The 72,089-nt window shown below is 34.3% G+C and overlaps 1 protein-coding gene and 1 long non-coding RNA gene across 3 annotated transcripts; one reads left to right on the forward strand and one right to left on the reverse strand.

Moving 5' to 3' along the window:
- Positions 1 to 32,614: 32,614 nt before the first annotated feature.
- On the forward strand, positions 32,615 to 35,499 carry LOC105210668 (cyclin-dependent kinase inhibitor 1C). The gene is made up of 2 exons (XM_011181759.3): positions 32,615 to 32,776; positions 34,429 to 35,499. The coding sequence occupies exons 1-2, from the start codon at positions 32,774 to 32,776 to the stop codon at positions 34,789 to 34,791; spliced, it is 366 nt and encodes a 121-aa protein (XP_011180061.1). The 5' UTR covers positions 32,615 to 32,773; the 3' UTR covers positions 34,792 to 35,499.
- Positions 35,500 to 40,986: 5,487 nt separating this feature from the next.
- Positions 40,987 to 45,696, reverse strand: LOC114803761 (uncharacterized). 2 transcript variants are annotated; one of them, XR_008471883.1, is made up of 3 exons: positions 45,289 to 45,696; positions 43,536 to 45,050; positions 40,987 to 43,013 (listed from the first exon to the last, which is right to left on the reverse strand). It is a non-coding gene; the product is annotated as an uncharacterized LOC114803761 (long non-coding RNA). The 2 variants fall into 2 exon arrangements; XR_003752184.2 differs by lacking the exon at positions 40,987 to 43,013 and having other exon boundaries at positions 43,092 to 44,524; positions 44,600 to 45,050; positions 45,289 to 45,668.
- Positions 45,697 to 72,089: the final 26,393 nt, after the last annotated feature.

Genomic DNA, 72,089 nt, shown 5'->3' on the forward strand with positions numbered 1-72,089 from the left:
ACATCACACGTGCGCACACATACACGCATCACACACGCTGACTCACTCACGCACTTGACTGAGAATTTTGCATATTCCATTTTGAAATGCGCCGTCTGCACTGACACAATATTTGCCCTGAGGTTCAGCCTGTTGGAATTTAAAGTAAAAAAAAAGAATTAAAAAAAAGGTAAAAAACAACAACAACAAATTTGCAAACATGCGAACGCATTGGGATTATGGCACACACTCGCAGGCATTCTCTCTCGCATGTGAAATGCAAATAAGCAAACAAAGCGTTTCGCGTCGGAGCGTTCTATGTGTGTATGACGGGCAAGCCAAAGCAAACATATGCATATTTGGTTTGTTTTATGACACTGACGCCTGCTGTGGCCGCTTGTGTAAGCTTGCGTGTGGCAGTGTGAATGCTTGTGTGATTTGGATTTTTGCTTTCACTGGTCACACGTCCCCTTTGGTCCATTATGTTCTTTATTTTATTTTTTTTATATTTTTTTCTAACTTTTCTCTTTCTGCTTTGCTGCGTTTCGTTAGCGTCCAACGCTGTTAAAATTGCACTTTGTATGTGTTTGTGTGCGCGCATAAATTGCACTGATTAAATATATGAAATTGTATATGTATTTGTATATACAGGTAGTATATTGTTAAAAGTATAGTTCAGAAAAAAATTTTGCATGAAAAATCAAGTGAATATTTAGTGGCAGCAACAATATAATAGTAGAGTTTGAAAATATACTTAAATTTTTAAAGAAGAAAAAAATATCTAAGAGAGTCTAAAAAGGGTTCTAATACATACAAATATACTCGGCATTACTAGTTAAAGTATGCTATATCTATCGAAATCTTATAAGATATAATTTTGTAAAATATTTTAACTTAACAGCTCTCTCATAAATGGGTATTTATGACAAACTTTTTTACAAAATTTTAATAATGCATGTAGGTTGTTACAGGTAATACATAGGTATGAAAGATATAATCTTTCGATACTTGGTTTGTTTTAATATATCTAATATATAAAATTCTCGTGTCATGGTGTACGTTATTGAACTCCTCTGAAACCGAACGACCGATTTTCGTGAATCTTAGCGTGTATATCGGCTAGGGTGGAGAATCGGTCAACATCTATTTTTCATCCTCCTATATGTTAAGGGTGGTCCACCGCCAAATTTTTTTAACTTTACCCAAAGAAAATTAAAAATTTTCTGGCTAATTTTAGTCTTGAAATATTCGTGGAAGGCCAGAAAAAGATTAGAAAGTGAGTAAATATGGAAAAATTGCGAGGAAGATATCAATAAGAGAATTTTATTCGAGTTGACAAGAAAAATATAAAAAGAGAAAACAAAAAAATAATATTTTGAAGATTGTCATTGTTGCTTTGTTAAAATATTTTTGTTATTGTTCAATTGTATAAGATTATGTCGATAGCCCAAAACAATTTGTAAAAAATAAGGAAAGGCTAAGTTCACGTCCAACCGAACATTTTACACTCTCGCAATTTATTGATGTAATTTTATTAAGATAACACACAATTTGACCTATATATTCGGCATAAAGTCCAATAGAAAATCATCATATATAGAATATGAGGGCTGATGTAATTCCAGAACCAATTTCACTCATTTTCACCAAGGTTCCAAGGTTTCCAAGGTTAACGGGAATAGGCACCTGTTAGTAGGCAAACAAACGGCACATTCGGCCTTGAAATTACTCCTAAATTGCAAATGAACGAAACACCAGTCGGCAAAATCGTCAAAAATAGCGCTATAACGAAGATTTTCCAAATATTCAAGAAGTCGCTGGAGGTACTGCACAGGACTTTAAAAGATCCTGATTGTCGATAAACGTTTTTGGTGGAGCCAGGATTCTGTTAACAGGTGATTTACGCCAGACTCTTCCAATTATTCCTGGATCAACTGTTACTGACGGGCTAATCGCATGCCCAAAGTCATTTAAATTGTGGCGACACATAAAGAATCGCCAATTAACAACTAAAATGTGAGTGTTTTTGCAACAATTTCAAATTGCGATTGTAGAAGCAGTTGGAAATGGTGGGGTCGCAGTTGACACCTCAATGGATTAATAGCATTTCCAACAGATTTCTGTCACTTAATTGACTCGAAAGAGAAGTTTTCCTGACATGAAACCTCAATATGATAACCATAAATGACTGATTGAATGACCTCTATTGGTGGTAAAAAAAAAGATATCTGTAACGACTTTATAGTTAATGTTAGTGACTTTAGATCCGTAGATGCAAAGTGTTTTTCAATAAGAGCGTTGCAAAACATTTTGGAATATCAATGAAATTATGTATTCCTGTGAAAGTACATTCGATGCCATTATGTATGGAAGGCGATTTATTTTGCATAGCTACCACGGCACGCTTGCAGAAGACCCGACGCTGAACCCCATTTTTCGTCGGTTTTCAAGCATAAATTGACCGATACTGCTGCAATTTCACAAAACGATATTCATACGAAGTTCATCAATTGTCGCTGGCTCTAACGGCGTTAAAAAGCGCTACCGAGGCGGCCAATTGACAGGGTCATTTCGTGAGATGATACGTTCATCAAACTTGGTTTTTAATAAATCGATTGTGACATTTGCTTTGTAGTTTGTGTCATCCAATTCGCGCCAGAAATATTCAGTTATTATTGAACGGTAGCGATTCCCTTCTTGATCATCACGGGAACTTATTTCGGGATGCAATGGTGACTCATGGAGTACGAGTGGATTGCTGCCTGACCAGTAATCCATATTTTGCTTATTGACGAAGCCATCCAGCCAAAAATGAGCCTCATAGCTGAAGATGATTTTTCGATGAAAATCCGGATGGTCATACGACGATTCTGGGCAAAATTAGCCCCACCAATGTCACAGAGATGGCCAACGCTTGAGAGCGACATGTCAATTGATGCGCTAGCGGCAGCAATATTGTCTCACTGGCACGGGAACATTTTGTACTGTGCCTATGGATTCAAATTTTTCCACTAGACGCTCAATTGTTCATCTGACAGGACGATTATGACAACCCTAAATTTGACGTAGCGTTCTTAATGTAGAGGCCACTGACTCCGAATTTCGGTAGTAAATTTTAATAATTTATTGGATCAAATCAATAAATTGGAATAAATTATTGGATCTTTCCATGATGAAATGGCAAACCTTATTGAAGATAGCTGTCACTTTTGAAAACCCTTTAAATAATGCTTGCTATGACACGTGTATACATAGTTTAATTACCTTTTCTGTTCTTTCATTTTTGAGGTTATCATACATTTTAGAGTTTCTGAGTTTTAAAGTTGCTTTTGCGAATTGATGGGTAGAATATTTGCAGATTACTTGCAGCTCATACTTACGTATTTTTTAAGAAAGTATAGATTAGCTTTCTTCTTTGTGAGTTTGCCAAAGCTAATGCGTCACTGATCAACATTAACTACTTAGATATTATTTGGTATTGTAAGCTATTGCTTTGAACTAGCCTTTAATATATATAATTATTCCTAATTATAAGGTGTCCAAACTTTTGACATAGTGGAAGCTTTGAACGAGCGGATAAGAAGTTTAAACTCAACAAGGTGGATACAAGTAGCTTACAGTGTCTATATACGCCATCTCAGAAGCTCTCTTCGAATGGGTGGAGAGACTAGACTGGTGATTTCTCATTGAATAAAACCAGAGCATAACCACCAATATTCTGGCTATTGCTATATAAATTTTATATATAAACAAATTGTAAAAATTACAATTTTAATTTTTAAAATTGGAAAGAATTAAATACTTTTTTTTGGAAAGAAAAATCTTAAATTATAATACATACATATATAATGTATGTGGGAAAAAATAGAGAAAATAAATTAGTATTTTTATGGAAATTTTGAAAACTAAATTTTTATTTATTTTTTGGTAAAACAATTTAAATTTTTTTAGGTTTTTAATTACAAATTTAATATATTATTTCTAGGTTTGCTTGAAACTTCTTTAATTGCGTAATTAATTGTTGGAAATCAATACAATGAAATTGGAAATCAATTTTAAACATATTAATTTAGATAGAAATTAAATATTTTAACATAACTATTTTCACACCTTTAAAATTGTATTTGTATGTGTATTTGCAGGTGAATTTTCTATACCATGCATTGGCAAATTGCAAAATTATAACTTCCTTTCATATGCAATATATTAGCCGACATATTTCAGCAATAACTTAATAACTCCAAACTATGTTAAACATCTACATTCATACAAAAAACGCATATAAATTCATACAAACTTATATATGAACATATCTATGTATGTATATACATATACATATATATATTTATCTGAGTATATAAAATGCTTACTTATAAAAATTCGTAATTAAATGCGCATTTGACCTTCAACGATTGCGTATCTTATAACGCGATTTTTGCCAAATGTAGTGTTGTTGTTGTTATTTTTGTCTTATTATTTGTATTATTATTACCGCTGTTCACAAGCATCCACGCGATAACGTTCTCTTACGCACACGCAGCTAATTATTATTCATTAAACTACTAACTACATATCTGTGCTTAGATGCATGAGAATACAAAAAAAAAACATATATACATACAGTTATACATATGTATGAATTAGTTTTTCATCTATTTCCGCTTTGACTCTAGCGTTGTGTTTACTATGAGTGTCAGTCACTTTGATTTATACATTCTGCGTATTTGTTGTTGTTTTTATTATATTTTTTTCTTATTATTCGTTCGCCATGTAGCCTCTATTACCAGAGAACGGCTTCTTAAGTCATCTTTAAAAGTCTTATTACTTTCAATAATTTGTATTAAAGTTATATTGTTGTAATCTGTACAACATTTATTATGTAGTCTATTGTAGTTGTCAGCATTTTGTTGCCAATTTTAGACGCTTGAGTTTTTTTTTAGTGAGAAATGTTTTTATTGCATTTTGGTATAATTTCGCATTTTTAAAACACATAAATTTACAGCAAACTGTTGTATAGTGGTGAAATAAACATAAATTATTTTAAATATACATAGTTAAAATAAAAATAAAAAATATACAAAATTTTGTTAAAAATATTTTTTCTCATCCCATAATGACATAATTTGACATCAACCTCTGTTTATACTCAAAACATTTCAAGTTCATTTTATTGGTGCACAACAAATTTTTGCCATTTATGAGGTTATGTGTGCGAGCAAACAGCTATATTACAGTTATTTATGATACCGCGATTTCCGCTCAGTCGATTTCATGTGACTTTTCATGTCTTTTTTACATAATTATGACATCAAACGCCTATGCAGTCATACACATAAATTAACGTTGATTTATTTATAAGATTTATTTAAAATTTATAGTGCCATATTTTCATAAGGTAAACAAGTCAAAATTTTTGACACAGACTGACACGTGAATGAAAAATTTTATGGGTAAAAATTTTAATAGATTTGTTGTGCGATTCAAATATTTGCTACACCAAACAGAATAACAAATAATATAGAAGATGCATGTCACATCTCTGTCATAATTCTGTCATAATTCATAATTTTTGTGGTCAAATTTCGTACTAACATATGTTCTTGTTGACTGGCCTAGACACCGCTTACGCAGTTATAGCCGAGTCCACAATAGCGCGTCATTTATTCCTTGCTTTGGCGCCAATTGTTAATACCAAGTGAAGACAGGTCCTTCTCCACCTGGTGGAGGTCTCCCTCTTCCTCAGCTATTACCAGAGGGTACTGCATCTAACACTTTCAGAGCTGGAACACTTTCGTCCATTCGAACAACATGACCAAGCCAGCGTAGCCGCTGTCTTTTTATTCGCTGGACTATGTCTATGTCGTCGAATAACACATACAGCTCATCATTCCATCGTCTGTGGTATTCGCCGTTGCCAATGTTTAAGGGACCATAAATCTTCCCCAAAACCTTTCTCTCGAAAACTCCTAGTGCCGTCTCATCGAATGTTGACATCGTCCACGCTTCTGCACCATAAAGTAGGACGGGAATGATAAGGGACTTGTAGAGCTTAGTTTTTGTTCGTCGAGAGAGGACTTTACTTTGCAATTGCCTACTCAGTCCAAAGTAGCACCTGTTGGCAAGTGTTATTCTGCGCTGGATTTCGAGGCTGACATTGTTCGTGTTGTTGATGCTGGTTCCCAGGTATACGAAATTATCTACGAACTCGAAGTTATGACTGTCAACAGTGACGTGGGAGCCAAGACGCGAATGCGCTGACTGTTTGTTTGATGACAGGAGATATTTCGTCTTGTCCGCGTTCACCACCAGACCCATTCGCTTCTTTCCCCTATCCAGGCGGGAAAAAGCAGAACTAACGGCGCGGTTGTTGCTTCCGATGATATCAATATCATCGGCGTACGCCAGGAGCTGTACACTCTTGTAGAAGATTGTATCTTCTCTAATTAGCTCTGCAGCTCTTGTAATTTTTTCCAGCATCAAGTTAAAGAAGTCGCACGATAGTGAGTCACCTTGTCTGAAACCTCGTTTGGTATCGAACGGCTCGGAGAGGTCCTTCCCAATCATGACGGAGCTTTTGGTGTTGCTCAACGTCAACTTACAAAGCCGTATTAGTTTTGCGGGGATACCAAATTCAGACATCGCGGCGTAAAGGCAGCTCCTTTTCGTGCTGTCGAAAGCAGCTTTAAAATCGACAAAAAGGTGTTGTGTGTCGATCCTCTTTTCACGGGTCTTCTCCAAGATTTGGCACATGGTGAATATCTGGTCAGTTGTTGTTTTTCCAGGTCTAAAGCCACACTGATGGTGGGCTTAAGTCTTTCACACTCACTCACTCACTCACGCTCGATAGAACCTTATACGCGATGTTGAGGAGGCTTATCCCACGGTAATTGGCGCAGTTTGTGGGGTCTCCTTTTTTGTGGATTGAGCAGATTTCAATCGTCAGGCATGCTTTCTTCCGACTATATTCGGCAAAGAAGCTGATGCATGCTCCTTATCAGTTCTTTGCCGCCGTATTTGAATAGCCCGTGAATCCATCGGCCTCCGCCGCCTACTAAATTATTATTATTATTAAAATATTAGATGCATTTATTAAAAAGAACTAGCTTTTACCCGCGACTTCGTCCGCATAAGTTTTTTCGTTTTCTCCCGGCTGTAAGTCCCCCTGCAACAATGTACCATTAATGCCTTCCACGTACTCATTCAAAAGGTACGACTTCTTTCTGCCTGCCGTTCAGCATTTAAAAGACGTCGTCTTTGTGAATCTTCATCAGTCTCTGCCGCAATCAATTGCGCGAGACGTGCGCGTCTGAGTCTGTTCCACTGTCTCAGAATCTCTTTGAGATGCGTGGCGTTCAGCATCCATGGTCTGACGGGCCTGAGTCTGCGTAAACGTCTCAGAGGCCCTTTGAGATGCGTGGCGCTGAGAATGTAACATCTGACGCGTCTGAGTCTGCTCTTCAGATTCTTTGCTTCTAGCAACTTTTGCAGTTCGATCTCTGCAAGAACTACGACTTAGATTGGATTTACGTTTGCGTGGCATATCGAAAACAATAGTTAAAGATTTATTAAATCAGTAGTTTTAAAAACTACAACGTAAGACAATATTTTATAAAAACTTCGATAAAGCAAACCTTTTTACTTAAAACCTAAATATCTAAATCAATAATAACGTATTGAATTTTTAATATGGTGTTTATAAAATCAATATCTATCGCGGGGACTACGATCAAATTTTAATTATAGAACTTCGATTTTTTTTCGATCTAAAACTGGTCAAAAAATAGCTTTTTTCAGAATCTGAACTTTAAAAGCGCGAAATTTTTTTTAATTTTCAATACCAGCGACAGCTGCACTCCTACTGATTAATAATTTATTTGGTTTTTATGTTTCAGATTTTCAGAAGAGTCACAATCAACAACGGCACCGGGTGTAATTTTATAAGATAGCTTTTTTTGGACGCCATTTTTAATATTGTTAAACATTTTTCTTATTTAAGAAGGAAATATTTTTGTACGTTTCATATGTGTATAAATAAACAATAAAAATTTTAAATTCATTGCTCTTTTTTTTTAAAACTTAATAAAAAAATTCAGAAAACACCCTTAATTTGCACATGCACATGAATTGAGAATTAACAAATGAAAACGACTGCAAAAATAAAGAATAATACGTATCTGAGTAAACCTAGAGATATGAATGATTGCTTAAGAAAATACTTACATCTAATAGCTATCTTAACTACGTAATAATAAAAATGTAACTACGTACTATCTATCTCCTAACTAAATTTCATCAAAATCCGTTCAGCCGTTAAGGCATGATAGAGCAAAAGTCTCAACAAAAACGACTAAAAATCACTAACTCAATTTAGTTATATGCCTACTGCCTACCCCCTAAGAACGATGATTGTGATTCTTTGATGCCTGATTATTTATATCCTATGACCATTTCTAGGTTATCATCTATCACCATACCAGATGTCTTCAAAATCCGTTCAGCCGTTTAGGCGTGAAAGAGTAACAGACAGACAGAGTTACTTTCGCATTTATAATATTAATATGGATATGGATATAAGAAACAAGGTATTCGTAACGAAATCATTCAGCAAATCGTAAAGTAATAAATTTGTTACTAGTCGTGATACCAGATCCACTTTCGCGATTTCTTTTATCTATGTATAGTTTTTCAAGGACAACTCTTTCAAATATAATCCGGATATGCAACTCCATTGAACAAATTCAGAGAATCACAATGTCTTAATTTAATTTGAAGATTTCGTTTCACATAAATTCGACCGATTTCGGAATATCTTCAAAGCCATTTATTAATTACATTTTTATACAACCTGTTTTAATCAAACCACAGTTTATATACTAAATTTAGAAAATTCAATAGCTTAAGATTCAATTAACTGTTGGTTCCCAGCAGGAAACAGCTCTGGGGCGCTTGGCTGATGTGTATTAGCTGCCGTCACAGCCAACAGCAGACAGAATGGCGAAAAGATTCTTTTGTTTTCAGAACAAATGATATCAATAGCGAATTTAGTATGAAGATGATTCTTTAAATTATTTATAAACACAATTTTTGTTCTATATGTATGTATTTATATTTGAAGTTTATTTATGTGATTTGATTGTCATTAGATTGAAATAACTTTTGATTTGTTTACTATAATCATCAGATTATTTATGAGTAGAAATTTAATAGAGTAGGAACTTATGCTTTTGTATTAAATTTGAAATCGACATTATTAGAAGGTATTGCTTAGTTATAGCGATCAAGGTTGGGCTTTAACAAATCGGAAATAGATTATTCTTGATTTATACAGTAAATACCAAGCTATTAATTGAAGCCTTGAACATTATTATATATTGTCATATTTTAGACTCAATCAAATATTTTTAGCTATTGAACCCTACTTGATAATTTTATGCTAGGAAAACATTGATAATTCAGCAATTAAGTAGGTGAAGCATATCGTATAATCCTTTTTTGAGACCAAACGTGTATCTAATATATGCAATCACAAGGGATTTATATTCACATTATTATTGGTCTTCGGAACAAATAATTGCCGAAATATAATGAAAATCACACGACAGAATCAAAGAAAAGTTTTCCAAAAGCAGTATAAGTATGTTAATGAGTTCCTTTATGTCACAAAATTATTAAATGTTTTTGAAAACTTTTAAAAAGCCCTCATAATTTGATTTTTCGTTTCCATAGTTCGGTGGTTTCCTTCGCGATGAATTTTGTCAACGCTCCTAAATGTAGGCAACATTTTGTTATTTCATTATTTTTCCGGCGTTGCGGACTTTTAGGCGAAATGACCAAAACGTGATTAACGATTAATGTACTAATTGATCAGACTTTTTACTTAAAGTTGTAACTTAGATATTCTTCACTTAGCGAACTTTTTTATGTATGCATATACATATAAATATTTTACTTCATAGATAATCATGATAACTACAGCAGACATACTTAAAATTGTAAGAACTTTTCGCTTTTTTCAAAGACTCGCAGAATTATTTGAATTAGTCTATATTTTTAAAAAGATATGAATGTTTTGTGATCGCTAAGTGATCAGACTTTTTGATCAAGGATCCCATACTCAGATAATAGTTCGGATTGTAAGAAAGAGTCCATACACCTAAATGAACATAATATGACTTATTAAAATACGCAAGCGAGTACAAGATTACCTAGACTATAGATATTTTATATATAGTTCCTTAAATGTTTCATCGAATATTAGCTCTCATTCCTCTTTTGCTTTCGATATTTATGGATTTTTCATATATTAAAGAGTTTTTAAATATCTTATGGACTATATGAAGTAGTATTTTAGAGAAACTTAATCAAATGTTGTTGATTACATTCGAAAGACCTACTAGGATCTTTCCATGTTCTCGTTTGCGGTGGTCATAGAAGCTGGTTGGCGTTAAATTTATTGTTAAGCAAATTATAACAGTTATACACTAAGTAAAACATATAGTAGTTGTATCTAATATGCTTTTAAGTTTATGAACCCAAATAATGAATACGATTTCTTGTGTTTTTGATTCAACATTTTCTTGAGCTTCATTATGTGGCTAACCTTAGGTCTCTATTGAAAATAAGGAAAGAAATATTTTAAGTGAATGAAAAAAAAAATTTTTGATTTTTTCGTAATATTCTAATTATTTTTTCTATGCTTTTCTATATATTTAATTAAAATAAATATTGCATAAAAAACCAACAAAGTCTCGAAAAAGCAGTTTACTTCTTATTTATTTGCATATAAATATTTGTTTGCCACCCAAATGCAACATGTCTCTACGAAAATGCGCGAAAAAATTGAACATTTCGAAAATTTGTATTTTTTCATTGACAAATCGAAGGATATATCGATAATTTTGCAAACACGAAAATTATTGGCGTTGACGCCTTCAATTTTAATTTTAATGTTATAAAAATTTGGAACATACAAATATATTGTTTTATGTAAATTAATATGATTTTGGCACAAGTAATCAAGCACACGTTTTGCAACACACGGCCAGGCCAATAACTGTAGCAAAATTTACGCTAGCAGATGAATGAGCGGCAGCGGCTAGTCCATCATTAAAATTTCCGCAGCGGAAGTTGCATTTACATATCTTTGATCTGCACGCGCAACAAACAACACTAGAGTTAGAGCTACATTAAATTTGATGATGAGGAGTTGTGTGAATACGATTTTTAATTAAAATTGTATTTTTTTTTTTGAAATTACAAAAAATACAAAAAAAAATAAAATTGGAAAATATAAAGCAAAAATTGAATGAATTTAACTAATGCTAAGTGGATTTTATCGGCGATTTTACTACGTAAAATTTAAATAATTGTTTGCACAATTAAAGTATTTGAAGCAAATAAACGCTATATTAATTGAAATGCCAATAAAATATAATTTAGAAGCATCAGAAATTTTTTTTTTTCGAAAGTTGTTCGCAGTCAAGTATGCAAATAATCAGCTAAATAAACAACAGTTTGGTACCGTCAATCACAGCCAAACAGCAACAACAACACTAGTGTATATATGAGCACAAAAACAAAAAGAATGTATAAAAGCGCTTCAATCTCATCGCTATTTATGGGCATTTTCAATTAAATAAACAATCAAACAAAGACTTCTGTAAACAAATAAATAGTCGAGCTAAGCGATCAGCTGAGGCAAACGAGCGAATTGAACTATGAAATGTGCATAAACATACACACACACACACCCCTATATGTATATATACAACTCTATATAGCCATCAATCGAACCAAATCAGTCAACACTCATTTACACTTGCTGACCAATAAAAACAAAAAAACAAAAATAAACCTGTTGCTATTGCTGTTGTCGTTGGCCGAAAAAAACAAATGAATGAAATTGGACGCAAAGCAGCAGACATCTGTTTAGCTTTTATTATAACGGCATTGCGGCCGCACCTCAATCTATGATTGCATAATTAATTTTATATTTATGCATAACAACAAGAACAACAACAGCAGCAGCACATAAACTAAGCGACATTCTAATAATATAATATTTGAGGTTAAACAGTGGAAGCAGCAGCGTAGACACAGCCATAGCGCACTGGAGCAATACATGCATATGCATTTGCTTATGAAGAAATAATAAAAATGCACACGTGTGTTTGCATTTAACAGGCAACTTTAATGATAAAGCTAAAAACAAAAGCAAACAATTAAAAAAAATAAAAAAAAATATAATATAACAAGTAAGGAAAGGCTAAGTTCGGGTGCAACCGATCATTTTACACTCCCGCAATTTATTGCTATAGTTTTATTAAGATAACACACAATTTTACCCATATATTCGGCATAAAGTCCAATATAATAACGAAAATCCTCATAATCATATATAGGCCAAGGTAATTCCTGAACCGATTTCACTGATTTTCACTCACCACATTATATCTAAGATTATATGCTCACTTAATTTGTCTAAGATATTTCACATATTAACCGATATTTATAATTAGCTATATGTGAGCTAGGGCAAGTTATGACCCGATTTTAACCTTTTCTGGAACAGAGGCAAACTATTAGAAGAAAAAGATTTCCTCTGAATTAAATTAAGATATCTGAGAGGTTCATCTATATTTTCGGTGAAAAATTACTTTAGCCACTGAATTCTTCCTATTCGATATCCGGGCATGGAAAAGTTATAGTCCGATTTAAAATTTTTTCTCACAAGTTATGATCTGATACTGATCACATACAGTATTTGTGTGAAGCTTTATTACACTATCTTCATTGGTTCGTTATGTATACATGATAAAGTGAAGGAATGAGATGGAATTCAAAATTGAGTTATATGGAAAGTAGTAGTGGTTGTGAACCGTTTTCAGACACTTTCCACAAGTGTTATCAGGGTGTTAAGAAAAGCTACATAGCGAATTTTATTAAAATCGGTAGAGTGGTTCCTGAGATATGGATTTTGACCCATAAGTGGGCGACGCTACGCCTATTTCCCATTTTGTAAAAAACTCTGAGTGCAGCTTCCATCTGCCATATCTTATGTAAAATTTAGTGCTTTTGACGTTTTTCGTTAGTGAGTTAACGCACTTTTAGTAATTTTCAACATAACCTTTGTATGGGGGGTGGGCGTGCTTATTTTCCGATTTTCTCCAGAAAGTTTGGTTTATATAGCTTTATTGGTTTGTGATATATATACAAAAAACCTATTTGGGGTGGGTATTTGTGGCTTAGTTTGACACTTTATGTGTTTTCGGTTTTCGCCATTTTGTAAGCGTGGTAGTGAACCGATTTTATCCATCCTCCCAACCTCCACAGGGCGCCAAGGAATATGTGTTCCAAGTTTCATTAAGATATCTCAATTTTTACTCAAGTTATAGCTTGCACTGACAGACATCCGGATTTCAACTTCACTCGTCATCCTGATCATTTATTTCTGGGTGATACAAATAACCGTTATGTGAACAAAACTATAATACTCTTGTGCAACATGTTGCGAGAGTATAAAAAAGTTAAATAAATAAAAAAAATATTTTTTTCGATTTTTTATGACTTTTATGCAGTTTTTGAATGCAACCTTTAACGCTTAATTGTTCATTGGGTCAACATTTGAAAGGCGCTGGATGCGTTGTTTTGCATCCTTCTCTAATCAACGTCATAAAACAGTTAATTTTTTAATTAATGTGAATTGGAAGAAGACTCACTTTACTGCTTGGGGACTTATGAAGACGTATTGTAGATTTCTAGAAATTATTAAAGGTTCATTAAGGGCCACAAGCTATTCATTATGAAATCATTCATCAAATCGAAAATTAGAAAATTTGTTAGTGCGGGTGGTCCCAGACCTTCACGATTTCTGATCAGGGTGACGAGACGAGTCAAAATCCGAATTTTTGTCTGTCCGTCCGTCCGTCCGTGCAACGGATAACTTGAGTAAAAGTTGAGATGTTTTGACGAAATTAGGTACACATGTTCCTTGGGACCGTGAGAGGGTTGCTTTCGAAGATTAGCAAAATCGGTCGGGAGGGGCAGTCTCCCACAAAATGGCGAAAACCGAACACGCATAAAGTGTCATAACTAAGCCGTAATAAAGTTATAAAAGTAAAATTTGGTACAAAGGATCCCATTAGGGAGGGGCACATTTGGATGTAATTTTTTTGGGGAGGTGGGCGTGGCTCTGCCCCCTAATAGGTTTTTTCTATATATCTCGCAAACCAATAAAGCTATATAAACCAAACTTTCTGCAGTCGGTTCCCTTATGTACCCCACCACACACCATGAAACCACCCCCCATACACAGATTATGTTGAAATTTACTAAAAGTGCGTTAACTCACTGACTAAAAAACGTCAGAAATATTAAATTTTACAGGAGAAATGGCAGAAAGAAGCTGCACTTAGATTTTTTTACAAAATGGAAAATGGGCGTGGCGTCGCCCACTTATGGGTCAAAAACCATATCTCAGGAACTACTCGACCGGTTTCAATGAAATTCGATATATAATATTTTCTTGACACTGTGATGACTGAAATGGATGTAATCGGTTCCCAACCAACACAACTTCCCGTATAAAGTGCTGAACACAAAGACCACGACACGACACGACGTAGCGACGGCTGATCACAAACGTCGCTTTGAAGCCAGCGCCTTGAAGATTTAGTTTAAAGTGAAATTATTTGCGGAAAAAACTTAAAAATGGTCGATTTATTTGTTTTAAATAATCGATTTTTATTATGAACTAGCAGACCCGGCCACACATTTTTGTGGCTAAGGTATACATTAAATTAAGTTGGTCCAATCTTGGCTTCGGCGACGATATTGATTACTGGAGGTTGATTTATGTTACGCAGCATGATTACAACTCACACTACTTTTAATTGCAAAGTGAATGGTGATAGTACAGGCAATTTTAAATAGTTTGGGATAATTGACTACGTCATCCTGGTTTGTAGCTGTGTCAACTCTCCTGGACCGAAATTCTAAATTGTCGGATTAAGATCATCGATATCTTTGTTTTTTTACCACCAATATAGGTCATCCAATCAGTCATTTATGGTTATCATATTGAGTTTTCATGTCAGGAAAACTTCTTTTTCAAGTCAATGAAGTGTCAGAAATCTGTTGGAAATGCTATTAATCCATCGAGGTGTCAACTACGACCCTACAATTTCCAACTGCTTCTACAATCGCAATTTGATATTGTTGCAAAAACACTCATATTTTAGTTGTTAATTGGCGATACTTTATGTGGCGCCACAAATTAAATGACTATTCCCGTTAACCTTGGTGGTGAAAATGAGTGAAATTGGTTCTGGAATTACATCAGCCCTCATATACTATATATGATGATTTTCTATTGGACTTTATGCCGAATATATAGGTCAAATTGTGTGTTATCTTAATAAAATTACATCAATAAATTGCGAGAGTATAAAATGTTCGGTTGGACCCGAACTTAGCCTTTCTTTATTTTTTACAAATTGTTTTGGGCTATCGACACAATCTTATACAATTGAACAATAACAAAAATATTTTAACAAAGCAACAATGACAATCTTCAAAATATTATTTTTTTGTTTTCTCTTTTTATATTTTTCTTGTCAACTCGAATAAAATTCTCTTATTATTATCTTCCTCGCAATTTTTCCAGATTTACTCACTTTCTAATCTTTTTCTGGCCTTCCACGAATATTTCAAGACTAAAATTAGCCAGATCGGTTTGGCCGTTCTCGTTTTTTTGCGGCACAAACGAACAGCAATTCATTTTTATATTATATTATTATCAAGCGACAATTTTTTTTAATTCCGCACACAACCATTCAGTAGGGAGCCGACCGCGCGAGTGATATTAACCCCCCTCCCGTACCTACGTGCCCGAGTGACGCCTACAACTCTACAACGCATAGTTAGCCGCCGAGCGTCTTTTCAAAATTTTTAACTCGTGATATCTTTTGGATTGAATGTCAGAATCTAATAATTCAAAAAGTTGTATAAAGGTTTTGAAGCGATCTTAAATAATAAGTTATTTATTTTGATAAGGATTAATACTAAGGTACAAATAAAGATCCTTTTCAAGTAGTGGTATTTTAATTAATTTTTTTATATAAAATCGCTTATAGTGACAAAACTATAATAGTCAGAGATATGACGTCGCGACGTTTTTTGTAGATAATGATAAGGATTCGCGATTAAAGAAAGTTTTTTGGTATTTTTTAAACATTATCGGAGTTTTGGTAAGGAACCCTATTTTTTTTAAACTAAATATAGCCTATGTCACTCAGGGATAGTATAGCTTTCCAACGGTGAAAGAATTTTTCAAATCGGTTCAGCAGTTTCGGAGCCTATTCGAGACAAACAAACAAAAAAACAAACCTTTCCTCTTTATAATATTAGTATAGATAGTATAGATGATATATCAAAGCTATTTTATGTTTCTGTTGGCAAAATAACGTCATATTTGTTATAACTTTTAATAATTTTACATTTCACATATTAGTGGCAACTCTACAGCTGCCCATTGTCGTCGCCAAAATTAGAAACATTTTTAATTTAGCGACAGCGACAACGACAACTACAAGCCTTTTGTCGCGTAGTCGTGCTGTTGTCAAAAAATCTGTGCCCATAAGAACGCGTGTATTTTAATATTTGACAGATGTCGCTCGTCGCTTGTCATCTTCTGTGTGTTCAGCACATAACTCAATTTTGAATTTCATCTTATTCCTCCACTTTATAATATATAGATAAGGAACCAAGAAGATAGCGGAATAAAACTTTACACAAATACTGTATATGATCTGTGGCATCACTTGTGAAAAAATTGTCGAAAACGGACTATAACTTTTCAATGCCCAGGATATCGAATATGAAGAACTCAGTGGCTAAAGTAATTTTTCACCGAAAATATCGGAAAACCTCTCAGATATCTTAATTTAATTCAGAGGATATCTTTTTCTTCTAATAGTGTGTCTCTGTACCAGAAATGGTTAAAATCCTGTCTTAACTTCCCCTAGCTCTCATATACCTAATTATAGGATTTTCAAAAATACGATGGGCTTAATAGCTTATAAATCGGTTAATGTGTGAGATATATGAGCAAAATTAAATGAGCATCTAATCTTAGATATAATGTATGTTGGTGGTGAGTAAAAAAGGTTCAAGAATTACCTCAACTTATATATTATATATGACGATTTTCGTTTTTCTATTGGACTTTATGCCGAATATATGGGTCAAATTTAGTGTTATCTTAATAAAAATATAGCAATAAATAGCGAGAGTATAAAATTTTCGGTTGCACCCTAGCTTAGTCTTTCCTTACTTGTTATAATTAACAATATAATATTTGCTGAATAATTTCATGTACATACAAGATAAAGGAAAATGAGTAAAAAGTGTCACGTTCACTTTTTTTTATTTTAAATTGTATTTATCTTCTATCTATCTATCTATCTATCTATCTATCTATTTCTGACATATCACATTAACCAGAAATTAATTTTTTCAAATTTGTTTGTGAGATATTAACATTCGAACCATCAAGTTCATATTTTTCACGATGTCAAGTGTTCTACGTTAGGTTTTCATAATTTTCAGAAATTATTGACAGCAGATTTGGAAACATGCATTGTTTCAGAACCAAAATCTCTAATTTGAAGTGGTCACATTATTATCTATATGGAACAGTGCTTTCTGAGTCATAGAGAAAAGCAACCTCTAAAGAATTTAGAATGCATTCCCCGAAACACATTTTACTAGAGATTAAAGCTGCACGTTTAACGAGTTAGCTCTGATACTGTCCCAATGAGCGGAAAGGCCAGAGATGAAGATATTGTCTATTGTCACTCTATTTTCTTTCAGATGGAGATAGTAGTAGTCAAAGAAAAAGTTGGGCATTATAGGGTTTTTATACTCTCGCAACCTGTTGCACAGAGTATTATAGTTTTGTTCACATAACGGTTGTTTGTGTCACCAAGAAATAAAATAGTTAGATATGGGGTTATATATTTATAAATGATCAGGATGACGAGTGGATTTGAAATCCGTCTGTCCGTCCGTCCGTCCGTGCAAGCTGTAACTTGAGTAAAAATTGAGATATCGTAATGAAACTTGAAACACATGCTCCTTGGGACCATTTGCTTTCAAAAATGAGCAAAATCGGTCCACTGCCACGCCCACAAAATGGCGAAAACCAAAAACACATTAAGTGTCAAACTTAGCCATAAATAAAGTTATAACAGTAAAATTTGGAATAAAGGATCGCACTAGGAAGGGGCAAATTTGGATGTAATTTTTTGGGGAAGTGGGCGTGGCCCCGCCCCCAAATCGATTATTTGTATATAACTCGCAAACCAATAAAGCTATATAAACCAAACTTGCTGTAGTCGATTCTCTTACGTACCCCACCACACATCATATAGTATCGGACCATAGTTGAAATCTGATAATAACCACGCCCACCTCCCATACAAAGGTTAGGTTGAAAATTACTAAAAGTGGGTTAACTCACTAACGAAAAACGCCAGAAACACTAAATTTCACATAAGAAATGTCAGAAGCTGCACTCAGATTTTTTTACAAAATGGAAAACGGGCGTGGCGTCGCCCACTTATGGGTCAAAAACCACATCTCAGGAACTACTTGACCGATTTCAATGAAACTTGGTTTGTAATAGTTTCCTTACCTTCCAATAATATGTTGTGAAAATTGGCCAAATCGCTTTACAGCCAATTCCTATATACCAGAACTTTTAAGACGATCTGAATCGTTTACTTTACAATATATAAAGTAAGCACTAGTGAAGATATCGGTGCAGAACTTTGCACAAATACTACGTTTATAGAGTGGCAGCCCCATTCTAAAAATCGACAAAATCGGACCATATGTTTTCAAGGCCCCATATATCGAACATGAGGACCTCGGTGCTTCTAACCTAATATTAGGGTTTCTAACTTTCAATGGACTTTATATAAAATACATAACGAATATGTGGGTCAAATTGTGTATTATATAATATTAATTAAGTTAAATAAATAAATTGCGAGAGTATAAAATGTTCGGTTACACCCGAACTTAGCCCTTCCTTACTTGTTTAGACGTGTGTTTTTCAATGAATTAATACTTTTACGTAGTTGTTCTTTATGGCAGCTGTTACTCGATTTATATTCACTTTGTCTTTAAAATCCAATGCTAATAAACTTCCAACTCGACACCAACTTGAAGTTGTATTTTCTCGTGAAAAACTCTTCGCCTACTGCTCATCTCGTGCACTTCCCTACCTTGTGAACTAAATTATTGTAATTACGGACCGATGATCCATTTAGATTCATATTGAGAGTTTTTATTTAGTTATTGAAAATTACATGAATTTGTTGATTTCCGTGATAAATATGTACTAATTGTGTATGTAATCAACCCAATCGACGTTTACACTTCATTAATAAAGCTTCAAACACTTCATATTCTGAATAGTAATCATTATTCAAATACAAGCAGAAGCTAAAGTGGATGGATTTGAAAGCGGACAGCAAGCGGTCGATAGCTTGCTAAAGAGTCTAAGATTTGTGCGAACACATTAATAAATTGCCTTTCGATTTTCGGCAATAACAAACTTTATTACTGGGGTAGAGTTCAAGAAACTACATATACACATACGTCAGCATACAGGACTTCTAGCTTTAAAAGTCTAAATTTGATTCAACTCAACCATTTTACTTTAACTTTGTATATTTTTGGCCTAGGCAACACTAAGTGTTGCCAGGTGCAATCTGACATTTCCATTGGAAAGTTTAATATTTTTTAGCATAACATCACTCAGAACGTTTTGTCGTTTAATCGTGAATTGTTTTATTTATAGGGAATTAAAAAATTCATCTCAGCCAAAAAATGGAATTAACTCGTGAACATTTTCGTGCGATCATTTTTCACAACTTTCGACGTGGATTATCGCGACAAGAGTGCATCGATGAACTAAAATCTTTGTATGGCTATGAAGCACCATCCTATAGCACTGTGAAAAACTGGTATAACGAATTCAATCGTAGCCGACGCTCGCTCAAAGACGAATTCCGTGAAAGTCGTCCAAAAACAGCCGTTGTGCCAGAACGCATCGATGCCGTACGTGAACTGATAATGCAAGACCGTCATGTAACATACCTTCAAATAGAGGCATGCCTATGCATTTCTCCCACCAGCATACATTCGGTGTTGCATGAACACCTGGCCGTAAAAAAGGTTTGTTCTCGTTGGATCCCGCACAATTTGACAATCGCTCAAAAAAAGGCTCAAAATAAGTGCTTCGAAAATTGGTTTGAGCACATGCAAAAGTGTATAAATCTTGATGGAGAATATTTTGAAAAACAATAAAACCATTTTCGTTGATAAATATTTCTTTTTTATTATTAGGCCAGAAATATATATAGCAGCCCTCGTATAATAATTTAACCTAATTGAATGGGACCCAACATATACTAACCTTAAAGCCTTTTCGCACACCCAAATTAATTTAATACATTAAGATTATAATTGAGAAACCGGGTTTTGCCTTTTGCACCGAAATGTAAAAACATAATAATTTAAGGTCTAAATCTCAGCAGAAATAAATATTGAGTCAATATTAAATACAACCAACACATAAATATATTTATATACATATGTGATGGATATTAAAAGTGTAATCGATTAACCATAACCACCGTAGCATCATTATTCCTTACTATTAATTTTCATTAAAGTTGTTTATTTTAAATTACGAGAATATTATTTCGCTATCAGGTTTACATTTGCAAGTAATTACGCCGCGTTTCAGCACAATGCCCCCCACCAATTGCGCAATTGCAGAAGCTGCTAAATACTTGTTAATTTCATATTTAATATACATGAAATACACTCGCGCGCATTAGTACGCAGAAAAATACAAAAATAATTAATCATTGGCGTTGGAAAATGCGACACGGCGGCTGTTCTAATGAAGCGTGGTATGCTCACGTCATTATTCACAGATCGCCAGCAAGCGATCGAGGCAGCGAGAACAAAGGAATACTTAAAGTCATAAACGAAGATGCCTTCCGGGCAAAATGAATTGAAGTGAACTAAATGTTGATGAACTGCGAGTATGATTAGAAATTACATAACGATACTGTGTGATGATAATTGAAAAAAATATATGTATATGATAATCAAGCGAGAAAAATTATTGAAGTAAGATAAAGAAGATCGAAAATTAATATTTGAGATATATATAATATTACTGTTGCCAAAGGCCCAAAAAGAAAAGGTTAAAGGCCAACTTTTGGGAGATCAGTACTCTGTTTCCGGGACTCCTTTTGACCTTCCTCAAAAGAAGTATGTTTTTTTCGAGATCCGGAGATTACAGAATCAGTGTAATAACCTAATGACTGACCGTTCGATTGGCTTCAATAAAATATCCACTTTCTTTGACTCTGAGACGATCAGCTCAATGTGAATTTAGAGCACTTTTATAAATAAAAAAATTTAACGATACATAGGTACGACTAAATCTTCCTTCTTTCATCATTCCTTTTACAAACTATCGAAAATTTATCGCTTATTTTTTTCCTTCTAAATAAACTTTTTTGGAATTGAATAGATCAGCATTATTGATGGATATTAAATCCTCAAGAAACTACTTCATCTTCTGATTATTGGCCCGTTAAACTCTTCATTCTTGAACAATTCTTTGGTTAAAGTATCGATTAATTTCATGAGTATATTATAAATAAAATTTATTGGGACTGTATGATTAGATATCGCATTAATGTCGATCTGTTTATCGATAAATTCTTATTTTGAAAATTTAGAAATTTAAAAACTATAACAAATTCTTGAATATAAGGTTTTTAAGAAATTATTAATAATCCTTATTCTTTTGAAATTGTAAATCTGTCGGTTCAATGCTAAAATCTACCGAAAGTTATCGATTAATTTCATAATTTAACTCTAAATAAAAATAATCGAAAATGTATTAAATTTATCGAAATCGATAACTGTCCTTGAAGTGAAATTTTTCGATTATTTATCAGTTTATTCAAGCTACATCTTTTTAATTTATCTTTATAAACATTTCATCGAAACTTTAACATTTAAAGTTATCGTTAAATTACAACAGAAGTCTTAAAGACAACCAATTAAGCACTAAACTGAAATTGAAAGGCGGCTTAATAGACACTTCTGAGAACACACGTAAAAGTTTTACATATTAAATATGTATATTAATATTAATTTTATGCGCTTCATCGATGTGTCATAAAATGCTACATAAATCACGCGCGCAAAATACGCGGCCACCTTTGAAAAAAAAAATAAATAAACATGCTTAAGTACATCCGCTGAGACGAAATTTGGTTTGCCAAATGGTATAGAAGCATTTAAAAACAGCAACAACATTAACAGAAACAGAAATTGGTTATTGAGTATTTTTGGCAGATTTTTTTTTTTTATTTTTTCTTGCTTAAGAAGCGTGTTTCTATGACGCGTGACGGGCACGAACAAAGCCAACGACAATGAAATATAAGTAGTGACAAGCATAGAAAAAATCGTAGCATCGATAGATTAAAAGATCGTTAACAAGTTGGCTATTAATCATTGGCGAAGAGAACGTAAAACAAACTTGACTATATGAACATACAGAAATCGATTGGCTATTATTATTAATATTTAATATTCTTTAGAAAACAAATTTGAGAATGTTTGGAACATATAGACAAACATATGTTTTAATGGCTGCGAAGGGCCAAAATTATGCAAGTATGTTTGTGTGTAGTTTTTTGAACTCTGCCCCAGTAACCAAGTTTGTGATAGCCGAAAGTCGAAAGATCGCACAAACCTTAGGCTCTTTAGGCTGTCAAACGCTTGCTATGTAGCCCTTCCGGTTTAGCTTCTGCTTGTATTTGAATATTGATTGCCTTTGAGAAGATTATTATTAACCCAAACGATTACCCTGTTGTAAGTGTTTGAAGCTTTACTAATTAAGTGTGAACGTCAATTGGATGGATTCCATACACAATTAGTATGCATTTATCACGGAAATCAACGAATTCATGTAATTTTAACAAACTCTGACGTTTTGTCTAAATAATTTAAATAGTTGTAATTATAGAATGGATTAACAATTGTTTACAGCAACGCTTGGAGAGCTGAAATTACAGTGAACTAAATTAATTAAATTCACTTGTCATTACAAAATAAAATTTTATTTTATTCTTCCGAAGTTTACGGAAATAATAATAAATGAATAGTTAATTACGACTCACTAAGCTTTTAATAGTGACAAATCTAACTAATAATCGATATAAATCAAATAAACTCACTTAATAAACTAAAAAATTGATTAGTATTAGTAACATTTTCTGTACGAACAGTTTTTGTTACAGAAATAGAATCAATATATAGCATAAATAAAATTTTAAAGACAAAACGGAGTCAAACAAGTAAGGAAAGGCTAAGTTCGGGTGTAACCGAACATTTTATACTCTCGCAATTTATTTATTTAACTTTATTTATATTATATAATACACAATTTGACCCACATATTCGGCATATATATTGTATAAAGTCCATTGAAAGTTGGAAACCCTAATATTAGGTTAGAAGCACCGAGGTCCTCATGTTCCATACATGGGGCCTTGAAAATCTATGGTCCGATTTCGGCGATTTTTAGAATGGGGCTTCCACACTATAAACGTAGTATTTGTGCAAAGTTCTGCATCGATATCTTCACTAGTGCTTCCTTTATGCATTGTAAAGTTAACGATTTAGATCGTCTTCAAAGTTCTGGTATATAGGAAGTTGGCATGGTTGTGAAGCGATTTGGCCTATTTTCACACCATATCATTGGGATGTAAGAAAACTATTACAAACCAAGTTTCATTGAAATCGGTCGAGTAGTTCCTGAGATATGGTTTTTGACCCATAAGTGGACGACGCCACGCCCATTTTCCATTTTGTAAAAAAAAATCTGAGTGCAGCTTCTATCTGCCATTTCTTATGTGAAATTTAGTGTTTCTGGCATTTTTCGTTACTGAGTTAACTCACTTTTAATAAGTTTCAACCTAACCTTTGTATGGGAGGTGGGCGTGATTATTATCCGATTTCGACTATTTTCATGGTGTGTGGTGGGGTACGTAAGAGAACTGACTGTAGAAAGTTTGCTTTTTATAGCTTTATTGGTTTGCGAATTATATACAAATAATCGATTTGGGGGCGGGGCCACGCCCACTTTCCCAAAAAAATTACATCCAAATATGCCACTTCCTAGTGCGATCCTCTATTCCAAATTTTACTTTTATAACTTTATTTATGGCTTAGTTATGACACTTTATGCGTTTTCGGTTTTCGCCATTTTGTGGGCGTGGCAGTGATCCGATTTTGCCCATTTTCGAAAGCAACCCTCTCACGGTCCCAAGGAATGTTTGTTCCAAGTTTCATTAGGATGTCTTAATTTTTACTCAAGTTATCGCTTGCACGGACAGACGGACGGACAGACATCCGGATTTCAAATCCACTCGTCATCCTGATCATTTATATATATATAACCCCATATCTAACTCTTTTATTTCTTGGTGACACAAACAACCGTTATGTGAACAAAACTATAATACTCTGTGCAACAGGTTGCGAGAGTATAAAAATTTATTACTATTAGTAACATTTTCTGTACAAACAGTTTTTGTTACAGAAACATAATCAATATATAGCATAAATAAAATTTTAAAGACAACACGGAGTCAAAAAATAAATACACAGTTAAATATGTAGAAATATATTTATGAAATATTGGCAGTAACTGAATTTTATAAACAGAAAGCGTACTTACAACAGAAACAGAATTTGAAAACAGAAATTGAAATGTAAAAATTGTAACAAAAGGCGTTTGGAATCAAACCGGGGTAGTGAAAAGTATGTAAATATTTATTTCACTCGTTAGCTCAGGCGAATATCGCATTGGATAGAGCCAGAATATGATATGATTTTAGCTCTTGGTACCTGGAGTACAACGTTTAAAAGTAGATCTTCATCCTCTATTGAGCGTATTTGAGCTTTCCCGCCTCAATTCCATAAAATGAGGCTTGCAGTGATATCGGCCCTCACTAAGGTTAGTTTCCAAAGCTGCAATGATTCGATTAAGACGTAAGAACGTCAGGTTCATAACTGTAAACTCAATAATCCATTCTTATGTGCCGAAAGTATTCTTCAACAGAATTCCGCTCTAATTAATTTCTATTTTTTGCAATTCTTCTATACGCATCTCGACTATTGCTTCCACAGCAACTTTTCGTATGCAAACTATTGGCTCTTAATTCATTTTACTACGTCTTGATGCCGCAATTAAGATTACGTCAGCAGTAATTACGTTAGCTCATCGCGATTATTGGCATCGATGAGTCTTTTATTACGCGGAAGAATACAATAGCAATTGAACTGGCAGTTATCATAAAAATGGTTCAGTTAAATTGTGTGGAGAAATACCTACAAAGACGCCTCTTAAAATTTGACTGGCCAATTCTAAGTAAACAAAAAAGCTCAACAAAAAAACCCACACTGGTCCCACTGAAAGCTTCTTCCCCGAAGTTGATGATACCAGCATTTACTGCTCATCATGGTGTCTGAGTGGGCAATGTAGGAATGTGGTCTGAAGTGTTGCTGAGCTCTGTACTGAGCGTTGACCTTGATTGAAAGTGTGGGTCGCTGCTTTTGACGTGGCGTCACCTCCTTTACATTACTGCACAAATGAAGAGCACCGGCCACTTCAATTTCCATATTCAGAATAAATCAAGTGCGTATAACTAGTTCTGCAATAGTATTTTATGTTTTTTTAGTAATCATGACTTATCTATTTTCACGAATGTCTATTCTATTTATAATAACTGAATCATTTGTTATATGTGATGATTCCGTTACGCCGCATCAACTCTGTAAATTGAATAGTATTTAATGTATTTTTTTCGCCACTCTCTTTCTTGATACCTGATCGCGGTATGCTTTTCGCAACTGGTTCCAAATTAGTTGATGACGTAGAGTGTGCGATGGAATTTCAAACGCTCGTGGAATATTTTTGCTAGGTGAGAAGATTTATGGAGGGTATCGGAATTTTTAAGAGCCATGAAATTTATGCCATAAATAAATTAATCAAGAATCGTTTTTAAATTGTATGGAAATACTATGCTTCCTCAGACTGATGATTGGATAAGTAAAAAAAAAATATAAGAATATTTATATATTTAACATATCAGATAATATTATATATTTCGATCCACATGCTTTCTAACACGGTCCAGGAAATATTTATGACAGTAGAAATCTTTTTAGTACAAGTCACATTTGAGCTGGCAAAGCCAAATTCCCCTGCCCCTCAAAAAGCTTATAAAAAGCCATGAGTCATCTGATTTGTTGAGTTTAAACCATATTGTTCTGTTTACGTATTAAGAAGCAGAAGAGCTTAAACAAAAAATGGGCGAATCAGTTGGGTAAAACAACTAATATAGCTTTTAAGAACCGTTACAATTGATTTTAATTATAACAAAAGCTCAGAAAAGCACTTTTGGTTGCCACTTTTCCAAGTAAGGAGCTTGAAAAAATAGTGCTTTCTGTTATATTCTCGGCATCGAAGTAGTCGAATAGTGTTGCCAAGAAGGAGGAGTGGAGCCACGGAATTCCCAAAATTGAGTTGTAATACTAAACGATCTTATAGAGGAAAATATGGGATATTCCGACTTTGATCATCACTGATGTACTCCGCAGATACAATTGTTACCGCTTTTGGAATAACGGTTAATTCGAGTAGAACCGTATGTAGAACTGAAAAGTGGGTCTTAAGTACTGGAGTACATCACGGGATCATTGCAATACTCGTAAGAATATGGCTCAGGGGAAACTTTTACTTAACTTACTTAGTCTGGATAATAGTACCATGGTTAAACAGAGTAAATTTTCCAATCCTGAATTATATTAAACTTGTGTTAAAGAAGGTAGAACCAAATCTTCGGCACAGCCTGGATTCCATCCTTATTGTCAGAAACTCTTTTTTGGAGCTTATTCTATAGTGAGAGCAGCTGGATTACCGATAATTATTTTATATTTAAATATATGTATGGGATCTAGGTCGCCTCGGGTTCGATTGATTTGTAACAGTTACATACTTAAAGTAGACAAGCTAAGTATTTATGTATATATATATGTATATATATATATATATATGAAACCGAGTCCATAGTTAAAGCTGGTTCTGTGTCTTCTTCACTAAATATATGTATAACCAAACTATAATGCCTTTTTAGATCCTTTAAACCTCACCATCTCCAATACCCTATAGCTGTGGCACACATTACATTTTTTTCTTGATATGTGAGGTAAGGTGACTGAAAGATAGACTTCCAAAGACCGCCTGGATTTCCAAAAATATGACTATGAAGACATGCTGTAATGACGATTATCTCGACCCTACTTCTTGAGGAAAGAACTGTTTTCATGTGTTCGGACCATAGGGAGGGTGTGTTAGCTGAGTTATTATCATTAGTCATGCAAATATATGGTTGGTATCAAGCGGGGACTCATTGCACGCCTGACCTGTGTTTGATATGTCAGAGTATAGTGTGGACAAGAAGGAATTGAACCTGTTACAGTGGACAAGCACTAGTCGAAGTTAGGAAGCGAGAGTCACTCTTGTTTCGCTAGGCAACTCGAACTCTGTTATAGGCGATACTTCGACTTCAAGAACATCTTTCACTGTTTTGTGTTTCAAAGTTCATAGTCCTCAGAATGTACCTAGAAGTTGTCATAGTTCGTGTTAAATTTATTTCACTTTAATTATATACTATATATGCATGTTTCTACTCAAATGATTTATAATTAAAAGCTCATGTTAGAAAATTTCGTATACTATTATTAACTCATATCTTATCAGAAGATATTAAATTTGTCTTAAAAAGTGTTCGCACTAAGCAGCCAGAAGAACATCTGCTTAACAAAAACAACAATGCGATCAATCAAATAGGCGATTTGGCGTAGAATGTGAGAACACAAATCAACTTTGTCAAAAAAAACGCCATTCACTTCGAATTGCGGTTATTCCGTGGAAAAAAAGCATAAAAATAAAATAATAAAATCAAAAATATAAAAAATAAAAAACACCATAACAAACAAGAATAAAAAACATTATTGTTTTTGTAATAAAATTAGTAACAATAATAAAAAAGTAGGAAAAGAATTAACGATGACTGTGTTTCATCCAAAATCACATACATTCTATATAACTGTCGTGTGGCACTATGAGATTCTTTAAGAACCGTACTTAAGAAAACTAAACCAATACTTATACATATATCCCTTACTTTACATATGTATTCATATCTATGCTTGTTGTAGTCCATCCATTCTCTAGCGAGAACCAACCAACGCGTGACTGCCAAAATAAGACCACTTGAACACATTAACACAAAATAAAATCACCCAAAAATTAATGCAAATACATTCGAATTAAAAGTGGAAAAACATACATACGTTAACCGTTAATATTGTTGTTGTGCAACATACATACATACATATACGCAGATGTATTTGGAGTGTGGCAATGACTTCAATAACTGAGATATTTAACCGAATTGAATGGAAAAAAGGTGTTTGCCGTTGATGAGCAACGGCACGCAAATGCTGAATAATAACAACAATAACAACGCGTAGAAAACGTTGAACAGCAGTACAAAAACAAAAATTATAATTTACATATGTCAATTCGAGTGCTTCGCATTGCTTCCATCTCTGTAATTATGTCTCTTCAAGTTACTGCTTGCAGCTAGTTAAATGGCGAAGAAAAAATCGTAAAATCTTTTTAAGTTAAGCTATTAAGTAGACATTAAAAGATTTGTTGTTAAGCAGAGCTAACAAGTGGAAAAAAGTAATTGTTTTTTTATTATTGCATCGATCGACCTGGTTGAAGCTGGGGACTGAAGAAAGAGATGTTGTTAAGGTTACTTAGGGTCATGGTTTAAACTGTTTTATATCTAGATTTCCACTGACCCAGAACAGAAGTTTTCAAACTTCTATCGAACCATTTTTCAAAGAAGGCTTTAGAGTTCCATCTCCATCGGCCACATTATTTAAAAGAGCTCCTAAATACGCCACACGTGTAGATATGTTACTGAAAACATTATATACAGAAAACTCTAAAGATTTATAATTTTACTTACTTCATTTTTACTTAATGAACTCACTGTATTTCTAGAGATCAAATTTCTGTTTATTTTCTCGAATAGTAGTTTCTTGCATGCACTTAAGTTCTTTTGTTTAATTCAAAGCATCTCAGGATGGACTATACTAGTAAGTCAATCCTATAATTGTAACGAAGAATTTTTATTTTAAAGAAGTTATTCCTTGTCTTGTTCTTTTATCCCATTAATATAAAATTGAACTCAGAAACCACTTGCTAATCCAACACCAAGGTAATCCGGTAATTTTTAGATAAGTTTTTGGTTTGTTGGTGGTCCTAAAAGTTACGGTGATTACAGAAAGGCATGGATTCTTCAGCTGTCCTAATGTAAGGTTTCCGAGGAAGTTTCAGCATTAGTGCGGACTTATTACTGCATTGATACCCGAAATCTTCTCCAGCGGTCGTTAGATTTTTAATACAAATTTAGAAATTGGAGTGTCAGACCAATATTTTATGGAAATATTCAAAGGATACTTTAGAGGATGTTAGCTTTTATTTGAGTTTTAGCTGAACTGTCTTCAATTAAATTTGGAACAATAGAGAGGTTTTCTCGTTTTCTGATGACAAGCTCATTCGGCTTGGTTTACGAATAGTAGTATAGACTTCAAAGAACAATTCACAGAAATATCTATAACAAATCATGGAGAACGAACAATTTTACAACCATTAAAGGAGACTGCAATAACATATAGTTCAAAATGTTCACTTGTTAAAAGTTCTATGTAGACTGCTCAATTTTTGAGTAATTGTGGGGAAGATTTCGCAATGTCATAAACGATATGATTTCTCAAACTTGTAAACAAAGCTATCACCTCCTTTCGCTCATTACGTCACAAACTAATCCATATTTCTGTCAAACGTTCTCCAAACAAAGTAACGTAATGAAACTGTCCATTCTTAATATTTATTGCTATTAGATGCCCTGCGTTCCACCTAGGAACTTAGGAATAAAAAATATATATACATACATATATTGGATACTGCCAAGAGACTCTTGTGATTGACAATACGAAATAGATTTAGCTATCCAATATAGAATCTACTTACCCACTACAAAATTTATGAAATAGTGGTCTCGACATACCAAATTAGTCAAACTAGACCTACGACTCCAAAATTGACTGCTATATTGGCTACAGTTGACCTCCCTAATCACTTACCAAACCCAGCTGCCAAACTGAGGTGGTATGCATTAACTAATTAATGAACTCCTAGACATATTGAGCTAACAAACAAATATTAATAAAAATATTTTCAAAATTATCGATTTCCCACCAGTCTAAAACTTACCAGCCGCAAATTGTTGGCGTCCTACTTTCAAACAATTAAAGATTAATGAAAACCAGCCAAAAACATATGCCGTTTTTTTCTGCACCGCCCTCGGTTTTTAAATTAAGACATTTGATTATTCCCATCAATAAGCCGCAGTGTTGCTTGTGAACGCATTCAATGCATTAAGAGTTTGTAAAAGCAACCCGAGTTGAGTTGGCACAAAACGCAACTGGTTGTTTGTTATCACAACAAACGTATGATAATTGTGGCCGAAAAGCATTTGAAATGCAACTTCTGTTTGTACATTTGTCACCGGCTTGGAGTGCGCGTGACGCTGCAGCGCAGTAGGAGTATTCACAAATGAGTGTACCCGAAAGTGATTTGAGAGTACATTTTTGGTATTTTTTTTATAGATTGATGAATAATTACCGCATAAAACTCCGGGCTCTTTCCGGTTACGTAGAACCAGTTGTGGCGGGGACGGAGCCTCTTTACGTTTGTTTTTTGCTTGGTAACTAACGAACTTCTTTTTCCAGGCATATGCTATATATTATATTTTACCAGGCAGGTATACTTCTATTTGAATGGATTTTTAACTCTGTGATAAACACTCATACTAATATGGACCCGACATGTTTTACTAAATACAAAATTATCTATTATAACTAATTCATATAAGGCTCAATGCCTAAAATGCGCCCTTATGTACTAACTTTTTTCATAGAACATGTACATATATTCCGTTACCTAATAGAGTAAATATATTAGACCGTTAAGTCTGACTAAGCGATCTCTTCTGTAGAACATATATATAATCGAAGAACTACATTCATTTAAATAACCTATTACTCTCAGATAGATCGTTCCTCACTATAAAGATAAAACACTTTGACTTCCTGACTTCTATGTGTCCTGGCCTCTTTGTAAACCAAGAATATGACAATGAAAGCTGTTCTCACATTCAATAAGTTCTGATGACGCATTCATAAAAGCTATGGATATGTTGTTTAACTGATATCTGGTTCATAAATAGCAGCTCGTCTTTCGGCTTTCTCCTACAAACAACAGTATACCAGTGACTGTCTAGGGTCAAAGAAAGTTGAGCTTTTCAAAACAAAATCAAGGATTCCATGGTGTGTTTTCGAACAGATATGCTTTTGAATTAGTCCAGAAAGGTTATATAATGGATTTCTGAATTATTATGTGTCGATGGAGTTTATTTAGTTGAAATATGGTAGGTCTTCAAACTTCTTTTAGTCAAATACTTCAATTATTATTATCAAAGAACTTCTCGGTATACGTTCGAGGTACATTCATATGTTTGGTGGTAGATTTTATCGCCAGATTATAAGGTCCGTGAAGCTTTACTAAAACTTTTGACTAGATAAAGCTTTTAATTCGGTGTTTTATTAAATGTTAATCGTAAGACCCTAAATATAGTCAAGATTTTGGATTGCTCCGGACCTGGTACAAGGGTCTGAGACTTGTTATTTGTTGAAATAATAAGTAGAGACTAATGAGTTTATGATGACATCTTCTTTATTGTTTTCCAAGTTGAACTTGTGGAACACTATACTGAATATTTTTTGAATACGTCAAACGATGAAAGCAAACATATGTTCTCTCTTAACAAGTCATTTTTTCCTACACTTGTGATCGTGAATACCTCTCTTGTATAAATTACCGCTCAAGCCGAAAAACACTTTAGTCTCAACGCTTGTGGACTTCACATTGTTGTTGCTACCACTTGCCGCTGCTTTGTCTGCTTCTTCAGCGGCTAGCAACACCACTACCGATGCTGCCGCTATTAATTGATTTGTTGTTAGTTTATATTTGAATTAGTTTACTTTTTAATTTTGTTTGTTTATTTTTGTTGTTGTTGTGTTTTTGTATATTTTTTTTGTTTGTTTTAATTGCTGTTTGTTTATTTTTGTTGTTTCATGTACGTTTTGCTTGCTTGCTTGTTGTGTCTTCGGATGTTATTGTTGTTGCCTCTTTTGACATTTACTTCTTCTTCACCGTCTTCTTCGTGTTCTTCATTTCGTTCGATTTCGACGGGGTCGCATGCCACTGCCGGCCATCAGCGTTGGCTCTGACCACATACATATGTATAAATAACAAAGTAACTTTGTGGCTCATCATCATTTGTGTATTCGATCTCCTCGAGTGTGTGTTAAGCTCGTCTCAAAAATCAAATAATAAACAAATTATTTACTGGCCTTTAAAAGCGAGCAGCTAATTCGATTTTGCCACTGCAGTTAACACTAACTAAATAAAAATACCGTAAAAATGGTAGGTGCTGCCTTTTGGATATAATTTGAAAATATTTTTTACGGTGTTGTTGAGGTCATTTGGTGCATGGAGAATGCAACGGAAGTGTTTTGCGCTGCCAGAATTAATGGATTAAAAAATATAAAAGTAAAAACAGAATTATTTGAAAAGAGTGATTTTCTGCAAAAGTGTTGTTGAAAAATACAAAATAATTAAAAAACAAAAATCAAAAATCAAAAATGCAAAAATATATTTCGAAAATAAAAATATAATATTTCGAAAATTAAAAATCCTTACACCGAAATTTTGTTATCCTTCGAGTGAAACTTGAAAAGTTTTTGTCGAAAAAAATTTAAAAAAATTCACAAATCCTCAAAAAAAATTTGAAATCCTAAAATAGTAAAATAAGTCATCTTGCAAAGCCAAACAAAAAAACAGGTTCTCCCAAAAATTCTGGAACGATCATCCCTGAAATAATCTGCATACCAAAGTTAAGCGTGTCTGCAATTCAACGTTGATTTAAGGCTGAACTTGTTTGATAACTTTTACTTGTTTATCCCATAAAAAACGAGTCTTCCGCACGTTTGACATAAGCTTTAATTAGTTTCGCAGCCTTATAGTCTGTTCTTCCACTCTTCTTTTACTTGGAAACAGAACATATGTATTATTAATGGTGTGTCGTGCTCGCTTAACCATTCCTAATTATGTAAATTTTTAATTTGAACATTTCTCATAAATGTTGTTTCATAATACCACTTTGACTTTCGAAAAGTGTGTCCGAGACTATAAAATGAAATTTGAAGACCAAGTCAAACTCGTTTGACAATTTGAAGGCTTTTGAGTGAAGGGCATAGGTTTGGAAATTTTTCGAAAAGTGTTGAATACGTGTATATTTTGAATATTAATAGTATCTTAAAAAATCACATTCTTACTCACTCTTATGATTAAAGCGCCGTAAGGACAAAGTTCTTTATGCCGACATTAAGCACGAACTTGAGCTTTTTCAAGCTTTCGACATTCCAAAGACATTAGTCTAGTCTAGCTAGTTGAATAAGGAATAGAATTAACCTTACTAGAAGCTCTTAAAAGTAGTTCATACTTTCAGGCATAAAAAGTAGTATTTTTTTTTTTAAATATTCTTTGGAAAGCTTTTGGACACAGGAATAACTTTTTATGCATGCGTATTTCCATTGAAAAACCTTTTCATATGAAAGCTCACGTAAAGCTTCTATTTTGCAATTTTGAAATAAAAATAAGTTTTTTGAAAAGTTTTTATATAAGAAAGCTCTTTAAATTACGTTATTCTTTTGAATTTCGAATTATTCCAATTTTTGTAAAAAAACTGAAAATGATAGCTATTTTTGTTCAAAAACTTTTTTCTTCCATGAAGGCTCTACAAAGTTATGCACTTATTCATATTTGAGTTGATTGAAAGGAAACTAATTTTTCCTTAAGATTACGAAAATATTATTAAACCACTTTTTGGAAGAAATATTTTTAAGCTTTCACAACATCACAACAAAAAAATCACGGGCTAAAAACGCTACCTAAATGCTTTCTATATCAACTTAAAAACACCGTAAAAAGGATTATTAATTGTTATCCGCATTTATATTATTATGTCTATTAATTTTCAACACACTTTCCCCCCACTTCATTTCGACCACTTTCAGAAATTCATCATCTTAGCTTTCGCCATAATCGGTTGCGCCACCGCCCAATTCGACTCGGCCACACAAGGACCCAACCCACAGGATATCGCCACACCCGAACCCGAGTACATCGACATCGATGAACCACTGCCCGCCCCAGCCGCCGCCCCCATTGTAGCCCAACCTCGTCCCAGCTTCATTCCAGCTCCACGTCCCGTTGCACAACCCATTCCAATTGCGGCGCCCTCCTTCATTCGCGCACCTACCCAATCGTACCTGCCACCCGGCCACAGCCACGCACAAGGCGGTCATGTCTTCAGCCCACAAAGCGGCTACCAATACAGACAAGTGCGCAGACGTTTCGTCCATCGTCGCCGTTATTAGAGCGTTGCACAAATTGTTAACCGTTAGAGTTGCAGCGAAAGCAGACAACAAATAATCACAACAACGATACGTTAACGGATGTACATATCTACGACTTTCATTAATTATTTAAAATATTATTAATTTGTAAGTAAAAAAAAAGTGAAAAATGTTGAATTTTCCAATTCGCATTGGTTGAAAATATACAAAAAAATGTTAAAATTATAAAAACCAAATTTAAACAAATCCGTCATTAGCTGCAAGGCCATAGAATGTTCGTACAAACAACAAATGAAAATAATATATATTTTATATATTTATATTAAGCAAAGAAAAGGCACAAACACAAATACATAATACATATTAATGTAAATACATACACCAATACATGCGTGTGTGTGTTAGTTCACTACGATAGACTCAATTGCTCAGGTACTACAGGTACAGGTACTGCACTACATGCAGACAAACAAGGAAGGAAGGAGCTAGAAGAGAAAGCAAACAGTGGAGGCAGCTGAATTAAATAATCATTCAATTTGGTTTTCATGAAAGGAAATTGCCTTTAATTAAGGGAGCTCCAATCGAGTACGCTGTGTCTAAAATAATTTTTAGCTTTTTAATTTGTATGTTTGTATGTTTTTATTTAGTGTCATTGTTATATCAGGCCTAAATAAAGTATTTGTAGTACCTATGTACATATATATGTTTAAAATTACAATATTACAAAAACTGTGTTTTATTTCATTTATTTATTTTACAAAATTGGAAGAGGAGAACAATTACAAGGTGGTAAATAATTTTTTTTAACATAAAACAAATAAAAAAGTATTAATAACAATTTTTCATTATTTTTTGCTTGACTATTTAAATTAGTTTCTAATTTTTTTTTTATTATTTGCCATTTTTTAATTTACTATTATTTTATTCAAAAATTAGAACTAGTTTTTACATTTTTTAATTTAAAATGTTTGTGATATTTATTTTAAATAAGAATTATTTTTCTATCCCTTTTCCACTATATTATAAAAAAAATTATTATATTTTATTACTTTGTCGCAAATTCTCACAATTTGCACTGTGTTTTTTATATTGTAATACACTTGTTATTATTGTATTAGAATATAAATACAATTTTAAAATTATTTTAAATATCTGCTATTTTAATTTTCTTTGAATACATTTCTCAATTTTTCCAAATTTTTATAAAAATCTACTGGAAATATCATATAAATTGTATTTCGAAAAACTGTAAATACAAAGTAATTATTATTATAAAAAATACATTATTATCAAAAAAAAGAAGAAATATAAATTTGTAAGTATCTACTTCTTTATTTAAAAATATTGAAACAAATTATTCTTTTAAATACAATATATTTTCAACTGAATTTTCCCATTTATGTTGAAATTTTATATATTTTTTTTATTTTAATCCTTTTTATAATTTATCTGTTCCCTAAATAATTATTTTTTTATTTCAATAAATCTTTTTTTTTTTGGTTTTGTTAACATTTAAAAAATAATTTTCAAAAATTTAGTTACATAAACTACTAACTTTATAATTATGACAAAAAATAAAATATAAACAAAAATATATTAAATATTGGAAAATAATACTGCAAAAAATGTCATAGCGAATTGATTTAATAAATGTAACAAAATTATGAATAAACAAGTTTGAATATGAAAATATATATATATATATATATATATTAAATATTGAGAAAAAAGGAATTGAAAAAAGAACTATTAATTTAAAAATCTCCTTAAAAATAATCTTAATTGGAGACAGTTTAATTTTGATACAAAAAATATTAAAACATTTTTAAAGTTAAATTAAATTAAGAGAAAATTATAAACAGATTTAAATATTTAAAAAAATTGTTATCGTTTTTTTCCTAAGTTTAGATCGAAAAATATTTTTATTTTAATGCGGTTATAAAAAGTTACCAAAAATATTTCCAAAAATTTAAATTAGAATATAAGCTCAAAAAATAGCAAGGCTAAGTTGGCACAAGTTTTTTTCCTCTCTTCTTCCAAAAACTAGTCTAGACTAGAGGCCTGAAAAATTGGCTTTAAAATATCAATAATACAACAAAAACATAATATGCAAATGAAATTATAGGCAAATAAAAATCGCATAATCTATGCAGAGCCATTAAACAAAAAAAAAAAAAAACAAAAAATACGTAAATGTGTAAGAAATCAGATTTGAAATAACAAAAACAAAATTAAAGGAAGAAAAAAACAATAAAACACATACCTTTAAGTATAGCAAAACTTCAATAGTAAATGTTAACTAATTTGAAATTTAACGCATATTTGTTGGGTCTGCAACAAAAATCTCACGAAAGATGCTGTGCTCATGCTAAAAAAATTTACAAACTATACATATTTACTAGGCTTGACAAAACGAGTTGGCAGCAAAATCTTGAACAAATCATAGTCTCTAAAAATTAGCCTACATATATACATACAGACAGTTGTTCTACTGAAGACACTTTAGTTTTTAAGAAATTTATTCAGAAAACCTTTTACCAAACTACCTTTAGCGCAGCACTTCCTACAACAAAAACACATGACAATATACTACAACAAAGTTCAATAGGCGAGATAAAAAATAAATTTATTAAAAACAAATATTCAAAGCAAAGCATGAAAAACAGCGTTTTGTAGACACATAATCCAAAACACGGTATAATACACCGTTTACACACATTCAAATGTGTATATACGGGTATAAATGGCGCGCTTGATAGTCTCAAACGTTAATTTATTAGCCGCATACTCAGCGTAGATCTGCATTAAGAGCGCGCTCATCTGCACGCTGTGGCATGGTCGGTTCATCTTCGTCGTCCAATTAGCCGAACTTAATAACCGGAATAGTTGAACCTTCAGTTTTTGGCCGAAAATTAAATCATAGCTAATAGTGTCTTCGAAGATTAGTGCATTTTTTGTTGCCAATTTTTTTTTGTTTTCGTTAATTTATGTGGTAAAATAATTTAAATTTATCTAGTCGCATCATTTGTGACCTATCAGTTGTCAATAAGCATATGGCAATCTACATTCACTAAGAAACCGGTTACTGTTTTCGGTAATGATAAATAAATATTTGATACCAGGTGATATAAATACGTTATTAATAAGAAGAAGTTGATTAGTTGCGAATATTTCTCTTCTAATTTTGGTTCGATTGTAATCCAATTTAGTTTGAGTCCAAAAAGCTTACTTCCACAAGTTCATAATTACTGACGTCATAACCTTTTTTACTAAAATTTTTCAGCTTACAAGACAGCTTTCTCTTAACCCTTGGCCTTAAAATCGACACCAATTAAAGAATTATATTGTTTTACTGAAAACAAATATCAATGTTGCCAACATTTAGGATAACATTAAATAGTGAAATTGAAGTTAAGATTGTATAACAAAGTTCTTTACCATTTCTATTAACAAGATACAACTTCATATTTCTATTATATTCAAAATCAACTATTCAAAACAAAATATTTTATAAGAATTCCTAAATCAATATTTCATTTATATATTCAAATATAAATGATTTATTAATTATTTTCTAAATATATTTATTTTATATTCTCTGATAAAATCATTACAATATTCTTAAAAAATACAACATTAACCGAAAATATTGAATAGAGTCGAGTTTCGAAATAGAGTTACCAACTAACGCAAAATAGAAAACTCAAAATATTATAAAAATAATTTGTTTAATCAAGCCTTCCGTAAATTATTTGAAAAATTCTAAATTTTGTTATATTTAAAACTAGTATATTTTTATAAAATATTAATTTGTTTAAGTTGGGTATGTTTTTTAAATAAATAATTATGAAGTACAATATGCCTAAATATAATAGTGTTGCCGCCTCTCAAAAATTTTTAAACTGAAATGTTATGTAAAAATATTTTTTTTATGCCAGCTAAATTGTTTAAGTAGGTAATCGAAGTATCTTGAGTTCGAGACAGTTGTTTAAATAAATAATGGCAAAGTCATTCATTTGGACATACATATTTTGTATAGAGTTGCCATCTATCGAAATAAATACCTAAAGTAGGGTTGTTTCACTTTTTTATAATTTATATTTAATTAAAATGCAGAAGAAAATGCTTATATTTCACTCTTCTATTAAATAAAAATCGAAATAAGGGCTAACAGTAAAATATATAACATTTTTCCAAAACCCTCACAAACGCACTATCACACAATACAGACCTTATGCGTCTATAAATACCTTTGTAGAAAACGTAAAGTTGTGTGAAATATGTCCAAATTTTAGTTATACATATGTGTATGTATATGTATGCATGTATGCATGAATTGGTGAACGTGTTGAATTTTATAATACCGTTGAATGCTTCAAAGCATCGAAAACCGTTGAGTGACAGTTTATTTTATGGGTCACGCCCGCCATTTCCACACATGCCTATGCACACGCGGCTATAAGCCCGAAACTTGATAACAGAAAATATGTTGACGATGTTACGGAGTTGGTGTGTCAAAAAAAAAAACATCAACAATAACAACAAAATACATTTCAGGTGTTTTTGCAAACAAAAATGTGGCAACGACAAATCAAAGTGAATGAACAAGTGAAACTTCGCAAAAGTTTAGCAGGCATAGACGAAAAACAACCCAAACATGGACCGTTGGACCAGCTGAACGGCCGATCGGCTGACAGTCACCCCTGCATGCAATCGCGGTGGACCAAATGTTGAAATTGTCATAAAAGTAAAAATGACATGACGGGATTTTGGCGTTACAGAGCGCAGGCAACTGAATCAAATGAAATGAAATGCTGACAAAAACACTTATTTTTTGCGTCAAATATATGTATGTACACATGTACATATGTGTATATATGTATGTATTTTCATACAACTTCAGCTGTGATTTTGCTCACCGTTGTGGTTACCGTTATAGTTTTCGGCATATTGAGTCGCCGCCGTTGATAATAAACCACCAACGAATGTCGAATTCACAGCGAAAAACAACAACAACAGCAATAAAATCACCGAAAAAGTTCTGTAAAATGTTTGGTTGGAAAAACGGCGCAACATTGTTTGTGAGCATAATATTTTTTTGCTCACATCTGTATATATGTATTAGACTCACCAATACTCTAACAAAATGCTGCTATGTATTTATAAAGTGTCTACTTTAGTTACTAAAACTTTTTGACATTCTTATGTATGCAATAAAATTGTCATACTCACAGCGCTCTAATACAACGCTAGCTCCCGCCAGGCCTTATGTTTTGTGTCGAAAGCGAAAGTTTCGCTTATAAGCCCATATGTATGTATGTATGTATGTCTCGTAAACTTTTGTCGCCAAACTGCCAAAATAACCATATGAAAATAAATACCTTTCATAATACAAAAAAGAAAAATATATAAATATTTCCAGTGCGCTAATAAAGTTCCAGAGCAGGTAAGAATGTGCTGAGCAGCGTGGATTGCTGGCTAACAATTCTTAGTTTGCGCTTTTATGCAACTAAAGTTAACTTTATCGGATTAACAAAGCCGTGTTTTGTTGTTCTTATCTCAAGTATCATTTTATCGCATACTTTGTGTGGAATGAGCAAACTTTTCCATACGTCTCACAGGTTGTAGTTCAAGGAAAAACGAAACTAAATATACTTAGACACATATAAGTAAACTTGTAGACAATTTCAGCTATATTTATATACATGTATTTAAATACTATAAGTCTAATAAAATAGCATGCAGTAATACAAAGCTCAAGGTCAAATGGGTGTGTTCTCATTTTTTGTTCATATAGAAAATTACGAGCCTTGGCATTAGGACAGCTCCTTATTTATTGACTATCGAAACATACATATGTATACTTAAAACTTGTGTTAAAAAGAAATCCCTTCGTGAGGTCAAATTAAAGGAGGTTGAAATCAAGTTTAAAGAAACAGCTCCTAAGGAAAAGAATAATTTCTATGGACAGTGTCGCCTGTGTTTTGACGTAGTCAAGCGATCAAAGCACATTTGGAGGAATGCCATAAAAACTGGAGTCTATTATTTTTAGTTTTCGTAGGAGTTGGCATTTTTTGGCTCCAAGTTAAATACGTATTATTAAAAAATTATTATAATATCAATCTCTCGTCCAATTTCATTGCTGATTTTCATATAAAATATTTAGAATTGGATATTGACTCCTTCACTTACCACTCCACACATCCGTAACACTAAGGAATGCCTTTATTTTCGTTTTAAAAATATGTCCGTAGACGCGTGTATTTGCCGATATTATTTACAATAGCTTTTTACAATAATTTCGATACAGATTACGCACGGATTATTTAGCAAATTATATGAAATCGAAAAAGGTATTAAAAACACGATGAAGTCTGCGTTGATGCTGCTTGATTTCGATTCTATAGCAAAAAGCTATTTTTTTTTCTAATTGTCGATCCCTTTTGTTAAAGTTATTGTGTAAAAAGTTTTCAGTGTGATGTCCACAAGTTGGTGTGCTTTTGTGTGTGTTGATGTGTGAAGTTCTCGTGAGAGATTTATGCGTGTGTGTTAATGTGGATGGTAGGTGATGCTATGGTCAGTATGGTGATGGTGAAGTATCAGATTCGTATTGGAGCGTGTTAAACAGTGGTCGGCACGAGAGGAATTGTGACTGTGTAGGTGAGCACTCTGTAACCTTCCATTTTGAAAATGTTTTCAATTTTATTATAAAACATGATTTTTCAGACTTGTTTATTAATTTTGGTTATTTTACTATTAAAACAAATATATTAGATCATAAACGCCTTATCTTTACTGTCTTTAAACAACCTAAATCCATTAATATAATACATAATATCAAACGACATTATTATACATAACATTAAGGTTTCGGGCGGGGCACTTATTCAAAGTGCCACAGCCATGCGGGATGTTCATTCGTTGCTGGTTCGGCAACGACTGAATGACAGAGCGTAAGCATACGTGTGATGTAAGTTCGCCACAATTGTGCCAAGCAGTGCCGACCACTGGTGTTAAATGATGTGTGTGATATGTATTGACTTTGTTGAATGGTATGCGTCCGGGTAATTAGTAGTGTGGTGCGTAGGGGACGGGCCGATGCTCATTTATAGTTTGTTAAATAAATCGACAATCAAATGGCTTCCAATTTTTTTTATACTCTCGCAACAAAAGTTGCTAAGAGAGTATTATAGTTTTGTTCACATAACGGTTGTTTGCAAGTCATAAAACAAAACGAGTTAGATATATATATATATATATTTGGCGTAGAAACCGCTTTAAGCGATTATAGCCGAATCCACCAGAGCGCGCCACTCGTTCCTCCTTTTTGCTTTTTGGCGCCAACTGGAAACACCAAGTGAAGCCAGGTCAATTTGCACTTGGTCTTTCCACCGGAGTGGAGGTCGTCCTCTTCCGTGGCTTCCTCCAGCGGGTACTGCATCGAACACTTTCAGAGCTGGAGTGTTTTCATCCATTCGGACAACATGACCTAGCCAGCGTAGCCGCTGTCTTTTTATTCGCTGAACTGAGTCAATGTCGTCGTATAAATCGTACAGCTCATCGTTCCATCGTCTGCGGTATTCGCCGTTGCCAACGTTCAAAGGACCATAAATCTTAAGCAAAACCTTTCTCTCGAAAACCCCAAAAGTCGTCTCATCGGATGTTGTCATCGTCCACGCTTCGGCGCCATATATCAGGACGGGAATAATGTGCGACTTGTAGAGTTTGATTTTTGTTCGTCGAGAGAGGACTTTACTTTGCAATTGCCTAGTCAGTCCAAAGTAACACCTGTTGGCAAGAGTGATTCTGCGTTGGATTTCAAGGCTGACATTGTTGGTGTTGTTAACGCTGGTTCCCAAGTAGACGAAACTATCTACAACTTCAAAGGCATGACTGCCAACAGTGACGTGGGAGCCAAGACGCGAGTGCGCTGACCGGTTGTTTGATGACAGGAGATATTTCGTCTTGTCCTCATCCTCCACGTTAGCTTACACAGCCGTATTAGTTTTGCGGGGATACCAAATTCAGACATCGCGGCATAAAGGCAGCTTTTCGTGCTATCGAAGGCAGCTTTAAAATCGATAAAAAGATGGTGAATATCGATTCTTCTCTCTCGGGTCTTTTCCCAGATTTGGCGCATGGTGAATATCTGGTCCATTGTCGATTTTCCAGGTCTAAAGCCACACTGATAAGGTCCAACCAGTTCGTTGACAAAAAGAAGTCGTGGTTTTCTCAAAGAAAATCTGCAGAAACAAAAAAAATGGTTAAAGTTGAATAAATTATATACAGAGTGGTTCATGTGTTCATTGTATTAATTACATAAAAATTTTGGAAACTTAAAGATGATTATTTTATATATAATATTATATATTTCAGGTAATGCCGAAAAATACAATAATCTATGTACAGGGTTGTTCATATATTATTAGCTGTTATTATACAACTTTGAAAACAAATGAAATTTAGTATTTTGGAGGTTTGATGTCAACTGCTGAATATAAATTATCAAAATATTCAATAAATTATATACAGGGTGGTCTCTATTTTATATTATTTGATCGAATACTGAAATTTGATTTAATATGATCGATTTTTGAAGCCAATATTTGAGGAAAATCAGCAAACATAATTATTTTGAAGTAGAAAGACATTCAAAATTTTTAAAAATATTTGTAAAGCGTGTTTTTGATAATAAAATACATATATTTTTTCGATTTCAAATATTTTTCATTATTTTAAACTTTCCAAATTGTTAAATCTTTTACCTTTCATGAACTACCCTATTTGCCATAGGTAACAGTGCCTGAGTATGAATATGCATTCCGTATAGTTTACAGTATTTGCTTTTAACTGTTTGTACGAAGAATGAGCGAAGTTGTGGAAGCCTTGCAAGAATTGTAAGTCACATATGTACCCACGTCAGAATACTTGAAAGTGTATATGTGTGATCATGATTATGGTAGTATTGGTATACAACTATTACTTATTCAATTCTCGTTCCTTCCGCCTTGACTTTACCCGTATCTATTACGAGTGCCCGCAAAAAAGATTTGCAAATTTTTGTGTTACTCCAACGCGACATTTTTTTTCACACAGGCAGATACATATACATAGAATATATCTGAGTATTAGTTTACATGTAAAATTTCGCATTTTCTATTTGCCTAAAGAATGTGACACTATGTTGACATGCGACATGTTTCACGCATAAATTTGCATCATTTTCCGTGGAAAGCACGAAACCTCTCTCTCACCAACACATTCAAATTTAAGGATATTGTAAAATTATAGTGAGATTGTTTCCAAGAAAAAAGAAGCGGATGAAGCGGCAAATACGATATCGTGGGTAGAAATAAAAGGAAGAGTGACTTCATCATTCTTTACGGAACTTGAACCCTAAAAACCATAACTTTAGCCTACATTTAGCCGGACTTGGGCCAGTGGATCCTAAAGACGTTTAATTTTTTTCCAGCGAATACTTTAAAACCATCTCCGTCATCATCCACAAGGAACCGAATCGGTTAAGAGTCCTATCCAAAGCTCTTATATTTGAATCTCGTCGAGATTTGCTTATATTATTATAGATCTTCCCTTCGATACCCCTTGGGTTTTTGAAAGAGTATACATACATACGAAAGGACCTGTTTCGGGACCCAGAGAAATTGATTGGTCGCAAACATTCGACGAAGATCATATGGTTGTGGTTTCATTTCTCATCTTGAAGTGTGATTTTGAATCCGTTCACAATCGGTTTCTGCGTAATGATAACCGAACATGAACATAATACGTGAAGTCAAAAATAAATTCATATTATAAAAATATGAAGTACCCTTATATTTACAGCTTCAGATATTATTCTAATAAGGTCCGACCCACAATTTTACCTTCTTAGTTTCAATTTCTTTCTACAAATCTTTTGCAAATTTTTATTGCATACTTTTTAGCGCCAACGCGGACACCACATGCTCAACAAGCGCCCTTTCACCCACTATTTGCCATAACCTAATGGCGTCGTACCGCTCCCACAGCTTCAACACATGCGAATGAATTCCTTGTCACCAACCATTTGCTGGACAATTTCACTTAAAATTCCGATTTCCTAGTGTTTACTCTACAGTTTCTATTTTGCATTTCAACATTTCTTCATGCTAAATATGCCAGTACTTTGTCAGGCATACCATGGCTTGATTTTGCTTTTAGCTTTACTCTGCTTTTTTTCAAACAATTTATGTACGTTCTCACTGGCGTTTGCACTCACATATTTGTACTGAAACTGTCTGCTGAAATATGCAAAAAAGGCTTATATTAAATACGATTGTATGGCAAGGCATGTTGCCACGTAGTAAAGTGTATGTTGTGGAATATTTCAACAAATTCTGCTTTGTTTATATTTACTTGCACATAACTGTTTTTATATATAAAATATAACTGGAAGTATTTTATCATATGTAGAGTATGTATAAATATAAGTACTTTTGTTTTTGTGTTTTTATATTCTTCATATCACTCTCTACTCACACTGTTTGCAGTGACTTTGAGAAGAGTTCGTAAATATTTGTTGTTAATTAATTCATTCTTCGTTGTAAATATATTTATTTGCGTGTCCTTTTCCTTTGTGAGTGTTTGAATTTTGCAATTTAACTGATTTTCTCTTTCAATAGAATTAAGAATGCGCTGTTTGTAGAATTTTATTTTGCTTTAAATTTCATAGAAAATCAAATTTTATTTTTTGTTAATAGTCTCGCAAAGTCATCTAAAGTATTCGAAAACAAAGTACCACTGCTTATTACTAACTGCTATCTATGTAGCTTTAAAATACGGCGGCGAAGAACAGATAAGGTGCATGGATCAGCTTCTTTGCAAAATATGGTCGGAAGACGATTGGAATCTCAGCGTGCTCTGCTCAATCCATAAAAAATGAGATCACACAATCTGTGCCAATTACCGTGGGATAAGCCTCCTAAATATCGCTTATAAGGTTCTATCGAGCGTACTGTGTGAAAGGCTAAAGCCCACCGTCAACAAACTGATTGGACCTTATCAGTGTGGCTTTAGACCTGGAAAATCAACAACTGACCAGATATTCACCATGCGCCAAATCTAGGAGAAGACCCGTGAAAAGAGAATCGACACACACCATCTTTTTGTCGATTTTAAAGCTGCTTTCAACAGCACGAAAAGTAGCTGCCTCACTATCGTGTGATTTCTTTAACTTGATGCTGGAGAAAATAATTCGAGCAGAAGTGCTAAACAGAGAAGGTACAATCTTATATAAGAGTGTACAGCTGCTGGCGTACGCCGATGATATTGATATCATCGGAAGCAACAACCGCGCCGTTTGTTCTGCTTCTTTCCGCATTGATAAGGAGGTGAAGCGAATGGGTCTGCAGGTGAATGAGGACAAGACGAAATATCTCATGTCATCAAGCAAACAGTCGGCGCATTTGCGTCTTGGCTCCCACGTCACTGTTAACAGTCATAACTTCGAAGTCGTAGATAATTTCGTATACCTGGGAACCAGTATCAACAACACCAACAATGTCAGCCTAGAAATCTAGCGCAGAATTACTCTTGCCAACAGGTGCTACTTTGGACTGAGTAGGCAATTGAAAAGTAAAGTCCTCTCTAGACGAACCAAAATCAAACTCTACAAGTCGCTTATCATTCCCGTCCTGATTTATGGTGCAAAAGCTTGGACGATGTCAACAACAGATGAGACGACACGAGGAGTTTTCGAGAGGAAAATTTTACGCAAGATTAATGGTCCTAAGTACATTGGAAACGGCGAATACCGCAGACGATGGAACGATGAGCAGTACGAGCTATACGACGATATCGACATAGCTCAGCGAATAAAAAGACAGCGGCTACGCTGGCTTGGTCATGTTGTTCGATTGGACGAAAACAATCCGGAGCGACCTGGTTACACTTGGAATCTCCAACTGGCCGGCGCCAGGAAGGAAAGAGAGGAGGTGCGCGCTCTCATCGATTCGGCTATAACTGACTAAACGGTTCAACACCATTCACATACATACCTAGCAATCCAACACTATTTTAGTCAGTATTATTTACCCAGCGTCCCCAGATTACATCAAAAAACACATCGATACAATTTCTTACAAAGCATGGAAAGAAGACTCAGATCGATATTGGAGTAAAAAACTTATCGACTAAATCATTACTCGTCTATTACCGGACTATTCTGGACTATGAGTAGGTTATTAGAAAATAATAAAGCTGCCAGAGTTGTAAGGCTATTTGAATGGAAGTGACCCTGGGCAATCCTATCCATACTTCCTTTTTTTCAAAAAACTTCATAAAGCATTTATAGTAGTTGAGAGGCTTTCCAATGCTTTCAGATTTATTGAAACGAACGCGACCTCTCGAAGTCGTTTGATATAAGTCGATGTTTGCAAAAGTACCCAAGTTCACCCTTATCTTTGTCATCCCGCTTATACTCGTTCTGCTTCTTGTTGAAGAGAAATATCTGTCGTCGTCAAATCAAGCTCTCTTTTTTGGACATCCATCCATGTTAGAAGTCAGGATGCAAATAATTCACAAAGCGGGTTCAAGGCGACCAACGAAATTAACGTGGAGACGGATTCCGAAGAAAAAATGCTATCTTAAAAAGTTTTGGAATTTATGTTAAAAAGCTTTGGAAAACCGTGCCAGGAGCCTACAGGAGTTTAGTTCATTATAATGACACCATTAATCTAGATAATTCATATACAACCTAACCTAAAAGTATCTGGACATAATATAAAGTCGAAATTCTTGTTTAAAATAAATCTGGAACTTCCTGATATAAAACCGGTTGTATAAGTCTTCCAAAATTATATGCTGGATATTATAAAAAGTTGGACTATAATACACATATTATTCTAAGGACTTATAAGGAGTAATTAAGACCTTTAGTTAGATTTCGGCATTTCCAAAGCACTAGCCAGTAAAACCAAACTACATCTTCTGATTAGCTAGATCAAATGGATCAGAACGCTTTAGCTACTAAGAAGATATATAAAATTCCTGAGAACTAAAGAGGAAGACTGGAACCTACACTAGGCTCATTAGCAAACAAGAAGCGCTCTTTGCTTGTCTGGGCGCTGAAGGAATAATAACCAATATTTCATGCCATCGAAGGGGTCCCAACCGCTCGACTCGGAGGTGATCTGGGATCTACTTCGCTGGGTTTTGACCACGACGAGTATTATTTGGGTTATATTTCTGCTTCGAACTCGCTTGCCAAACGAATAATTGCTTTTTTAGCTCAGTTGTTTAAAAATAAAACCATTTCTACAGCAATTCAACATCCTCAATTTACAATTTGGAAATTGCATTTTAAAGCCACGCGTTTGTGCCATTTGAAGCTAATAAATTCATTTCCACTCATTGGCTGGCAGTGTGGCGTATGAGGACACACTTAGGTTAGAGCTGCAGCAGGCGGTGCAGTGACGTCGCGAGCGACTAACCATTTGCGCTTTAGTCATAATGAAAAATTCAAAATCAATTTCCAATTGAATTGCATTTTCAATCATTGGCGCATTTTCTGAGTTTCCATTTTTCATTTGCCATTTATTATAGACACACAAACACACAAATGAAAATGACCACTGTTTGTCGCGAGAGCAGGTCAGTAGCTGCGATGCAGCGCGCGGCGGCTGTGAATTGTCAATTGTATTTGCATTAGAGGAGGATGCTGTGCTGCAGTTGCGGAGCGAGGGGTTAGTGGGCTTCGCTTATGTGGCAACTTTGTCACAGCGCGTTGATCAGTTTAGTGAAGTGGCAACTCTGTGGCGGGCGAGCTGCATAAACGCGACTGTGAACTGCAGTACTGCAGCGCGCGACGGATATTGCCCAACATCAATTTGAATATTTCAGCTTTTGCACAACGGCTAAGTGAGTTACGAGGCAAACCAGTGCCAGACAATCGAATGTGCAGCGGCTGAAAGAGAAAGCGCGTGGTGGCGGCGGGCGATACGCCTGCAAATGAATAGTCGAAAGTAGAGCTGCAGCGCCGTATTTTTTGTGGCATTGCCGGAAATTTGCTAGAATGGGCATATTTAGTAATGCATTGATGGCATTGACAACTTGCAGTGGATGATGATGAGGTGGGATGCGGGGTCAGTAAAGCTAACTGCTGCCACATGGATTTGAAAAGAGTTAAGGAATATTTGGACAAATAATCGATATGCATATGAATTCCAGGGTTTTATAGAAATATATTGCGAATTCGAGAGATCCATCTTCAAAGAGTTCTCTTAACTTTAATGCGTTTATAGAGTCAACTTGTGTAACGAATAGCCTTGTAGCTCTGAAGTTTCGACTGTGGAAAACCAAAAGATTGGCAGCCTTAGTTCGTCAGGTTTAGGCGGAAGATGAATTAGTGCCTTATGATGGGTCTTCAATCCTAAATATATGCTTCGAAATGCGGATCTAGTCAGAAAAAAAAATCCAATTATCTAAATAAGTTCGGAATGGGAATTTTTGTCATATTAAAGTGTTCTTAAAAGATCTCAAGTTTCAGGTCGCCTGCAGCCGTTGACGCGTCTTCAAAAAGTCAGCTTGCAGTCTAAATATATTGTAGACTAGTAATTCCTTCCAGATTCCGCTGTGCTCTTTCAACCTCGCAACAGTCACTAAATTCTCATATGATTTCAAGGACGAAAGAAATACTTCTTACGTTGTGTCCTTGGGTCAGATTGGTAGGTTTATTGTAAGAAGGGACGAGTCATTTAGAAGATTAATAATGTACCAAATCAGATTAAAATAGACTTCGATCAGATTCCATAATAAAAGAAATTCTGTTAAAGCCTCCAATACTTTTAAATACATATGAATCTGGCAAAATATCAAACCTCATCTCCATTTCTCCTGTATTTACTCAATAAAGGCAGACAAACGTTTCAAACTTTGATTTAAGACGTTTGCTCTATTTAAATATCAGCAAATTTGATTGCTAAGCATAGGCGATGGATGACAGTTAAATGTGCAATCAAGTGGAATCTCGATAGAGCATCAGACCGAAACGACGCTGCCAAAAAGAGTGTGGCTAAAGTCGTTTTGGTTTGCTAAATTGGATTTGTGACACTTTACATTAATGAAAGCTTAGTAAGAGAGATTAAAATATGCATTAATCTGGGATGAAAGATTTTTGGAAAGTAACAGAAATTCAAATATTTTTTACTTGGGTGACTTGGTTAAAAAATAAGCCTACATGTAGGCAATGATTATTTCACATTTATTTTTATATACAAATTTAACAAGCATACTATATGTATACTAGCAGACCCGGCCACACGTTGTTGTGGCTAAGGTATACATTATTGGTCCAATATTGGCTTCGGCGACGATATTGATTACTCGAGGTCGATTTATGTTACGCAGCATGATGACAACTCACACTACTTTTAATTGCAAAGTGAGTGGTGATAGTACAGGCAATTTTAAATAGTTTGGGCTAATTGACTACGTCATCTTGGTTTGTAGCTGTGTCAACTCTCCTGGACCGAAATTCTAAATTGTCGCATTAAGATCATCGATATCTTTGTTTTTTTACCACCAATATAGGTCATTCAATCAGTCATTTATGGTTATCATATTGAGGTTTCATGTCAGGAAAACTTCTCTTTCGAGTCAATGAAGTGACAGAAATCTGTTTGAAATGCTATTAATCCATAGAGGTGTCAACTGCGACCCCACCATTTCCAACTGCTTCTACAATCGCAATTTGATATTGTTGCAAAAACACTCATATGTTAGTTGTTAATTGGCGATTCTTTATGTGTCGCCACAAATTAAATGATTTTAGGCATGCGATTAACCCGTCAGTAACAGTTGATCCAGGAATAATTAGAAGAGTCTGGCGTAAATCACCTACTAACAGAATCCTGACTCCACCAAAAACGTTAATCGACAATCAAGATATTTTGAAGTCCTGTGCAGTACCTCCAGCGACTTCTTGAATATTTGGAAAATCTTCGTTATAGCGCTATTTTTGGCGATTTTGCCGACTGGTGTTTCGTTCATTTGCAATTTAGGAGTAATTTCAAGACCGAATGTGCCGTTTGTTTGCCTACTAACAGGTGCCTATTCCCGTTAACCTTGGAAACCTTGGAACCTTGTTGAAAATGAGTGAAATTGGTTCTGGAATTACATCAGCCCTCATATACTATATATGATGATTTTCTATTGGACTTTATGCCGAATATATAGGCCATATTGTGTGTTATCTTAATAAAATTACATCAATAAATTGCGAGAGTATAAAATGTTCGATTTGACCCGAACTTAGCCTTTCCTTATTTGTTACAAATTGTTTTGGGCTATCGACACAACCTTATAAAATTGAACAATAACAAAAATATTTTAACAGAGCAACAATGACAATCTTCAAAATATTATTTTTTTGTTTTCTCTTTTTATATTTTTCTTGTCAACTTGAATAAAATTCTCTTATTGATATCTTCCTCGCAATTTTTCCATATTTACTCACTTTCTAATATTTTTCTGGCCTTCCACAAATATTTCAAGACTAAAATTAGTCAGATCGGTTTGAACTTCAACAACCAATAACTTCCCGATTTTAGAAAATTTTTAATTTTCTTCGCGGAAAGTTAAAAAAATTTAGGGGTGGACCACCCTTAACATTTAGGAGGATGAAAAATAGATGTTGTCCGATTCTCCACCCTAGCCGATATGTACGCTAAGATTCACGAAAATCGGTCGAGCGGTTTCAGAGGAGTTCAATAACGTACACCGTGACACGAGAATTTTATATATTAGATGTACATAAATCATGTTAATTAATTCTATCAAAGGTGGGCATAAATAATTGTAGATTTGATATATTTTAATTTTTTTCGTATGTGATCGACCAAAATTTGCCTAAATGTAGGCAACGGAATATTATTAATTCAGAAAAACAGGTTATGGTTAGCTTAGTGCGTTTCTTACAAGCTCACTATTAGACACAAAATATTGAGAAACGAAAATTAATGGGAATTTCATTCCAAAGTTTTATTAAATTTCTTAGTTAAAAAAGATAGGAGGAGAAATGGATTTTATAGAAGTACAGTACAGAAGCTCTATACACAATTTTTGTATAATTTCGTTAAACTTCAGTAGAAAGAGGATGTGCTTTAAATCACTCCTGAGTCATACAATATGTAAACCGAATAACTTTACTATCACTCAATGAAAATGCACCTAAATAAAGGCAACGCTTTATTATTATTAGTGGGGGATGGGGTCATATGTAGAAGTTCACGCAAGTGAGGAAAGTTTCTGATTGCCATTCACTTGGGAGTGGCCAGGAACGATTCTTTTGCATATGACTCAAGCAGCTCACGACTTCCGGTTTTAGACCAAGTATCCCCTGGGTAGCTAACAGACATCCGTTTGGAGGCGAGCTAAAGTGAGAAAGCGAAGCCCGCTTGTGCGGTTGTGCGTAGGGCTTGGGACCCACCACATAAAAAAAAATCTCCCCAATGAAAACAAACACCGAGCCTCGGATGAGAAACCCCCCTTTTGATGACGACCCCTGCAAACGTACTAAGGATCATGATTTGAGGGCATGCACCTGGAATGTCCGGACCCTTAATTGGGAAGGTGCCTCTGCCCAGCTGGTTGATGTCCTCATACGACTAAAGGCTGACATCACCACCATCCAAGAAGTGCGATGGACGGGACAAGGACGGAAGAAGGTGGGTCCTTGTGACATCTACTACAGCGGCCATATAAAGGAGCGCAAATTCGGTGTTGGATTTGTGGTGGGAGAGAGACTACGTCGCCGAGTCCTGGCATTCACCACGGTGGATGAACGTCTTGCCACAATCCGCATCAAAGCGAGGTTCTTCAACATATCGCTGATTTGCGCCCACGCCCCAACGGAAGAGAAGGACGATGTGACCAAAGATGCTTTCTATGAGCGCCTAGAACGCACCTATGAGCGCTGCCCCCGCCACGATGTCAAAATCGTGCTTGGCGATTTTAACGCCAGAGTGGGTAAAGAAGGTGTCTTTGGCACAACAGTCGGAAAATTCAGCCTCCATGACGAAACATCGCCAAACGGCCTGAGGCTGATCGACTTCGCTGGGGCCCGAAATATGGTTGTCTGTAGTACCAGATTCCAGCATAAAAAAATTCATCAAGCAACGTGGCTGTCCCCTGATCGAAACACGCGCAATCAAATCGATCACGTTGTGATAGACGGAAGACATGTCTCCAGTGTTTTAGACGTGCGTACGCTCCGAGGACCAAACATTGACTCGGACCATTATCTAGTAGCAGCAAAGATACGCACTCGCCTCTGTGCAGCAAAGAACGCCCGTCAACAAACACAAGGAAGGTTCGACGTCGAAAAGCTGCAATCACAACCGACAGCCGAACGATTTTCTACTCGACTTGCACTCCTGCTCTCTGAGAGCACTCATCAGCATCTCGATATATGGGAGCTGTGGAACGGCATCTCAAACTCATTGCATACCGCTGCAGCCGAAACAATTGGTCTCCGGCAACGCCAAAAAACCAGTTGGTACGATGAGAATTGTCGTTCCGCAGTGGAGAGAAAACAGACTGCCTACCTCGCAACGTTGCGATCGACCACTACACGTTCGGGGTGGGATAGATATCGAGAACTGAAGAGGGAAGCGAGACGCATTTGCAGACGTAAAAAGAAAGAGGCCGAAATGCGTGAGTATGAAAAGCTTGAAAAGCTGGCCGACATGGGTAATGCTCGAAAATTTTATGAAAAGATGAGGCGATTAACAGAAGGTTTCAAAACCGGAGCATTATCATGTAGGGACCGAGAAGGTAATCTGGTAACGGATGTCCAGAGCACACTGGGATTATGGAGGGAACACTTCTCCGACCTGCTCAATGGCAGTGAAAGTACAACACCAGGAGATGGCGAACCCGATTCCCCAATCGATGACGATGGAATTGATGTTCCATTACTCGACCATGAAGAAATTCGAATAGCAATTACCCGCTTGAAGAACAACAAAGCGGCGGGGGCCGATGGATTACCGGCCGAGCTATTCAAATACGGCGGCGAAGAACTGATAAGGTGCATGCATCAGCTTCTTTGTAGAATATGGTCGGAAGAAAGCATGCCTGACGATTGGAATCTTAGTGTGCTATGCCCAATCCATAAGAAGGGAGACCCCGCAATCTGCGCCAACTACCGTGGTATAAGTCTCCTCAATATCGCATATAAGGTTTTGTCGAGCGTATTGTGTGAAAGACTAATGCCCACCGTCAACGAACTGAGTGGACCTTATCAGTGTGGCTTTAGACCTGGAAAATCCACAATGCACCAGATATTCACCATGCGCCAAATCTTGGAAAAGACCCGAGAGAGAAGAATCGATACTCACCACCTTTTTGTCGATTTTAAAGCTGCTTTCGATAGCACGAAAAGGAGCTGCCTTTATGCCGCGATGTCTGAATTTGGTATCCCTGCAAAACTAATACGGCTATGTAAGCTGACGTTGAGCAACACCAAAAGCTCCGTCAGGATCGGGAAGGACCTCTCCGAGCCGCTCGATACCAAACGAGGCTTCAGACAGGGTGACTCACTATCGTGCGACTTCTTCAATCTATTGCTGGAAAAAATTATAAGAGCTGCAGAACTAAATAGAGAGGGTACAATCTTCTACAAGAGTGTACAGCTCCTGGCGTATGCCGATGATATTGATATCATCGGAAGCAACAACCGCGCCGTTTGTTCTGCGTTTTCCAGACTAGATAAAGAAGCGAAGCGTATGAGTCTGGTGGTGAATGAGGACAAGACGAAATATCTCCTGTCATCAAACAAACAGTCAGCGCACTCGCGTCTTGGCTCCCACGTCACTGTTGACAGTCATAACTTTGAAGTTGTAGATAATTTCGTTTATCTGGGAACCAGCATTAACAACACCAACAATGTCAGCCTTGAAATCCAACGCAGAATCACTCTTGCCAACAGGTGCTACTTTGGACTGAGTAGGCAATTGAAAAGTAAAGTCCTCTCTCGACGAACCAAAATCAAACTCTATAAGTCGCTCATTATTCCCGTCCTGATGTATGGCGCTGAAGCGTGGACGATGACAACATCCGATGAGACGACTCTTGGGGTTTTCGAAAGAAAGGTTTTGCGCAAGATTTATGGTCCTCTAAACATTGGCAACGGCGAATACCGCAGACGATGGAACGATGAGCTGTACGATTTATACGACGACATTGACATAGTTCAGCGAATAAAAAGACAGCGGCTACGCTGGCTAGGTCATGTTGTACGAATGGAAGAAAACACTCCAGCTCTGAAAGTATTCGATGCAGTACCCGCTGGAGGAAGCCGCGGAAGAGGACGACCTCCACTCCGGTGGAAAGACCAAGTGCAAAGTGACCTGGCTTCACTTGGTGTTTCCAGTTGGCGCCAAAAAGCAAAATGGAGGAATGAGTGGCGCGCTCTGGTGGATTCGGCTATAATCGCTTAAAGCGGTTCCTACGCCAAATATATATATATATTTATATAACACCAATTGGATGTGCCTTTCCATCCGCGTGAGAACTTTTATTACAAAAATTACGAATGTTTGCTTTTGTTTGTCTCTGAAAATCATTGTTGCTAGATAGATATAATTAAACTTAGATATAATTAAACTAATAAAGTGACCCCCAATTACGGTAAAACAACCACTTTTATATAACCGTTATAACCACAATTTGTGGGTGATCTAAAACTATTTCTCTGTACACTATTTGGATGTATGACACGGCATATGAGTATCACTTTCTCATATCAGGTGCTGATTCAACATGACATATGAGTAACTTTCTATTCTAAATGTATTATGTGCTCCTACAACATATGCTGGAGCGTATGAGTAACCACCAGATGTTAGAGTAAGTGGCGTATGAGTGATTTACAGAAGCATACTTCGTATGAGGTGGCGTATGAGTAATGTTTGTACATCATATGTATAAGGAACAACTACAAGGTTTTGATTAGAAAACAGCATCGTTGTGATAAAATTAATCAATTTTTGTAGATTACTATGTATTTAGGGCGACAGTCTTCAAAAAGCTGTTATTACATATTTTTTAAACGGTTTTCGAGAACAAAAACAAGCTACAGTGGAGCTTCCATAACTCGAACTTCTATAACTTGATGATCTCCATAACTCGAACTTTTGTATTGACAATAGCGTTTAGAAATCAAATTCCATACAAATTTCCTTCCATAATTCAAACTTCTATAACTCGAAGTTCTCCATAACTCGAACTCTTGCATTGGCAATAGAAGTCAAATTTCATACAAATTTCCTACCATAAATCGAACTTATCGATCAGGGCATAATACAAAATTTAAAATTTTAATATCAAGGAACAATTTTAAAGGAGTCCTTATATTGGTATGTAGGCGAACAAAAAATTTGATATTGCACTTATGGATTTCATAAATCGTGTAAAAAAGACATGAGATACAGACGACAAGAGCCAAACAAAAGCAAAGTGCAAACAAAATTACAGAATACATGTTTTATTATTATTAACCCAAACGATTACCCTCCTCCCGCTCAACCGACGCGTGGGGCGCAGTCCGCATACGAGCGGAATTTGCCGAGTCTAGAAAGGCAAGAGATTTTTAAGCGTCCGGTTCTCAAACTGCTCAGCTACAGAAACAAAGATTTCAACAGCTGAGAATTAAAAATTTCTAAAAACAAAAAGTTAAAAATTTCTGAATATTACTTATTAACAGAAGACAAAATAGTTTTTTTGATGCTAAATATTGAGTCAGATGGATCAAATGTGCTGGAATGCGAATTAAAATCATGACATATTCGGCAGAATGGTTCATTTAACTCAAAATTTGTTCTAGAAGATTTTAGAAATAATGGTCTAAACTGCCTGGATGAACGCAATGGGACATTAAACTTAATATCAGACAAAAGGAATGAACTACAAACTAAACCATTCAGAAGTTTTACTAGGAATATTATACCTAGCATTTCTCTGCGACTAGTGAGTGTGGGAAGATTTATATGTTTTAAACGACTAGTATACGGGGGAAGATTCAATCTTGAATCCCAATGTAAGTGGCCTAAAGCAAAAAGTAAAAATTGTTTTTGAACGGACTCAAGCTTATCAGAATGGGATTGATAGCTAGGATTCCATACCACAGAACCATACTCCAATATAGGCCTTACCAATGTTGTAAAAAGAATTTTAGTAATATACGGATCACTAAATTCTTTAGACCAACGTTTAACAAAGCTAAGAGCACCTTTAGCTTTTAAGGCAATTGATTTTACATGAGAATTAAAATTTAGTTTAGGGTCCATATTAACTCCTAAATCAACAAAGCTAAAAACTTGCTCTAAACTGAAGTTATTTATTACATAGGGGGAAAGATCAACAGTTCTACGGGAAAAGCACATCGTTTTACATTTTTTAAGATTCAGTGGCATATCATTTTTGTGACACCAAGTAACTAAATTATTTAAATCCGATTGCAACTCAGTCCTTTCGTTATGAGAAGTATATGATTTAAAAAGTTTTACATCATCCGCATATAATAAAATTTCTGAAAACTTAATTACTGAAGGTATATCTTTGATGAACAACAAGAACAGAATCGGGCCGAGATGACTACCCTGTGGAACCCCTGAAGTGACACTAATTGAATCGGATAATGTATTATTAAATAAAACTTGTTGTTTTCTGTTAGTAAGATATGAGGATACCCATTCAAGAAGTCTTGGTTGAAAACCAAGAAGATCCAGGTTTGCAAAAGAATTGAGTGATTTACTCTATCGAATGCTTTACTAAAGTCTGTATATTTAACATCAGTATTCTTATTATCCCTAAAAAACGTATTAACGTATTTAAATAAAACTTTTTGCGAAGTAAATAACTAAAACTGTGGGTAAATCTATATTTTACAACTTGTTAAAATGAAAATTTATATAACTCGAAGTCTCTCTAACTCGAAGTTTTTTTGTGGATTTTGGTGATTCGAGTTAGAGAAGTTACACTGTACTTTGTTTTCTTATACTTTACTGCTTTCATATCCACACTTGCAAATCTACATATATGTATATGTTTAAATAGCTCTCTTAAAAAATATTTTGGATCTCAATTTCATAGCAATTTTTGACATTTTTGACAAACACAAACATAGTTACAAACTCACATGCATATATATGAACAGCATCAACTGTTAACAATCATAAAACAGCAGCAAACAACGTTATGACATGACAAAGTAATCGAAAATATGAGTAGAGTAGATAGTTTGCAATGGAAAACTGTAAGTGAAATGTAGACAAACAAGCGAGAAAGGGTTGCAATACTCTGGCAAAAAATCAAGAAAAAATCAAGTGCTACTCTAGAAGGATTCATTTCAGGCAAAACGATAGCAGCAATATGTGACAGGGTCAACAGTGCAAACAATGAAGTGTATATAAGGAAAATAGAGGATAAACTTACAACAACAACAAAAATAGAAGGAAAAATTACATAAAAAATTGTATAACAACAAACACAAAAGAGACGAGAAAATTACAGAAACAACTAAGAGAAGAACATATTACAACAACAAAAAAATTGAATACAAAAACGAAAAGAAACTACTACAAAAAGAAAAAGACTACAACAACAAAAGCGTAGACAATCAACAAACAAACTACGCTTCTAAACTGCTCAATCAAAAACCACAACAGCAACGACTAGTTGTCGAGCCGAAGATGAACCCCCAGCTAAAAGCGGCAAAATGAAGATGTGCATGGGCTAAAAAGCAACAGTATCGGCGTGTCAAAGTGAAAGGAAAAACAAAAAAAAATAAAAAAACGCTGCTGGCAGCTAACAACAACAAACTGTGCGCTAAGTGAGGGAGAAATTGATTTGATTTTTCAATTTGGCAAACAGCTGGAAGGGCTGCACAGAAGAGGATGGTGCAAAACAAGCGCTAATAGAAAACTAAGCTTGCAAACGAGTGCAAAAAAGTAAAAGGAAAAGTTCGCTAGTGAATATATTTGTATATATTAAACTCGTGGGAACTACACAAAACATACTTCCGCTTTGTCGCGCAGCCTTCACGCCAATATACAATAAAAGTACACCCGAAAAGGAAGCGCAGCAGCAGCAGCATTGTGCAAACGAGCAGAAAAACTGTCAACAAAGTGAGCTTTGTCTTGCAGTTTGCAGTTTTCCCACCCACGCCACCAACACACACTTTTTGCTTTGTACAAATAAAAATATATTCAATTTTGTTGTTGCTGCGATTTATTTTTATATACATACATACATATATTTTTTGCTAACCGGCAGCCAGCTATCAACAATGATGGTTAATAAAAATATTTTTGCGACACCAATTTGCAGTGGGCAACCGCAACCAATGACAACAATGCATTGGGCCAGCTGTGGCCCGCGGAAAGGTGGCAAGCAATATGGTACAACAAAAAAATTATATTTAAATAAAATAGAAAAGATAAAAATCATAAAAATAAATTTAAAAAATAAAATGATAAATGTGGAGAAATTGAAAAAATTGAGAGCGCAAAACAGCCGTTAAATATATGTAAACGCCGCGGGCTGCGTTTGTACTACAAACCGGTAAAATCAGCCGCAACGTCATATTTAATAAATAAGTATGCCACAGTAGGCCGCAAAAAGTTTATCACGTATTTTATTTTCATAATATGAGTGCAGTTGGATAAGTCTTTAAGTTTTTGCAGAGAAGTAAAATTTGAAGAATAAATGATCCTGATTACTATCATATATTTACTTTCTATGTATATATTGAGTATATTACTTCTAATGTTTGTGTGTTTATCGCTTCACTTGACTCAAAAGACTTAGTATGAAGTTTTATTATATGATATGCGTACAAATGCTCCTCAATGGACATGGCGTATGAGTAACATTAATCAATTTGCAATGAAAAACATGGCGTATGAGTAACCTGCAATTATAAGTGATGCAATGACGTTGTCAAAAAGTAATCATTACTTTTCAGAATTTCTTTATTTTTCATTTTCTATTACAAAATTCCGTAAAAAGAGCTTACAATATAAAGTAAAATATCTTCCAAGAATTTAATACAGTGGAACTTCTCTGACTCGAATCACCGTGATCCACAAAAAAACTTCGAGTTAGAGAGACTTCGAGTTATAGAATTGTCATTAAAACATATAAATTTCCAAAAAACTCTAAAATATTGATTTATACACTGTTTCATTTACTGACTTCCCATAAAGTTTTATGTACATGCGTTAAAACATGTATTTTGTAATTTTGGTTGTTGCAGTTTGCTATTGTTTGGCTCTTGACGTCTATATCCCATGCCTTTGTTAGATGATTTATGTAATCCATAAGTGTAATATTATATTTTTTGTTTGCCTGCATACGATATGGAGATACTCTTTTAAAATTCTGCCTCGATAGTAAAATTTTAAATTTTGTATTATGTCCTGCCCAAAAAATTCGAATTATGGAAGGTAATTCGTATGAAAGTTGTCTGTCTATGTCAATGTCTATGTTGTTGTCTTCTATTGTCTCTTCAAGAGTTCGAGTTATGGAGAACTTCGAGTTATCGAAATTCGAGTTAGGGATGGAAATTTGGCTTCTAAACGCTATTGCCAATTCAAGTGTTCGAGTTATGGAGATCTTCGAATTATAGAAGTTCGAGTTATCTATAGTTTACCTTTTTTTGATTTAAATCTTTATATTATATTATTGAAATAAAGCAGTCTCTGTCTTCCCAAAAACATTCAATCGTCTAGCACTTCTTAGCAAATCATCCTCATTTAATAGACTGAAATAATAATTGTTGTTGTTATAACGATAAAAAATATTACTTAAATTATTCTGGAAAACTTTATAAAGATAATAGACCATAAAATGATATTCATATTTCTTATTTGGGTTGTTCTTTACTTAATCTCTTCAGCCCTAAACATAGTATATCCTCACTATTGCTTTTGAAAAGCTAATGAACTCAAGTAAACCCCTCCTCAAACAATAAAAATGTTATTAAGTACTTATCAACCTACCCTCGTTTAAAAATAGCACTCAATTTTTATGTAATACTCATGAGACTCATAGGCAATTGCGTTGATCAAATCAGCTCAACTCAATACAACTCATCAATTTATTTAGTAAAATTGTTGATTACCCGTGGGTATATTTGATGTGGCCTTCTTGCCATCACTGAAGTATGCATATATTAGCCTTATTTGCTTTTTATGAAATCTGTTGTCATATTCGGGTTAATATGGTTATATTTGCAGTGATGCTCAGAATTGGTTTTCTCTCAAAACTAAACTATTTATTTCCAGTGCCAAAAAAGAGAATAAATGAATCTTCTAGTTAACTATCAGATATCACTATACATATTATATAAATTCGTATATCCGGCTTTCATAATTAAAAGAAAAAGTGCAAGAGGGTTTTACGGTTCTTGTATAATCTCTCATTGGACAAGTGGAACACTTTCTAATGTCATTGAATTGGAAACAAACAGCTCCAGCAGAGTTATTTTTGTATGTAAATATTAATATACGCCTAACTAGAAGTCTAGTCTCATCAAATGAGCCTCAAAACACTAAAAATTGGAATGGAATCAATCTTTTTTGATATTTCGAATGTGCGATCCACCGTAATCTGAAGTCTAAATGTACTAATTTCGGCACAAGGTACTCCATTTTCCAAACTAGGTTCTCCTCAAATATTCGCAAATTGAAGCCTAACTTTTGATGGCGACAGTTATATTTTTTCACTCCGGGAGTTAAGCACTTGCCCCTAATACTTTACTATACGTTTTTTTAATATTCAAGCCTTTTAAAACTTCCGTTATCCCAACACATGTCTACTAACTAGCATTACTACAAAAGTATACGCGCTACATAATAACCAGGCAGCACTTTGTGGACTTTGTGGATTTCAAATATAGTTTATTTCTACTTTCTCAGCTTTTCTCTCGCTACTCATTGCTATTACTGCAGCACATGTTTGTTTTTATTGTTGTAAGCACATTTTTTCTATGATTTATGTGTTTCATAATTTTTTTGGTTTCCACTCACTTTCCGAAAGTTACTGCGAACACGTAATGAACGTAACAACCGGGGACTAATGGTGTTCAAGGTATTTATACTTTTAGGCGTGTGTATGTGTGTTTGTGCATGTGCTCGAGAGTAAATATATGCAACATATTAGCACTAAGCTTAGAATAGTTTGGCAACAGCTGCGAAAAATAAAATTTATGAAAAAATTATATTTCATTTTGTTTGAAATCTCCAACGGAATGTAAACAAATCTCCTTACTATTTTGTGTTTATATTTTTCGAGTAAGAAAAGCTCTACTGCGCCTATGAGAAAATAATTTATTTCGAAAGGTTTTCATATTGAACATTTGTTACTTGAGAACTTCACACCTGAACGGTTTCACCACTAAATTGCTATTAAATAAATATTAGGTGTATTTACATACATGTATATAAAAATATATGAGCTTATCGATAACATATGTATTTTTGTGGGTGAGTTTGTAGAGAGAATGGATTGCTTTTAATTCTGATATATATATAAATATGTATGATATACTCGAGTATTAGAAATATTGCAGAGTATATACAATAAATATTGCAATACGAAGTAAAATACATTTTGTAGTGGCTTTACCTTATTTTTACTTTTCGGATTGTTTCGAATAAAAATATTTTAAGAGTCCAGCAATAATTTTGTGGAAAATATCACTAGAATATATTTGTTGTTGTTTAATGCTTCGGAAAATGTGTTTATGTCTCGTAAATTTTTAGGTATCAAAACTCACAAAATATAAACATATTAGAAACTAAAACTTTATCAGTGATTAAATTATACTTCCTAATTTACCTCTTAAAAGTTTACACAGTAGCAACAACAATTCGGAGTAAAAAACTGGCAATAAAGTTTATGTTAACTATTTTATCACCTCTGATCTTGCATTTTCGAACTGATATGATATGGTCCTAACATTAATTTTCCAAATTTTTGACAAAACAATCGGAGTAATAAAAATTTTATCAATAAATATACCAAGTATTCTCTCTATTTACTCGTGTTCTCACACACTCCCAAACTTGTATATTCAACATTTTCCTAGTTTTGACAATCATGTCAAGTAAATTATTATCATTAATCTCGACCATTAAATTAGTATTAAGGTCTAAAGAAAACAAAATTCCGAAACATAGCTATCGGATTTGTATATGCATTAAAAATCGAATTTGGTATGCAAGTTTAATTTATACACTCAATACATTGTAATACTGATTGAATGAACTTGATTTTCTGAAAAATATTTTCGGAGCAAATTAATTTGTCATATAATACATACAAACTTAAGTAAAAAATAGGATTAATTTTCGGAGATAAATTAATTTATTTTTCGGAGTTTATTGCTTTATCAAAAAATTTAAATATACGTTTCGGAGTGGTAATATAAATCATAAACTTTCAACCAAAATTAAAAAAATCCGAGTTGTATTCGGAGTAAATTGATAATTTTTACAGTGCTACTTGTTTTCTGTTTACGTGATCCGTAAATTTAAAAAAAAAAAATTCTGAATAAAATATATGTATTCTCGATAGTTTTTCGGATAATTTCATACAAATGTCCAAAATTCCACCCACATATTGAACTACCCTACCACATCAGACATAACTTAACTAATTTAATTTGCGCTGGATTGCGCAATCATAAAAATTTATAGCCAATGCACGTGTCAACCAGAGCGGCACAGCATTGTAGGGACGTCATACGCATGCAAAAACAACAACAACGAGCCCGACAATAAATTGGATTCATTTTATTTTTCCTTTTGATGCGTTGTAATAAAATAGTTTTAAAACGTATAAACTTTTTAATTGAGGCCACCAAAAGTCACCGAGAAAGTCCACTTGTCGCCTTTACTCTCACCTCACCGCTCACGCTTTCCTTTCAACCGTTTTGATGGATGTCAAAGGCAATGACAGCCGTGCAACAGTCGCACATTTGTTGTAAGGCGGCAAGGCTCAGCTGGGTGCCCTTCGATTTTCGATAAACTGCCATTGCTTTTTTATGCATTTTAATGCCTCCATTTCAATACTTCGTGCCTGTATGCATTGAAAGCTTTGTAAATACTTTATTGATTGGCCGGGTGTGGCCGTCAAACTTTGCAGCGAGCCGACGCCAGTTTGCGCCAAATGAACGCAGTGAACCTGTCTTGCCGCGGCCGACGTCGCGCTTTTGCTGGCATATCAAATTCGATTTTCGAATTTAATCGCATGAAAAACATAAAAAGTTCGCCCTTTAAATCGTCGGACGAGTCCAGTATCCGCTTGAGCGGGCAAGAAGAAGTTGCAAAAAATGGATTGAGAAATAATTCGCTTGATAGATAGCGAGAAAAAGTGCAAGACATTCAATTCTTTGTATTAATTACAAAGTTTTTTGGACGAAAGACATTTGGAGATCAAGTCAAATAGTAGAAGAAAGGAATTCGCGAAAAGAGTGATACATTTCTAATTGCTGCAATTGAGTTTCAACACATTTTTGTCAAACGAAATGCAACAAAGTTTGTTAATCAACGATGCTACGGAATAATATAATGACAGAACCTTGAGGAAAATAACATTATTTCATCAATACTACACTACAAATTAGTTAGTGAATAAAATAATCTACAAAACTTCAATATTTGGAAGTTTTGTATGGATGATAAGCTCAAGCAAACTTCGCTGCAACCTTGAATGTAAACTGAATCTACGTTTTCGGAAGTCCTAACAGATAAAACGTGATATAAAATGAAGGAGGTGGCATTACCAAGCTTCTATCTAAAAAGTTCTGTAGAAATTTCGTCGCTCTGATTTCGTCACCATCTGACATAATTGAAGATGAAATACCGCCGGACTGAAAATTATATTCATAATCTCCCCAATAAAATAAGATTCTTGTACGCACTTTAGCATTCTTTCCTGTAAATTCAAGCGGGGAATGAAACTGAAGTTACGTAAAACTACTCCAAACTATTTATATTATAGAGTTCTCAACGCAATGATATATCATTGGATGAGTTAAAGATTCCACAGTCTTTGTGAAAACATGAACTTGAATCTGTCAAATATGGAAAGTAGAACATGAATGCTGAAATCTTAAGGCCTCGGATAGCTTTTTAATAAATATCTTAATTTCATCACATTGCTTTATCATATACCAAAATTAAAAACAACTCATTCCTTCTGCAAGAAAGTCTAAAGATCTTTAACCAAATTTTCCATAAATTTCCACTCGATACGTCCGCGGACGAAGGAGACCTGTGATATCTCATCTAAACTCATTTCAGTTTAGACGTTACAACTCAAAACTTGTATAACTAGTCATTATAACGAGATTACTATACCGGGAACTTCGTCTCATACTCCTATTTATCCTGATAATGGTCTGCTGTGAAAACTGAGGCTGGGTATCCGCGATAATATCTTAATATAAAGAAATCTTCAAAAGTGGATTTAGAGCTTTCATTCCAGTGGTTACAGATGTTTGCGATAGATAACTATTGTTCTCTCGGTGCAACTCTGTGTCAAAAACACAACACGTAAAATTCCTTAAAACATTCTGAGTTACCTAGAGTTCACACTTAACTGAATTTCACTTACTATCCTTCAAATTCGAAGCGGAACAAATTTGAACAGAGTGCGATCAACTATCATCGTTGCGCAGCGCCGAGAAGAGGCGAAAGATGCTGCGCTAAATCAACAAACCGGATGCGGCAAACTCGCTAAAAATCAGCATACAAAAATCGCTGCCAGCAGCAAGCAGCCGATACTGCCGCACTCTGGAATTTCACTAAAACGCGGATATTTACAATTTACTGCTATTTTCGTTGTTGTTGCTATTATTGTCTTCCGCTTTGATTTGATTTGGTGCAATTGCTATGCAATGCATTTTTTATGCCGACAGCGAGTGCACTTTGCGCATTTCGCAATGCAAGGCAACGCGATAAACTATCGATTGCCAGTGGAGGATGATAAGAAAAGGTGGCGAAGTGGTGGTAAGAGAGGTAATGGAGCTAAGGGAGTTGTGGAAGATAGTGTTCATACTTCTTTTGCTGCGCCATATTCCGCCATTATATATGGAAGAATGGAAGTATATGGTGCGCCAGAAACGGAAATCTCCGCTACTACATACAACTAACGGTTTTTCTATATTAACAATACATAAGCAGTAATCAGTACTTTGCGGTACTTCAATCAAAGTTTTATAGCACAGCCGCTACAGTTGTCTAGACTGATCGATAGTGCCGCTATTCCTTTGGCATAAATGAATTGTTTGCCTTCGCTGCGCCGGACAGAGTTGCCATACACGAATACTCGCATACACTCATATATCATATATCTCTACTCCACTCTCCCATTTCCTTTACGGCAGTGTGTTCAACTAATCGCCTGATTGCTCCTTGTTTGAACTTTAACTCTGCCGTAAAAGGAAGAGAAGAACATAAGAAAGCTTGTGAAGAGCACAAATGCAGCAGAATGAAAGCCTGGAAGACCGTACGACCGTGGACGGCAACCTCATAATCTCATCAAAGGATAAATGATTCCCCATTGAATATTAAACGAATTTTAAAACTCTCAAATATAAGTGTTGGCGCAAAACGCTTGAGCAAATAAGTGAGTCGGGGAGTTAGTGCGATAGATTAATCAATGAATATTCAATGAATGCAATGTAACTGGCTGTTTGCTGGATAAAGATGCCAATGATCTGTGCATAATGTAATTACTTAGAGGTTGTGTGAGAATATGGAAAATTGCAGTGAAAATGTGTTTTTATTGGGTGAGTTGAGAGTGCAGGGTGAAGTTTGAAGTTAGAGCACTGAAGTTTTAAATTTAATATAATTATAAATTGCGTCTAATTGTAGCCAACACTCAAAATTTTGTTCGATAAGAAAATTGGTTTCTAAAGTATTTAGACTACTTCTTTAGACTTTAAAATTTTAACTGAATTACAAAATTGTCATTGTTGACATCTGTTTTGTACGATTTTTCCACGATTTTTAATAATAACATTTTATTAATGGGATCAGACTACTCGTATCTTCTTTGATTTAAAGTTCGTTAATATCATTCATTGTCTTCTTCTTTGATTTAAAGTTAGTTAATATCATTCATTGTCCAACAGTCTAGGAGTAAACTGAACGTCGTCTGCAGAACCTCAAAAACATCGAAAACACTCTTTACTAGAGAGAAAAGTATCGAGTATGTCTCCTCTAACTAGTGCTGCAAGTTCTCTGCCTTCAGCTTGGATCGCGGCGTGGACAAATAATATGTCGGTTGTGATCAGCAGATCCAGAAACTGACAGATCTCATAGTCACGTCTTTCCCTGACCCCTTCGTGGTTTTATGTAATATTTTTTAGTGGTTTTCCTAGTAATACCAGCGATCGAATTCGACGATTCCAATGTAAAAACGCGAAACACAAAATACTTTTTGATGCTTATTTTCGCAGAATGAAAATGTTGACAAGCACACCTTCCACAATCATTAAGATAACAGTATACTCGTACATGTATATGCATAGGTTAGAAAATGTATTCCTTTCCATATACACATAAAATTTTCCACATAACTGTAGCGCGAAAATGAAATTCCATTAAAGCGATGAAAAAGTTGACACAAATCATGAGTCTGAGCAAATGAATGTGGGTGTCAGAAGCGAAGTGCCGTGAAAAAATATTTCGGTCGAAATTCTAATACAAAATAACGATGATGATGCAATACAAAAACAATTATGCAAGAAAAAATGTATTGATTAAAAAATAGAAAGTAAAACAGTTGTTATAACTGTTGTTGTTTGCTGTATCTACATATATTCATATGGTATTTGATACAGCAAAAGTCATGTCAACGAGTGCAATAAATTGTGCAAATTCGCGTTGTTCATTTGCTATATAAATGCCTTTTAGTATGAACTGGGCATTCTGTGAAAAAAATTCGTACACTTGTTAGTTTTACCAATAATATACAGTTACATTTTAGCAAATATTCGCAGTTTTTTGATGTATTGGTTGTATAAAGGTGCCGCTTTTCTGCACCGCATTGTAGTGATTTTGTTTTTTCATAGCAAATACATATAATATTTCCCGTTAGTTTGCTTTGACAATTGACTCAATTTAATTGAGTACCGTCTGCTGGCTGTCATGTCAAATGCAACGCAAATAAAAGTTGGTCCGTTTTGAGTTTCCGTTTTCTTGTTTGTAGTAATTTTTTTTGAAAATTGTTTTAAAAAAATATTAAAAGTTTTTTGAAACAAAAATAAAATGTTTGTCTATCTGATTGAGAGATTGGTATTTTTATACAAAAGAGAAATTTTATACCGATTCCAACCATTTTTGGTATCAGCCGTATCATATGGAATCAAATATATCTATATAACCGATACAATTTCATATTTGTTGTACCATACAAAGTCAACCGAAAAAACAAAAATCATTTCACGGAGGGTATAAGAGTTCGGGACCAATTTCAACAATTTAGCATCAAATCACACCTTATCAATAGATCAATAGATCAATTGTATTCCGGCAAACGAAAGAACAGATATTCTCATATAAGGTGCCGTTCATAGCCATGGCATATCAAATCTTTGTCAAATTTTTTGCTTAATTTTCACAAACGCTTTCGTCTTTAAACTTTTGTGTGAAAAATAAAATTTGAAAAGAAAAGTCAGTTTCAATTAATGTCTGCATTTAATAAATGGCATTGATATGCGCAAAAATGTAAACAATAAGGAATTACCAGTTTCAGACAACTTTAACCTCAATTATCGCCAATAAATGCAAAAATATTGTATTCAGAATAAATCGATTATGTACATACGTATATAATATACACACAAACAACAAAGGAAAAGGATTAATTTTTTAATTTATTAATTTGTGATATTCATATTGGCATATCAGAATATATATAAATATATACTCACATGAATATATGTATGTAGGAGTGTAAGCATCAATTATTGTTAAATATGCATGCAGAGTTAATACCAGCCTAGAAGAATAATATTTGTTGGTATATATACATATATAGACACATATATGTATATATGCATAAATGTATATTTGTATATTCGTATATAAGAGCGGGTGTTAAATTAAATTATATTTAATTAGCACAAATCGGAGCTGAGGCATGAAATATAAGTATAATTAATGTAGAATGTGGTGTATATTGAATTATATATATATATCAATATATACATTTATAAATATATAAACATACATATATACAAACTTATATGTATTTACATATATTTAGTTAAGTGTAATTTCAGTTGCCACAAAGTATCTGCAATAATTTATTATGATTAAAAACATATATACAAACATCGATTTGTATATATATATATGCATATATATATAGTTTACATAGTATACATGTATACATACCTTCACCTTTAAGTATGAACCTTTCAGTATGCAATATGCAAACGCAAACAATATATTCCATTTAAATCCGTTAATTGCATATTTACTGTTGAATATGTGACACCTAATTGGCAGTTGAGGCTAAATAAAAGGTGTTTTCAAGGTTTCGAATTGTTTCCGAGAAAGTAAACTTATGTTTTCATGTCAGAGATACACATCGGGGTTTGATAATGACAGTTGAAAAGTAAAGGTCAAAAGAAAACATATTTTTATAATTTTCAGAATTTTATATCGAGAGTAAAGAAATAAGCGTAGCATAGTTCAAGGCACTAATAAATTAAAAGTAAGAAAATCTGAAAAAACGAAAAGACGCAAGTCTCAGTCTTAAAAAATTTCAGCCAATACAGAACAAGCATAAAAAATATCTTTCGTTAGTAGATATTTACCATAAAAGGCTACTTCAGCCTTAAGACTTAAGTTACTTCAAAAGGCTAGAGAGTGCTCCCAAATACGTGAAGATACAGAAGAAACAATAAAGAAGAGCCGAAAAAATTCCATCTCACCAGCTTCAGGAAATCCTAGATAATATATATCAGCCCAAAATTTGTACAAAAGGGCAACCTATCGAACAGTGACCAAAGACAGACATACCTCATGGAGCACAATAAGCTTCCTAAACATTTTATGAGTCACTCGATTTCCGGATGGTTACGCTCAGCCCCTTCCAGACAAATAATAATGATACGAGGAGTGTCGATTCTAGAAAGCTCAGAAATATTTAAATATTTACTAATACTAATACTAATACTAATAAAAACTTAAGCCGTCGCATAGTATATGTTTAACCGGAACTAAATAATACACACTTACATATATAAATGTTAATATGCGTGCCGAGAAGTTTCATTTTTGCGGTCAACCTAATGGCATTCAAATCTGACACAAAAATTATATAAACAAGGCCGGCGCAAAACCCGAAATATTTAGAAACAAAAAACTGTGCAAGGTAATTATAAATGAATTGTAAAATAGGTCAAGGCTGTTGTTGTTTGAATTACACTGGTCTAAATAACTTTCCAAATTGTTTTGAAAAATACTTTCAAGTTGACAGTACTTCGATCGAATAAAAACGTGGTGGTAAGGACTATCGACACAGAACAACTCAAAAACTAGAACAATGAACTCATTAAGCTTTCCTACAGGTTCACGCCGGTTATATAAATTAGACTGAAATAGCCATCTACTATCTTCCTTGGATCCAACCACATATAGGCAACTTACGCACACAATTAGGTAATTTGGAGCTCTTAGCTATGGATCAGAACTCAGAAATATAGTCACGAATTGGACTTACTAATATACTTGGGACTTTGAGGTTAGATTATAGTTTAGATTTCGAGTCTCAAGTATTATACTTATAGAATAAACTTGAGCACCTAACGAATCCAAGAGCTCCAGTCCAGTTTATAACAAAGTAGAAAATTATAATCCACTATTTACTTCCGCTTTAGTGAAACACAAATTTCGTATTCACAGACACATTTATAACTAGTTCATGTATATATCTATATTCTAGATATTACAATATTATATATGTTTATACATATATATATTTACATATACATATATCTTCCATTTCGGCACGAAGCTAAATTTAATAAATATTTATGAATGCAAAGGAGTGCAAAGGCCACAAATCGCATATCTTTCTCGCTGAACAACAACTACAATGAACTAGTGTAACATAATAAATATTTACTGAGGTTTTCATATAGTTAGCGGCAAGTATACATATGATCATAAACAGTTGTACTACTGCACCATATGCAGAACTGCATGTGTTGCCTGTAGGAAAGTCGGGTGGGTTGAAATTTGATCTATATTATTGGGAACACATTTATATAAAACGTGGATGAACTTCATTGTATAAGTATCAGAGAAACAAAACTGTCAATAGTTCCCACTCGATCTTATCCCTGCAAAGGAAAGCCTATCTTCTTCCACTAGCAATTGTCATCTTGAAAACAATCGGAATGATATCGAGAACTTAGTCCTCTTTTCGCGAGAAGAGAGTTCATCTCTACTTTTTTTCTTTCATCAATTCCGACTTTAGGTCAGTCATTTTCCAAAAGCTCCGGACCGAACTTTGGCTCGCTGAATGAGAAAGAGAGACCTGTAGTGGAGTCACTTCGATTAAATGGTTAATTCTATGAGCAACTACAACAATAATAAATATACCGGAATCAATGAAAAAGAAGGTCAAAATCAAAATTATTGTTGAGATGATATAGTATATTTATATTTACATTGAAAATGTGAATACCGCCCTTATGAATCATGTAGATCAGATCGAAATACCAGCTATGAGCAAATTGTAATATGCTCTTGATTTTTAGAAGATCTTGTTTATCACAGCTGAATAGCTAAGTTCATCGAATCATGGATAACTTCTATATTCCATATTTGAACTTCGTTACTTCATTCTTCAACGGGTCTGAGAGTTCTCTCTCTCCCTCTTTTAAGTACCTTACGGACCTTAGTTCTTAGAAATATGCCGTCCGCAGGCTTTTTGTACTCTGACTGAGTGTTTTGTTCTCATTCTGCCTCTAATGCTCTCTGAGTTCAATCATTGCAATATTTGTTCTCTGCTCTCAAAACATATTCGTCTCTTATTAACTAATTTGAGACTGGTCTACAACTAATGCTTAGTAATGATATACAAACACATTTAATTCATATTTTTCCTGCAGTGTCGCTTCAAATTAGTTCTCAACTCTTCTTGTATTCGGTGCTCTTCTTTACTTTCATTTATTCGTAGCTAAACGCTGCATGCGGTCACACCAGCTGTGTGCGATGCATTTTGCGGTCAATGTTGTATGTATGTATGTA

The sequence above is a fragment of the Zeugodacus cucurbitae genome, chromosome 6 (assembly GCF_028554725.1).
Source record: "Zeugodacus cucurbitae isolate PBARC_wt_2022May chromosome 6, idZeuCucr1.2, whole genome shotgun sequence".
In the NCBI taxonomy this organism is placed as follows: Eukaryota; Metazoa; Arthropoda; class Insecta; order Diptera; family Tephritidae; genus Zeugodacus; species Zeugodacus cucurbitae.